This window comes from Aulostomus chinensis, chromosome 7 (assembly GCF_037954235.1).
Source record: "Aulostomus chinensis isolate RoL2024-O1b breed Wild chromosome 7, RoL_Achi_v1.0, whole genome shotgun sequence".
Taxonomy (NCBI): domain Eukaryota; kingdom Metazoa; phylum Chordata; class Actinopteri; order Syngnathiformes; family Aulostomidae; genus Aulostomus; species Aulostomus chinensis.
Window position 1 is genome coordinate 18,744,129 of NC_141326.1, and position 70,900 is coordinate 18,815,028.

Sequence of the window (70,900 nt, forward strand, 5' to 3'; positions counted from 1 at the left end):
TTAGTATTAGAACAGCAGTGCTGCATCCAATGTTAACATGAGGCTTCATTTTCACTTTTCACAGTATTTTTTGACCTACTTGAGTCTAATCCACGTTGAGCACAGTAAATGAATTCTCTGAACAGATATTTTCTTTCAAAGCTCAACCATCAGTACATTCCTCATTATTGTTGTTTTGTTTAATGGTTAAACAAATAGCCGTTCCAGAAGTGGCATTAAGTAGAACTTGAGGTTAAACGCAAAAATGCAGTAGTAGTTTTTGTTGGCAAATTCACTGAGCTGGTCCACATTTGGTAAAGTTTTGGCGGCAGTGATTGTGTACCTCAAGTTGTTTTCCAGAGGTTCATAACTGAAAATTTTCAATGTGTGGTAGAAAAGGGGAAAAAATCTGCTCTAATCAAAGTTGCTTAATAGTACTCTATTAAGCGTTTGGGTTTTCATAGCTTTGAGGTAATGACGTTTTTATGTTGCTTTACTTGGAAGCTAATCAGAGTATTTTTTTATTATTATTTTTATGAAAGATCTTGACTCCGGACAAAGGGAAAATAAGGCATCAACCAAAGCCACCTGTGCAAACAAGGCCCTCCTGGTAAAAGATCTGCATTAGCAGAGCTGCGTGTGTGTTGCTGAGTTGTTTTCGATACAGCAAATAAAACTGTCTGGCTATTTTTACCCTAAAGATAAGATCTTAAAGCCATTTAGCTTTTTGTTTGTTTTCCCTGAAAAGTATAAGAACCGAACCTAGGAGAAACTAGAATTTGATGTAGGTGGGAAAGAAACACGGCTGGTGGCTGGCTCACCCAGGCGAACAGAGCCAGACGTAGTACAGCACATGAACTGTTGAGTAAACTCCTGCTGTCCTCTGTCCACACTTCCGCTGTCCTGCTATCGCTGGCCTGACAATGGCTTGTTGGTGTCCAGATGAAGCCGAGCCTGCAGGATCCTGACCAGTCTCCCTTAATTAGCTGCAGAGTATATCGCTGGTTTCTGGCCCAACGCCACTCCCTGGTGCATAGTTCTGGGGTTCACTGGCAGGTTTTTCAACGCTATGAATGGCTCGTCTTTGTGTCTGCAAACTGAGGCCTGATTTTTACATGGCTGAGGCTCGTGTTTTTTTGAGGGCGTTTACCTTGGCCTCCCCCGTGTTGAGCCACTACTGAAATGTGACACTTGTGAGTGTGGTGGTGGAGGAGTAAGATGATGGCACGTATCGCACAAACCTGTCCTTATAGCGCAAGTAGAGACCGATCTTTGCATTTAGTTGCATCTTTGTATTGATGAGAAAAAATTCTTGGGCCAGTTTTCATGTGGAGCAGCTCAATTCTCCGGTTATCAAGCATTTAGTGACAGTAGAAAAAAAGCACTCTGGACTACAAATGCTCATTATTAACAAATGTTAAGACCCCTCTTCTTTTTTTTTCCTGCAGCTGACAATCATCTTTAAGAACTTCCAGGAATGTGTGGACCAGAAGATGTACCATGCCGAGACGGATGAGCTGCCAGCTGCATTTGCCGACGGCTCAAAGAACGGAGGGGATCGTCACGGGGCGAACACCCTTCGCGTGGTGGAGAAGGTTCCCGGGCAACATGTGGAGATTCAGGCGAAATACATTGGAACAACTATTGTGGTGCGGCAGGTTGGCCGCTACTTGACCTTTGCCGTGCGCATGCCGGAGGAAGTGGTGTACGCTGTGGAGGAAGGAGATAACCAAGACTTGTACCTATGTCTTCACGGCTGCCCCGCCAACCAGCGCATTGACTTCAGGAACTTCAGGGCTCGAGCAGCTGAGGCACACGGCGCAGCAGGTAGGCCCAGGAGCGGCTCCGTGGTCCAGGGCTTCACCTACCAGTCGGCTAAGGCCAAGTGTAAGGAGCGACTACCAGTGGAAGACTTGTATTTTCACTCGTGCGTGTTTGACCTTCTCTCCTCGGGGGACATTAACTTCACCATGGCAGCCTACTACGCCTTGGAGGATGTAAAGATGCTCCACTCCAACAGCAACAGATACCACATCTTCGAGAACGACGCATTCATGAGTAATGCGGCAGAGCAGGGAAAAGGTTTCGTCTCGCTCCTCTTGCTGCACCTCCTGGCCATCCTGTTGTGGACTGAGTGTTGCACAGTTGATCTATAGTCACTTTACAACAGTAGCCTCACGCCATGTCCGCCACTCGGTGAGTGTAGTGACATGTCTTGCTCCATCAGTCGGGGTCATGTCATCTTTTTGTTGTATTGTCACATCTTCACTTCAATGTACTGACAAGGCGAGGTCAACCTGCTCCCACCCATCACCAGTGTGTGTTTGGCTGCTTCAGGCCTGATCTTTGAAGAGGGCAGCAAGGAGAAAGTCCAGCTAGCCCAGAGCTCTGGATATCCACCTGGGATTAAATCCTGCATTCTCACTGGAGCTGCATGCCGATGGGAAGCTTGACAAGATGATCTTTTGCAGAAAGAGGAGTTTGCTGATCCCCCCCCCCATTCAAAAAACACACACACACACACACACACACACACACACACACACACACACACACCACCTCCCTTCCCTCCCTCTCCTCTGACCCCCCCCCTCATTGGTGCCAAGCCAGTGCAGCTCTCTGTGGCTCATGTGGCGAAGCGAGAGGACCTGACAGGGGCTTTTGTTAACCTAAGACCAGAAGCAGCTCTATGTTTGATTAGTTTCCAGCTTTGGAAAAGCCTGAGCCTTTTTGGAGGAAGCACTCAGCCAAAAGGATGTCAGAGCAACGTCTCCAGTTGTCTGCTGTGGAGATTAATGGGTCATATTGTTAAAGAGTGTGTGCGTGTGTGCGTGCGTGTGTTTTATTGCACATGCAGTACTACAATTTGTATGCAGAATTCAGCATCTGTGGTTCATTTAGTGTGTTTGTGGGTGCAGGAGTTGCTCTAACAAACCTCCAGTGGTGATGGGGGGGGGGGGGGGGGGGGGGCTGTCTTTCCCATTTGCACCCAGAATTCAGAAATAGAAAAGATGAGGTTCTCCACTCGGTTCCTGTGTGGTAGAACCTCCTTAAAGGGAACTGATAGAAAATATCTCTTCACCTGTACATTACCTTTCAGTTATTCCTGCCATTGTTTGAACTGACATGTTGATCAGACAGTGTTTGTATTTTTGTAAGACTGTTAATGTGAATGTAGCTGACAAGAAAGCAAAAAGAACAAAATTTAAATAAAAAGGCACTCTGAACGTTTACAGAATGTATGTGACCTGAGGGCTTAGCAAGGCATCTCTTCGAGCATTTTTGTGAATATGAATCTCAATTTACAGTGGCGCTGTACGGTACAAGCTGTAAATACGCCACCTCTGGTCACAGGGTTTAGACGGTCGCGGAATAACCTGGAATTTGAAAATAGCCAGAAATTTCACAAAAAAAGGAAAAAAAGGGGAAAAAAATACATCCAGAAAATTCATGGAAATTTTCTTTGCAAAATCTGTGTGGTTCAGTTAAGCTCAACTGAGCAAAAACCTCTTCCTATTGATATTTTAGTACATGTTTATGTAGTACTGAACCACATAGCGTGTCCTTCATTTTAGTGAAGTGTTCACAGGTAACTTGATAAAGGATTTCCATCCGTTTTTCCCGTATAAACAGACATTGTAGAGAATCTATAGTCACAAACACTTCCCTGGAAAATCATGGAATTTCTCCCCCCCCCCCCAAAAAAAGGGACTGGGAAAAATCATGGAAATGTACTTCACAAATACCAATGTGGTTCACTTCAGATCAACTCCCAACAATTTCCTTTAATGCCGGTACTTTGGTACCGTCATTAATGTACACTGGTAACGTGCTAAGGATTTCTCTTTAGTCTTCATATACAAACAGCCGTTTCAGAGAATGTACAGTCATGAGCGTTGTCCTCACAGGTGTATCAGTTAATGGGTATAACTGTGTGTGTGTGTGTGTGTGTGTATGTGTGTGTATGTGTGTGTGTGTGTGTGTGTGTGAACCCTGCGGTCGTCTTATAGACCTCGTTGTACATCCGGTCGTGGCTCATAGCGAATAAACGATAAGCATGTCTGTAGAGGGGATTTCATTGCTTCAAGTCATTGCCAAAGAACAAGCCTCCGTGCCAACTCGATCCTCATCTTTCGGCCTCTTTAGATGACAATTTTGCTGTAGTGAATTTATATAAGTGAGTGAATTTTAGGCTAAAAGAACCCGCCACTGTAAACGCAACATTTCATAGTCTCGCCTCTCCGGTGTTTGACAATTAGGCGTCACGCTACGAGAGGTCTCGGTTCGGCTCTCAGCTACATGTAGATACTGTTATTGTGTGGGCACAGTTTTCTAGTCATTTATTCTTACACTGAAGTATTTGGCAGGCCTTACTACTGCTATTTGGAGTATGTATTGGTGCAGTTTGACAAGATATAAGAAAAAAAAAACAACACAAAACAAATGATTGTAATGTTTGAATCTCGTGTTAATAGATGTAATTTGTATTGTGAGTTTTACAGTATATGGTTCTACAATGTGTAATGTGAGATTGTACATACAGTTTTTGTGAGTTTTGATTTGTATATTACCAGTTGTGTTTGAATTTCTCTCTCCAGTTTGTACATCAGATGTTTTGGTGAATGTGAAACTTTTTTTTTTTTTGTTTTGTTTTTTTAGATTTTTAGATTTTTGCAAAAACATGAGCACCACCAAATAATACTCCAAAAAAAAAAAAAGAGGAAATAAGTCGTAAATGCAGTCAGGCTCAACTAGAAAGGGAATTATGTTTCTGGGTGGGTGTTCATGTTTTTGAGTTTTAAGCACTTTATTTTTTTTGTTATTGTTTTTATTTTAGCTCTAACATTTGTGTGTTATGGATAAAAAGGAATACTAAAACAGCTGAATGGGGGAAACGCCAGCAGAAACATCCAACTGTATTTGTATGTAAAACAAATGTGGTGCCACACGCCAGCTGTTTATAATGTAAATTATTTATTGAATAAAAGGAAATGTCTTGTTAGTGAAGTGCCCTCTTGTCTCGTTTGCTGTTAACTGAGAGCATTATTTGAAAATCTTTTAACTACACATAATGTGCGGCGTTTGACTGCCCCCTGCTGGTGAGGCGGCGGTATAGTCCTCAAAATAATCCAGCTGAATTTGGATGGAGATGATTGGAGTGAAACGTGAGACTTAGAGCTGCACTGTTTAGCAGAACTGAAGTGGGATTCTTGCATGTTAGTGTTATAAATGGGGAGTATAAAAGTCATGTCTACTCTCAAGGCCCTGCCTCCCACGCAGTCTCAGCCAATAGCAGAACATGAAAGGTGTCGTGTCACCGCTTCATGCCCGACTTCAGGAAGATTCCAACATCTAAGTAGAAGTTTTGTAGGACAACTTGTATTCACAAGTATTCCAGAGGGAATGCAATAAAATCAAGAGTAAACATTTTAACAGAATAGGAAGTATATATATATACTGTATATATACACATACATAACACACATTCAAGAGTCATTCATGATGAATTGATATGGATGCACTGTCCGTTGTGTAACAAAGTTTATTACATATGTCCAAACATATGTACAGCACATTTCTCATAAAGAGTGGTTTTTGTCACAAATATAAATTATTTAGACTTTCTTAAAGAACATATGATACAGGAACTGTCGCTTGCTTGACGTGGAAGAAAAGATGTGCTGGCTGCTGACTTTGACAGGTTGGCCTGGACAAACACACACCGGCTCTTTCTCTCCATCTCCCCTCAAACATCATCAGCTTACATGGTCCCTTGGTGAGTTTAGTCATTCAGAGTAGTTTCCTTAAAACACGTTTTAATACTACATCCTGCCTGCATGAGACCCCCCCCCCCCAACACACACACACACACACACACACACACACACACACACAAAGTCATTGAACAGATACACAGTATGATAATACACAGAAATAAGGCACAAAAGGAGAAGTGTAAAAAAAAAAATACCCCAATGAGGGCCAGATTTGGCACAGGAAGAGTGACCAATGGTAATAAACCATAAAAAGCAACACCATGTGTGAATAATATCACCAACCAATAGTCGATTGAAACTGGGGGAAAAGAAAAAGGGGAATTAATGAAGAATTAATGAAACTCTACCGAAGTACCGTCCCAATACTGACAGAGGAGAAATAAAGGATTGCTCTAAGTGGTAGTGTTCTGAACCTTCGCACAAGTCGGAGCTATAAATACTGCTCACAAAGCTCCTGTTTCATCAAGCTTACAATAGGAAAGTGGTTATATTGACAAACGCAGGAGGATTTATGTTGCTACATAATTACAGAGTTACTGATCATCAGTACACAGGAGAACAATGAATTTGCTAAAACCTTCTTCTGTAGAGAATGTGGAGATTTACTGGCCTCATTGTTGGCCGTTCCAATGGAGGCCACTGGTTTTTATTCACTCCATGATTGGCTACATGTGAATTATTCTTTTGAAGGTGCACATGATAACACATTCTTTTGTACTGAAGTCCTCTTGTGACATCATTTTCAAGACTTAAAGCTAAACACACACACACACACACACACACACAAAAAACCAACAACAAAATCCATGTCATGGTTCCTTTGGGAATAATCCCATACATTTACCGTTCAAAAAGGCCAAAACCTTCAGGCACTTTTAGGATTGAGATCAGTCACCGCATCCTAAATTTTCCTACGATAATAGTCCATGGGACTAAGCATCCGTGAGCATTCCTTTCAGTTATACAATGAGTGACAGATCCAGTCCAGTTAAATACAGGTGGTTGTACAAGTCTTTTTCATCAGAGGAAACAAATGTCTTCCTTTAGGGCACAAAATATTCACAGCCACAGTCACTGGCGGGAAAAGGAGCTAAAGAGTTTGCTGGAAAAGAGGGTCCATCTTGATTCCCTTTCCAACCTGTCAGCTTATGATTGGTGAGTCCACACTAGTCCAGCATGTGGCTTTGACCCTTGACATCAGCTTTATGTTTTCCTGTTGTTCCAGTTTGGGTCTACCCCCGTGTTGGGGTCTGCAGGCCGCTCCAGAGGTGACCGGGAGTCATGTGGGGACTTCTGCGCCTGCGGAGAGCGAGGGTCCAACAGTGGAGGAGGTTTGTCGGGGTGGAAAGGTCTACTGTAGTGCTCGGGCCCAGGTGGACCTGTTGGCCTGTGATCCGGCATCCTCCGGAAGTCCTGAAGAGGGCCCTCCCTTCCCTGGTGGTAGTTGGGACGGAACTCATCTGGACGCCTTCTTTTGGGGTCTGGATGCCTGAGACATCAAAGTTTATTAACACTGTGTCCAAAACAGCGGCATATGACGGCACATATGACCATCAGGTCCCATGAACTCACCTGTCGTAATAGGGTCGGTGACCCCTGTGGTCCCGGTCGTTGCTGTACTGGTCGTACGGCCTTTTGCGGGGGGAGCTATTGTTGCGGTAGCTGCCTGAGCTGCGGTACGAGTCCCCGTGTGGATGCCTGTCACTATAATGATCCTTATAGCGATCATAGGGATGATGGCGGTCTCCCTGCCAGGACTGGTTGCTGTTGCCTGGGTAACTGTACTTACGGTCCCTCTGCCAGTCGCCCCTATCTGTAATCACATGACCCAGGTTTGGTTTTTACTTAATATATGCAGAACACAATCTCTGTGAAAACAAGCTAACAGACTAAAATGATCCACACGTACCATCGTTGCCAAAGTGCCGTTTGCTGGACATGTTGTAGGATTCTCTGTGGTGTCCATGGGGGCCCGACTGCGTCGAGTGAGACGTCTGCTTGGATCCCGGCTGTGTTCCTGTAGAGTCTCGACTAGAACTAGAAGGTTCTGGTCTGAAAGCTTTTGCTCTCCCTGAAGGGTCCTCCTTCTTCTTCTGCTCCTTCTAAAAATGTCAGAAAAAGTCAGTTTGAGGGCTGTTAACATACAAGACACCACCATCATCATCATCATCATCATCATCCATGTTGGCGATAAGAGTATCTTGCCTCTTCCTCATGTGATCGTTTCTTCTGTGCCATTTTGTAAAGCTTGTGAAGCTTCCTCGCTCCGAACTCTGTAAACTTGGACACAAAGATCCAGAGGTTTCTGCAAATCAAAACGAGGTTTGTTAGCAAAGTTTATCAGATTAAATTACTTCAACGATTAAATCCAGACGTCTTGACGTGGATTTTTAGGCAGGACTGTGAAGCCCAGTCAGGGGTCAGTTGGAGAACTGGCCTCAACACTTTCTTGCTCAGTCAAAGTTTCAAAAAGACACAACTAGGTTCTGTTAGTGAAAGATAGGAAGTTCAAATGAGCACCGGAGTCCAGCAAAGTTGAGTCTAGAGAGCTTTATTATCCTCGCGAAGCACAAAGCCTGCGCGTTTCTGCAAAAGCTACCGAATATCTCCTGACAACGCATCTCCTTTTATACTATCGAAGTGGGCGTGGGGATGTGGTTCTCGCCACGTCCCCCTTTAACCTACTTTTGACATCATTACCTCATTTCTAATGGAGTCTGGTTCAGGGGTCATTCGGGGAGAAACGACTTTCTAATTGGAATCATAAAACATGCATTACTTTACCAATGGGATTGAACCCACAACTTGGACCAGTCAGGCTATAAATCTATTAGGGTCAAAAGTTCTTGCATTTAGCTTTTTAAGAAGAATACACATTCCACACCTGGCAGTGTGTCAAGTAATAAATCACGATAAGGAAAAAAAGTCACCCTTTTAATTAAAAAAGTAGTAAATCACAATAAGGAAAAAAATCACCCTTTTAATTAAAACAATTAGTAAGCCATGATAAGAAAAAAAAATTCCCCTTTAATTCAGAAATTAGATACCAGTCTCACCGTCGCCAGATTTTGACGTGTTCGGGGTCGCTGTAGGCTTTAAGGCACTCTGTGATTCGGTCTCCGATCTTCAGCAGGCATGTGCGGGTGTGCTGGAGCTGCTCCTGATCAGACAAGCCTTCGTCTGGTTTGTCCAGCTGCTTCAGGGCTTTTTTTACTGGTCTCATGCGCTCCTTACACTTGACACACACACACACACACACACACACACACACACACACACACACACACACACACACACACACACACACACGACCGTTATAAGCACCACTAGCCCGACCGTATCATCATATCGGCAAGAATTAGGCAAAACTGAGCAATGTCGTGTGTTCCAACTGCCTCGTTTGCGGATTCTGTGAGAAATACACTGACGTATACTTCAGTTGTGTATGCACCATGGGCAAATTCATTTAAGGACTTCAATAAATCTAGAAACTGTCAAGGATTCACAGCAACACTGGGAAGTCCCCTTGTTGAGTCTCTATATTCCGCTACGACATGAAAATAATATGTGGATATTCGCAAGCCACGGTACAAAATAAGTACTTCCTGTTGTTTAAGAGAGGCCAAATCATATGACCTACTTGAACTGCACGTTTTTCACCTCTGGTTGGTGTGAAATCCATCATGTTGTGTACCTTCAGCGTGTTTTGTTGAGATTCAACTGGCTAATTCTTTGCACAACAAACTCACAATACTGAAAGTCTCCTGGTCGAGTTCGTCATCCTCCTTTCCTTCGATGGGAATGGGCTCGGAGCCTGCGGTGATGTGAACGGGCCCTTGAGTTTTCTTCCCTTTGCCTCTTTTAGCCTGAAAGATAGAAACAAAAACACCTAATTAACCCGCAAATCTTTAGCAGTAGAATCACACTTGTTAAAAAAAAAAAAAAAAGGCCACAGTTCTTCTTTTATCTAAATTTGGTGTTTAACAAAGTAAAAAAGCTGGTTTTAAGGTCAGAATTGAAATACCTTCTCTTTTCTGGGCTTGGCACCCTTCTTCTCTTTATCCCCGTCTTTCTCCTTTTTAGGAGTTCCTTGTTTTTCTTTGTTCTCCTTGTTATCCTTTCTCTTTTGTCTCTTCTTGGCTGGGGATTTCTCTGCTCCATCGTCCTGCTCACACACCACAGAGAGGAGCCGGTCAGACATCAGATGATGGGGCTTGTAGGGTGGAGCCCAAAAGTCAACTCTATCACAGTACGCTTATCCAGAAATATATGGATCTCTAGACTGAAACTACATGGACATGTAAGAATTTATCTGAAGTGACAATGATTTTTATTTCAATATTTTATTTATTTATTTATTTTTGCCTTGTAAACTTTCTGAACTCAGACTGACCTTGACCTCGCCCTCCTCTGAGGGGTTGTCCGAGAGCCGAGGGGAAGAGATGTCGTTGCCCTGCTCGTCCTTGATTATCTTGTTGTCCTTTCTCACCCGGGGCTTTCTCTTCTTCACTTTGACCTTTAGAGAAAGAGGCTGGGTGAGCTGCATGAGCAGTTGGGTCATAGCTTCATGTGGAGAAAACAGCACGGGCAAATGACTCAGGGGATTAATTACAGCATACCTCATCCCCTGCTTTAGACAAGTCGGTACTGTCTTGTTCTTTTTTCAGCAGCTTGAGAAGATACTCGGCTCTGGCCTGCAGCTGTTTGGCCTGGGGCTTCTTACTGGGATCATCTGGCAGAATCTGAAGAAGGAAAATATTAAATAAGATCAGAACTTCTTTAAACCGCTGGAGCAGAGGATGGCTGGAGCAGTGGAAATGATACTGAAGAGCCAGAATTAAACCAGATCTGGACATTTCTATTATTTCAATGGCCCTCTTCATAGCAGTGCCATATGTGTATCAGTGCTAACAGGTATTCAGATTCAGAAAACTTTATTTATCCCTGTGGGGGCAGTAAAAGAAGAGGTAGAAACAGGATATTTGCCTTGTCGCCCAGTTTAAGGTCAGGATCGGTCTTGATCAGATCCCAGTTGCTGAATCCGTGCTCATAAATGCCAAGTAAGAGCTGAATGTCATCCTCCAGGTTCCAGTCCACATCAAAATGGGCTACCTTAACCCTGCATGTCAGCGTGAACCTGTGGGAGATGAGAGCACTTCAGTTGAATGAACAACACGGATACCTCAAAGCCTGCCAGCCTCCTTGTATGAGCTGTATTAGCTTACTTATTCCTCTCTGTAGGGTTGGAGGGCACTGCTTTGTGCAGAGGTTCAAACTCCTCTTCATGCTGGATTATTGACTTGGCATTGACCTGCACTCCTGAGATCTTGATGTTAATTCCTCGCCGTTTCCCCGGACCTTTAGCTGGAATCATAATACTAAGCATTATTGCCGATTGTGGAAAACATGGTTATATCATTAAGTGCTCAACACAAATTACCTTCTACTGGGTTCTCTTTGAGGTGTTCCTCATGCTCCTGCACTGCAGCCACACAGCTTGTATGAATCAATTCACCAAGTCTCTTCAGATCCGCAATGGATTTGTCCACCAGCTCTGAGTCACGGGCGATGGCTTCTAACCTGGCAACAGGAACAAAATTGCACTTTACTGCATGGTTGGACGAAGGTGCTTACAAAGAAAACAAAATTACATCACTGCTCCTGATTGGTTGTCTGCAGTGCTCTTACCTTTCAAGTGGAGATCCAAATTTCTTGTATGCCTTAATGAATCTGTTGATAGGAACACATTTTTTTGGTCTTCAGTGATGCTTCTGAAGAATCTTGACAACTCGGAGCAGACAAAACAGTCACAACTTTTACCTGCGGATCTCTGCATCAGTGAAACCCTCCACGTTATTCTTGCGAGCTCGAGGTCTGCCTCTCTTCTTTGGCTTCTTGTCATCGTCGCTGTCATCAGTCTCACTCTCGGAGCCTGAGGAATGCTGCTTGAGCTTGGAGCCCACATCACTGTCACTATCATTAGCCTGAGCCTGAAACACAGGGGTTAAAGGAACGAAACCAGTCCAGTTCAGTCCGTTGGAACTTGCTGAGGAATAAGAAAATAGCCTTGACAGTAACTGCTGTCTTTACCCGCTTGATAGAACTCCTGCTTCTGGGCAGCATGAAGAGATCCATTTCCCGCTGCTTCTCCTCTTCCTCAATTTTACGCCGCTGCTCTTCAGGGATGATATCATCCCATTCCCTCACGGTCTTCTCCTCAAATTCCGGAGCTGTCTCTTCCATGCTGGAGAAATTAGCTACCTGCAGTAACACGCACAGAGGAGGAACAAAATAAAAGATTCCAGTGGTGAAACTGAATTAGGATTCCTGATACCGAATAGATCCTCGATTGTGATTAACAATTTGACGGTACCTTAAACTGAGACAGAAGTTCGTCTGTGGCACTTTGGCCCTGGTCACTTTCTCTAGTTTCGGCCAACCTGAGGATTTCCTCAATGTCCATCTCCTACAGAGACGAAGACCTTCAGGTTTAATGCTCCAAACATGTAACATGCAGGCTTTCAATGAATGGAGCAGAATTTTGTACCTGCGGTTCTGACTCCTCTCCTTCTGCCTCTTTAAAGAGTTCTTCTGCACCAAACTTGAGGATTGCAGTGAGTTCTTCCTTATTGAATGGGTTGGAGCTGTGAGACAAAGGCAGGAATGATTTCAATTATAAATGAAATCAATCAGCAAAACAAGTAGCTACATTTCAAAGTCTTACTTGGTGTTTCCGGAGTTGCTGTCCAGCACAGTTCGACCAGTGGTGTCCATTCTCTGAATCACCAGATGGTCCAACACCATCTTCTTCTTTGCCCTCTCAATGATGTCCTCCTCAACTGTCCCTTTAGTGACCAGTCGATAGATATTCACCTATGACAGGAGAGCACCAACACATTGTTACTCTTGCTAACTATGCCGCAGGTTCATTGCTGAAATAATCTGTTTCCTCGATAGCTCACCTGTTTCTTCTGGCCGATCCTATGAGCCCTGGCTTGTGCCTGCAAGTCATTCTGAGGGTTCCAGTCAGAGTCAAAGATGACTACGGTGTCAGCTGAGGCCAAGTTTATCCCTAAACCTCCAGCTCTTGTGGACAACAAGAAGCAAAAGTCCTAGAAAAAAAAGAAAACAGACAACATTCAACAATATAGCTGGAAAATAGCACCACTGGGCATAAGACTACAACCTAACACTCTTCTCCTCGAAGGCATCATGACTATTTAACCTTTTTTCCTCTATCAACTCATCAGTGATTCGGCAAAATTCAAATAATGATCTGACTTTTTCCCCTTTATAAAAGATAGATTAAGAATCAATAGAAGAATTGATTTCCTGTGTGTACCATTACTCAGAGCTAACTGGGAAGTCGCAGGGTCTCATTTCAGATTATTTATGTGACTTGCATACTCACCAATACCGATCAGTCAGCATTTGAAGCATTTTTAATGCTGGAATCGGACAAAAATCTACCAATATTACACCTTGCATTTTTTTTGTTCCTACATTTGAAGATGTGTTCAAATATTTATTAAATCTTTACCGTCACAACAAGATTTTGTCAAGACATTTTTGTCGTGTACAAACAATTTAACAGGAGTAGGAGACCACTTGACAGTTTAGGACTTATTATAAAACCAAAGTGACACAACACTCACAGTTTGAACAAAGATTTATAGACTCAGTTACAAGAGACAAGCAGTGGCGGCGAAGTCTTACATACCTCTGAGCCTTCTGCGTTAAAGTGGTCAAGTGCTTGCTTTCGGATTTCTCCCTTAATAGATCCATCCAACCGCTAAAGAGGGTAGAGGCAGAGAGGGAATCGTCAACTTTTCAAGCTTTCCGAGACTCGTTTGCTTCATTCTGCTTAATGGGCCAAGTGTTTTAAAAGCTACGACCGATCACAACAGTGAACAAACATCAAGTCAGCAAAAATAACATTGAACTGCGGGAGTCAGGCTGGTCTTCAACAGAAAATAACTCCACGATATAAATAACCACATGAACTCTCAGCCACGCAGTGTGTGCGTGCGTGTGTGTGTGTGTGTGTGTTCACGCGTATGCAACAACACTGATACCCGACACTCATCAGAGTTAACACACTGCCCAGACACCCCAAAAGCCCCTTTGACATGAACACCAATGAAACCAACAGTAAATTCAAAAAAGTGGAGTCACTTTCTGCAGCTAATGGTCCTGCAGCTGTTTTAAAAACTTGACGGAGGGCGATTAGCATTCACACTGCCTTCAGCAAAAGTATTAGTCGATTTCACGGTGCTTTTTTTACAGGAGTGCAGCGGACCTTGTCATTTTGATCTACAGCCTAGTAACGTACCAAAGCAGGAAATTGTGCGCATCTCATTGCTTTAATTACCCCTGAAACAACCCCAAACTCATCACTTTTGAATGCTGATTTCGACGTTGTGGTTTGCATCCAAGCCGAGGCTAGAAACCTCACCTGGAACGGGTAGCGTTTCTTGGCGAGGTATTCGGCCAGAATGTCCAACATCCTGACCATCTGGGAGAAGATAAGGACTCTGTTGCCTCGTTCTCGGAGTCTGGTCAGCAGCTTGTCCAGCAGCACCAGCTTCCCGCTGCCCCTCACTAGACTCTATGTCATACAGAGAAATCCAGGAAATATTCAACATAACTGAAGCGGGAGGCTTGTCTCCCCCCCCCCCCCCCCCCCCCCCTCCATTTCTAGTCACTGCTGAGCCGAGTTATCCTGAGGTGATGCTTTGAGCTAAAAGAGGTTCACAAAGAAAAGTACCTGCAGTTGTTCCTGTTGTGTTTCAGCATCTCCGTCCTCAGGCTGTTTAATGAGGAAACTATGATTGCAGCATTTCTTCAGCTCCATGACAATGTTCAGGAAGCCGGCGGAGCTGCCTCGGGTGCCTTTGGCAAGAGCTTTGTAATTCCTTGTTAAAATCCACCTGGAAATATTGAGGAACAAATGAAGTTGACAGAAGAGAAGAGCAGGAGCTTCACACTATCGGCACGTAGGATGGAAAACAAGTTCAACAGAGACAGAAATAAGATCATACTTATAAAACTGTTTCTGCTGTGCGCTCATGTCAACACGGAGGATCTGCTCCACTTTGGCAGGCAGCGACTTTTCCACGTCTTTTTTGACACGCCGCAGGAGAAAGGGCTCAAGGACTTTGTGGAGACTCTGATAACCGTTCTCTCGTCCTTTACCGTGCTCGTCTTCAAAATCCTCCCACGAATCAAACCTGCAATACACAGCAGATATGGGCTATGTCGTTCAACTCAAACTGGGAGCGTCGTCGGTGCTTTTGTCCGCTACGTCGATGCAGCACGTACTTGTCAGGCATAAGGAAGTGCAGCAGTGACCAGAGCTCTTTGAGGGAGTTCTGCAGCGGAGTGCCGGTAATGAGGAGTCTGTGGTTCGACCTGAACTCCATCAAAGTTTTGTACAGCAGGGAGTCATCGTTCTTCAACCTGTGAGCCTCGTCCACACCCAGGAAGGCCCAGTTGATGTTCCCAAGCACCCCCTGGAGCACAATGTGAGGGCACTGTGAGCAACTGATGAATGTGGAATGAAACATTAAGGGATGCGCCGATTCGCCATCACTGATGGCACTGGCTGATGTTGAGAAAACTTGAGGTAAAAAGGTTGTATGACTGAATTTTTGCTCATTCAAAGATAGTGTGATGAACCCGAGGAAAGACCCTAAATATGATCAAATACACATTGGTGTATCCCTCAATAACAGAATACAAACTTGAATAAAAGCAAGATTTAACACCTACCTTGTCTTTAAGGAGAATTTCATACGTTGTTAATAGTGCATTGAAACGGATTCTTTTAGTTTGGTGGTTCACCCACTCATAGTCCCGGATCTATTCAGAACAGAAGCAAAGATACGAGTTATCAGAATATTTTCCGTGCACCCCCTACAGTAACTTTTTATCATCGTGTCTCTCACACACACACACACACACACGCACACACACACACACAACTAAGAATTCCCAGCCCATTTAAGATCCCAATATTATTAGGAAAAAGGGACAAAGGAAGAATCAGGAAAAATAATCCAACAACAGAGTCTCAGAATCATGATATGAAACTCTGAATATTCTTTCTGACTGTTGTAACATATGACGAGTATTTGGGCAACATGATTAATGCGTTTCATGTGTTATTCTCCTGTCTTTTTTTTTTTAATGCAAACTTTAGAAATTTCACCCAAAGGCACCCAGTATGAACCTAACTGTTGTTTGCAAAGAACACGTCTAAACTTATCTGTCAAATTATCAGGTTTCGTGAATTTAATGAACCGCGCTTGCTCTTGTGCAGACGGAGTGAAAGGACATAATTGCACCTACTGTTTTTCTGCTCATGACGTCACCAAGGTAGACTACCACATTCATGTCTGGCGCCCAGGTGTCGAACTCCCTCTGCCAGGATGTGAGCGTGGACAGAGGCACCACCAGTAGGAAGGGTCCGTACAGCTGATGCTGGTGGAACAGGTAGGACAGGAAGGAGATGGTCTGAATTGTCTTTCCCAAACCCATCTCATCAGCCAGGATAACACTGTTGCACCTGAGGAGGAGGACAACAGGAGGATGACTTCGCTTTTAGTTGTTTTTTTTTGTTTTTTTTAAATCAGTTAAGAAAATCAACACGAGCTGCTTGCTACATGTATGGATGAATCACCTGCACCAGGAGTGAGCCAACCAGTTCAGCCCATCCAGCTGGTAGTCCCTCAGCTCCAGGTTCTCGTCTCCGATGTACGACGGCTGTTTCTTAAGAGCAACAAATCTTGGCCTTTGCTTTAACACCTGAGAACACAACACGGGATAAATTAGGAGAGAAAAAATTGATACACAGTTTCATTTAAATTTACGATAACAGCTCGCGTGGATTTACCTTGCAGTCTTTTGTAGGAACGGTTTTGCTTGAGTTGCGGCTCAGAAAGCTGTCGATGCAGTGCTGAAACTTTTTTTGGACGAGCGCACCATCTTCCCAGCTGCACTCAGAATAAGGTAGGCCCATCCACTTGCAAAGGTACTCAGGCTCATTGGAGGATGGCGTTTTGTGACTATGAGCTGGAAGTAGTGTGGTAAGTAAACGTAAAAGCAGCGTTAACAAATGTTAACGACTTACTTGAAGTTTGTTTTTTGTGTTTTTTAAAGAGAACTTACATGGGAAGTCAGAGGATCCTTGTGTTTTTCCTGTTTTGGTTGCTGTTGATGATCAAACGTGTTTTAGGGGCTTAAATATAATACACTGATAGACACAAAACTATCATCTGCAGCTCTTACCGATGATGCGCTCCACAAACTGGAACTGCTTGTTTAAATCAGCAGTGAGCTCCTGCTGGCAGTTATGGAATTCGACATCCTCGGGTGATGCCTTCCTTAACCTACAGAACACAATTATGGAATATGAAAAAACAACAAAAAGAAAGTACAATTTCAAATAAAATATAAATCTAAAGCCAAATATTCTCACCATGAATTGAGTTCGTCGTTCTTCTTTTTGTAGTTGTCCATTTTCTTTAACCCCTTGACCTTTTGCTGGGTCAGAGAATCCATGCTCTCCCATGTGTTGTGGATGTAAGACCAGCCTTTCCACTTGATCAGATACTGAGTCTCCCCCTCCTCGGTCTCAGGGTCAAAGCCTTCACATGGGTCTCCGTTTTCCTCCACGGCATACACAGTCGTGGAAGCCCCTGTGGCTACGGCACCAAAATAAAGGCATCGTATTTTAGACTGTTTGAGGAGACGTTGTTGATAGTAGAGTGAGGGAGAGAGAGAAGTGTAAATGCATCACCTCCTTTTTTGCTGACCCTGGTGTCCATCACTTTCTCGATGGTTTCGCTGTCGTCGTCCTGTTGCTCTTCGCATGCGTCACCCGTCATTTCAATCAAGTCGTCGGAGTCTGTTTCAAAGTCGTGCTGATCTTCTTTATAACTGTCATGATAGAAAGGGCAGAGGTCAAAAGGGCAAACTCAGGAACCCTCTTGTTTCACAAATCAAAACAAAAAAAAACCTTTACATAGTGAAATGTACCTTTTGACTTTGGTTGCGCCCCTTCTGCGCGTCTGCCTCTTTGGAGTGTCTTCTTCATCTTCATCGTCCTCTTCCTCATCGTCATCGTCCTCTTCCTCAGCTGATGACTCAGGTTTCCTGGACTTCCTTCCTTTTTGAGACAGCTGCTTTTTGCTGGAGGATTTTGTCTGCGGTCTGTAACACATCAAGTTAAACCAAGAGAGGCAAACAACTTACTAGAGGCCATGAACCCAAGAGCTTGTTCGCTCTGTTCTACATTCTAGTCGGTTCACTTGGGGTGTAAGAATCCATCGATCTGTGCCGATGAATTCTTTAAGCGTAAATGTACTGCACGACAAATTATTTGGGGAACTCAATTTTCTTTTCTTTTTCTCCTCTTAGTAAAACATCAGATGTTGAACAGCCAGTTTTAGCAAAAGCAAATCGAGGTAGCAAAGCGATTTCATCATGGGCTGTTTATTTTTTTTGTACTTTTTTTACCCACATTACAGTAGATCGACCAAATTAATATTCATCTGTGATCCTGTAGTAAAATTAGCTTGGGCTATAAATGCTGTTGTGTGCGCGTGTCATCAGGTTATGCTCCATATTGAACTCTTTACAGTTGATAATGTCTGTGGAAAAATACCAGTAACGTGAACTGCACAACACTTTGTATCCTGCTTTAAAGCTCCGGGGAAAACTGCTGAGAACACACAGTAGCATGTAGCACACATGGAGCCTGAGTAGCAGGTAGGAGGACCTGCTGGTGGGTGCCATGCAGTGTAAGCTTGTCGCTTGCATGCTAGTGCTCCCATTATTTTGTACCCCAGCGGAGAATCTAATGTGATCACCAGCGTGTGTGTGTTTGCTTGCAAGCAATATATCTTGCAAACAAATGAATGAATTGGGTGGAGGGAGAAAATGACAAGGAACAAGTGATTAACTCTTGCGGTTGATCTGTGTTTCTGAAACACATTTAGGTGATTTGATGTTTGTATTCTGTATCCACCGCACCTCCATGGCAGCAGTGTGTGCTTCCCCAAGTGCTTTATAGGTTATTACTTGTGTTACTGACATGCACATATTCTGGGCCAGTGGTTCTCAACCCTGGGGGGGGGGGGGGTCATGAAATTCGTTCTGGTCGCAAAATGGTTAAAAACAAAAAACATTTATAGACTCAAAACTGTTTTATGCACGCTGCAGCCTGTCACACAGATGGTGGTTCGTGATTGAGAACCACTGACCTGGCATCCATATTCTCACTTTACTGTGTTAAATTGTGTCAATTATTTACATACTGAATTGTTTAGCGATTTGGACTATTATATGTGTCACGTTCAAATTATGTTTAGTTAATTTGTGAATTAATAAAAATGTTAATATTGTAAGAAATTTGATTACATGTCAAATATACTATTTCTACTGAACTAGTATAGTTCAGCAGTGTAATTAACACAAAAGTAAAGTTCAAATATGCAGCTGGACTGATAACACAACATGGAATGAGTCAGAGATGACCAGTGGGTAGCTGTCAGATGGCCAGGCCTCGCTACACTCTTACCTTCTAGCAGGAAGTCGTCTGGATCTAACTTTTTTCTCTTCCTGCTCACTGTCTGTACTGTTGGATTCCTCCTCCTCCTCCTCCTCCTCCTCCTCTTCATCATTTGAGTCATCATCTTTCCAGATATTTCTTACAACAAAGAAATGCCACAAGTTCACCCTCAAAAGGCCCATCACTGCTTTTTGACCAATTTTGATGGTAATTTTCAAGTACTGGCCGTAGGGTGATCAGGGATGAGCCACTAAAGCCACTGAGTTCTTTCAAATTTGATATGAATGAATAAATCACCTGACTGGCGGAAGCTAACTGAGCCCAAAGCCAACAGATACCCATTTACAGATGAGAATAAATTATAAGAATCACATTATGAACACAGACTGGCAACAGAATGACACAAATGGACATGTAGTGTACTGAGGAGGCCAAATAACACACACAAAAAAACAACACTAAGTGTGTGTCTCTAAATCATCAAGTTTTCCAAATATATGGTGTGCTGCTGTTGAATACCTATTTAAAAAGAAATGTTCACAAACTTCGTACTTACTCCTTTTTTTTAGCTCGGGATGTTTTTCTCTTAGGACTTTCACTCTCTGAGTCGCTGCTTCCCTGGAAAGACAAGGTCACAGTGACACCTTCAGCTAACCTCCACTAGATGGTGCTAGAGGCTTGTTGAAAAGTGCTCATTATCTACATACCCCAGCGCCGATGTTTAAGCGAGCTGGCTCCTGTCTACTGCGATTTGACCTTCTGACCCCATACACATCTGGATGTTCTTCCCACATCTGTAAGCAGACAGCAGCTACTGTCAGACAGACACTGACAACCCACACTGTTACACACATGGAAGTCTGCACCAAACCCCATCACGTCCTAACAGGAGGTTTATTTTTGTGAAGCTTAGGGCTTTTTCTCTTGTTTTTCTTGACGATGTCAGTATACATTTGAATTAATGTTAAGTCAATGCTGTATCGTTGAGGTTGTGGCGGTGGGCGCCATCACTGCAAACTATACAACCTCAATAATAAAAATAGTTGAAGAAATACTTTGCAATCAAAACTGAACATTAATATCTTGTTAAAGATATTTATTAGAAATTAGAACGTAGAAGTGGACCCTAATGAGGTGGCTGGTAAGTCTACTTTACAGAGGACATGTCCGACTTCCATTAAACTGTACTACTGCAATAAACATCTCTGTCTGAGCAAATGTTTTCTCAAATTGTTTCTTTTTCCTTCAACGCACCGTTTCTCAAGCCCCTTCTCGCATTTCTTACCTTCTCTTATATTTCACTCTACATACATGACTATCATATGTTTGGGATGTGATTTAAGCAGGGTATCTCACAACTGATTATTATAAAGGAAAAAGTGATTGACAGTTAGGAGTTGCACATTGAAGATCTAGATGACCGTTCTGGGCCACTGGCAGGATCTAGCTAGCGAAATAGCTATAAGCTGTATTTTTCTAAATGTGTCACAGATGAATTTCCATCTAAGTCCTTGAGTCCATTTGAAATAAGTTCAAGAACATTTTGCGTTGTGGAAATAATCTGGAGTATTGTGCACCAGTGATCCGGAAAATCTTAGTTTGGCAGTTAAAATTTAGGCAGTCAAAATTTAGAAAATAACCTTTTGGGAAGACAATGTATGAACTGGCTCTACAGATACTATGTTCCTCTTCTGTATCCATGTAGCCTCCTTGATTGAGGTTTGAGTTCTCTGAGTGCTTCCTAGTTTTGTCATGTTTCCAGTGTCAACTTTGCTCATACTGCTTAGAATCAGCATGCGGTGCGGATCTGGGACACAGCCAGAGTGTAGAGCATGAAAAGAGTTTGGCTGAGGTAAATCTTGCATAAGTGAGGATGCAACGATCCTTCAAGTTAAGCCCTCATAATTAGGTTTAGAGCCTGGTTACACAAACAAAGCTAATTCAATCTGCATCACTTGAGAAGAAGCACCTTAAAGCTGCTTTCGTGCAACACCACAGATAATGTAAGTAACTCTAACATCAGTTCAGTGACCTTTACCTTCTTCACATCTGCCAGACGTTCCTTCTTTCTAACTGGCTTGTCTTTGACCTCTGCTGTCGTTTGCTGTTTGGACTCTGCTGACTCGCTCTCTGACTCGGAGTGACTCTCTGACTCAGAAGAGCTGTTTGACTCAGAGTTGTGGGACCGCCTCCTCTCACTGCCCCGCTCGCTCTCTGACTGGCTCCCAGACTCCGATGCAGAGTGATTGGATTCTTCTGAAGCTGAATTGCTACAGGAACAAGAACCAACCAACCACGACATGGTGAGACGAGAGTTCGGGTGATAACTTCAAACTCACAAATGTACACAATCTCGTTGGGAAACGGGGGAAATGCACTTGATAATGGAATGAGTGATTAGTTTCTCATTACATCACACTGCATCTTTCTTACTCGGCTAAGAACCTTAGAGTAACGTCATTCTTTCTAAAAGGCACACAAATCCTCTTACATGATGTCTAAAAGGCTTAAGAGTTCACACACCTGTGTTCAGGGCTGCAGCATCACTCTCTAAGTGGTCTGATAACCCCCGGCTACTCATGATATACAAATATGGCAGTGAAGTTATCAGAAAACACGAGTGCTGCACCATTCATGGAACTGCTACGTCCATGTTCGCTTGGGGAAATTACGTAACCACCAATAAGGTGCGATTGCCATTTTGAAAATGGTACTTCATTTAACTTCTTTATGTAAGTGTATCTGAATTGAGAAAGAAAAAAATAATGACATTTTTTGTGCATATTTCTAGATAACCAAGCAGGTAGCCGATGATATCATTAGTAGTGAAGAATTACACAAAATAATTCCAATTTGACTTTTTCACCATATTGTACAGCACTAGGAAATACTCCAATAACCATACGTAAAAAAACAAAACAAACAAAAACACACTGAAAGAGTGCCAATACTTCAACTAAAGAAAATACTGACATACAAATTAACTCATGTATCATTTATCTATCATATAGTATGAGGCAAACGCGATGTTAGTATCAATGCAAACACGGACCATTTAATTGTTTAGGGTGAATAGTCCTATGAGGGACCACATTGAGATGCTAGCTTTTTGTATCCACATTTGGTAAATGTGTATCAATTTAGTATTAATGAATAAATAAATAAATAAAGTACAGAATATAAATAATTAAACTGTATATTGGGCCTGCACTGGATGAAATGTCATTAGTTTTCAGTGTATGTTTCTCTTGTCCCTCTACACATGGGGGCGCCATACCCATTCAAAATAAAATCCTGGGATCAAAGCCTCACGGGTTATATTCTAAAAGACACATGGGTTTTATGTTAATCAATGAAGACTATTCAATATCAATATAGTTCAATATCAGGTGTTTTGAGGGAAAACACTTTCACTTATCTAAATACATCTTTATGGAGCTTTTATAACTGTCATGCTAAATGTTTTCTGTGAAAAAAAAGACACGACTATGAGAACAATACTGAAAGAACAATCCAGAAGGGATTAAATAAACAGGTTGAAACTGCTGGTAAAAATAAACCCTCACAACTGTCGACACATGACCAAACTCGGAAGTGCAAGGCTCCTTCCGCTTTAAATGACGTCAAAAAATGGGTGGGACACATGACAGCATTTGAAATTACTATTGGTTGACGCGTTGCTAGGTGGGAATCCAGCCTATGGTGGCGCACTATTCTCGGTTGCCCGAGCTCTTAACTTCCTGTTCCTCCTCGTATAGTAGACTTTTGAATACAGATAAGTGAGCAAGCTGAGCAGGCAAAACAAGGGCCATTTTGAGACTAAACATAACATGTCCGTAGTGCCTTAGAGAGACATTAAAACCCCAAAACGACCAGAACAGCTGTTGGTAGCTGTGCTGCTCTCCGTTCCCACACTGGTCATGTGTCAGAGTGAGAAAGTTATACTATCAAGAACAGGGCACATTTTACTATGATTCTAAAATGGCTGCCACAAAAGCGCACAAAAAAACTACAAGTGTGATGTAATCTGCTGCAGTGTGCAGTCAATGAATAGCTCTAAGGGTCTCTAACAGTTTTCAAGAGCCATTGTCTTTATTTAGAACAATAATCTTTTGGGAACAGCCTGTATTATTAACAAATGAACAATTAATACTTTAAATTAAGCTGGTCCTGATATGTGAGAACCAAAAGCTTCAGTTTTTAATTGTGATGATGCTCTTGAATTGCATCTGAATTCCTGACATCAAGCAAATGATCTGATTTTAGTTTTCAAAACATCTTTATTGATAAAAATAAAATTAGTCAAATACCTGAGGGTGGAAACATTTGCAAATAAAACCACGTCTTATGATTAAGAAAAGCAGACAATACTGTACATAAAGTGGCCATATTAGAAGTATCCAGGGTCTTAGTAAAGGGCCTTAAAATATCATTTACTTGACAATTAAGATGATTAAATAGAAAAGCTAATATGATCAGAACACACATTTCAGCTGACACAATGTTCATGAGTCCAATATTGATATAATGCAAGAAAAAGCCAGAAAATTTGCGTCTAAACTCATGACTTAAAAAGGTACAAATATAAGCATAAACACTATCCCATCAGGGATACAATTATGTAATTAGCCTGTCAATATTTCTAATAATTATCAACATTCAGTGGGTTTCAGCAGAAATGCATTAAATTGAAATGTTCCATTCACATAGTGTCAGGCCTAAAGAAGTCAAACATAACCTGGAAAAAAAACATGAGGTTTAAGGAAAATCTTGTTAGATGAGCATGTAAACACTGATATAGCTTAATAATAGAAAAAAGGGTTTTAAGACTTTCACTATTTTCAAAAATAAGACAAATTAATTTCAACGTCATCACATTCTAAGGGTTAAGAGATAAATCGAGGATAGGATGAGCAAATTATAATTTCCTAAACCAGATTCATGTGAAATGTAGGCTTTTTTTTAGGAGGGGGGGGTCAAACGTGCAGCAAACATAGCAAACTGTAGCTTCTTTTCATTTTGTATCAAAAAATAAAAGAAATCAAACTATGTGTAACCCCTTTTTCCCTGTATCTTTCTGGCCAATAGGAAGACCAAAACAATATTGTTTCAGAAATTAATAATAAAAAAAACCAAACATAGAAAAATGGTGCAATGCAGTACCAACTTGTAAGACAAGGTCACATTACAATAAAGCATTTGGAAACATTTATGGAAACATATTTGCATCAGAATCCAGGACTAATACATTTTCCCTGGGTCGAACACAGTTATATGTTGAGGGCAATGATCTCTTAACACAGGCCCTGAAACCTCGGGATCGACTGGACAGAAATGGTACGAAAAATCAGGGTGTGGCTATTAAACAATAGCAAGGTCATTCATGACAGTGGTGCACTTGATCAAAACCACGTCGCCAGTGTATTCACAGGTGATCAACCATGCTTGACAGGGTAAACAATCAAGGGAGACATGGAAAAAGGTAAAAAAGTAATGTAGGGATCATACCTTGATGCATTGCTTTGAGTCGAACCTTCATCCTCTCGTTTTTTACTTTTGTTCTTCATCATGGCAATATCCTTAAAATCTTTAGGGTGGGATGTTCTTTTGTCCTGGTATTTACAGTCGAAAAGTTAACAGGAGGCTCCAACTATCACACAAGTCCCATAAGATTGCCTTTGCTCAGGTGGCAGATAAATCCCAGGCGGTGCGACACGAGAAGGTCTTTAAATCCAAAAAAAATTGAGGGTCATTATATAAATCGACAATCTAAATAGTTGATCATGACAGCTGCTGATACAATAAGTTAAATATCTAACGTAAATATTTCAATATAGTCCACGGAGCAAGCCGCATGCAATTAATTTCAACTGCGTCATCAGATGGAAGATTTGAAAAATTACATTTTAAGATGAGAAAATCAGTAATTTAGGCAATACACAATGTAAACATACCAATTCAATGTGAAGGAAGGTAGTAGCGTATAAATGAACTATTAAGATTCACGATCGCTATATCACAAGTTTAAATAATTGTCCCGACTCGAATAAAAATAAAGTGTAAAAATAATAAGTTAGTAATTAATTACAAAAAAGAATCTCGATTCGAAAACATTGTAGGCCTTTGCGGACCTGATCTGCTGTCAGAGGGACAGAGGCGAGCTGCACACTAAAAATGGAGGCGCGCCATGGCTGCCAGAGCCCTGTATGGAAAACAACGACAAGCACTCCCCAGCACAGACGGCTCCAACGGCTCGGAAAAACAGCTCAAAAAACACACAAAACGCCGAAAATCCCCTCAAATCACCGATCGTATGACCAGAGCCATAACTTAGAATAAAAAGGAAGAAGTCTCATTCGAAAATCAGGTAAGAAAAACGGTCAGACGAAAGCCCATGGCACCCTTCCCAAGGCTCAGCCGCCATCTAGAGCTCCTTCCTAGCTCTGAAAGCTTTGCCTTTGATTGACGTTATTTCCATTTACCCTACTCAGGTGATGTTTAAGTCCCACCCCTTTTAATATCTTCAAGTTTTGCTTTCCTATAAACTTAAATACATTTTCATCTCAGTAACACAAGCCTGCAAGAGAAACCTTTGTTCTCACTTCATCTATATAAAAGGAAATACTTAAGAGGCAGAAAATAAAATATTTTTTTCTGCACCAATTGCATCACTTCCTGCTCAGACAGGAAAAAGAACAACCAGGAGCCATTTTAGAAAGGTTTTGGGAACCATTTCGGTTCAGACCAAATCCCATTTTAACTATTTGAATGCATCTTTACCAAATATCTATTCATTTCAATTCATAATTGTACTTAATTAACACTGAGACAAATATAAGAGGATGAGGATTCAATAACTATTCTACCACTCTTTGACAATGAGTGAAAGTAAGAAAGTATAACTTCTGTAGATTCATCAACCCAATATGGTCCGAGGCCCTTTTGCGATTGCAGATAGATCACATGGGCAACTTGCTAATTAGCAAGTTTAGCTCGCCAGTATAAGGCAACTGCTATCAAAATGTTGCGCCAAATATCCATTTGTAAGATAACGTATGAAACAAAGTCAGGAAAAAATACAAAGACATATACTTTATTTAAGACAACAATTGAATACCAAATATACAATGGCGGATTTTTTGCTTTTTCAAAAAAAACAGTGAAAATTTTAACGAGTCCACTACATTGCCAGCAACGGTGTTCCACTGTCCATGTTGTCGGAAAAAAAATATCCATGTGTGAAATCCAGTCAAAAAAAAAATTTATCTTGTCAAAATTTGGCTAACTGCCACATGGCTTGCCATCTTCACGTTAAACAACGCAGTGTCCACGTCAGCAATGTCCAGTTGAATGGGGTCTTGATGGGACAAGAGAAGGAAAATTTTTTTAAGCCCACACAGTTCATGTGAAATAGCCAAGGACTCACTGTCCAGCAGTTCAAGAAGGCCTACTAGACTGCAATTAACACAATATACTGACATACATAGCTAGCTTGCAATAACATTAGCTAGCCCAGCACGAGTGCCATTCTCATATACAATCATTTTTAAGTACATATGTTTGTTGGAAAACAACAAATCTATCAGTTCTCATGAATTCTGACAACATAAATGATATGGCACGCAAACTACCAATGGGGGTAGGTTTATCAATCCAGCTTCCAATCTGTTGTTGCTTTGACAATTCAAGCTGTTCAAATAACGTCTGTGTTCAGACCAAACAAAGTCAATTTTTTTGCAGGTATTGAGATGTAAATATATGGCAATTCACGTCAAGCTACAAGTTGTAGCGTAGCCATTTTTTCCGAACGCCATGAGAGCAATTCTAACTTTGTACATCAAGATAATGATGTAGCTAAAAGGCTTTATTTTTCTCATTTTCTGCAATTCAATCAAAGAAAAATTTAAATTGGAAATGACATTTATCAGACAATTCCTGGAGAAGGCTCAGAAATTCAGCGAGCAAAATGTACGTGTTAGGGACGGGAAAATGGGATTTGGTTTTCCTATGTACTTTACTAGTCATCTGTATTAGGCAGCGATACAAACGGGGGACATGGTAACAGGAAGAACTAGGGGTGTTTGTGCAACAAATGCAAATACACACAAGTACATCTGCACATTAACTTTGGAGTAGGCAAGGCAATATTCACTTGCTGTTTGGTCTGAACACACATGGTCCAACTTCTATTTATTATACACCAATATAACATGCAATATAACATTTCATGCATTACATACAATGAACACATGAGACAGAAGCTCCAACATGGGAACTGTTAGCATTTGGTTATAGAGGGACAATAGGTTTTCAGCACTGTCAAAATTTCATAGGCCTCTTCATTGCCACCATGACAAATTTGCGGAAAGCCACAAAATGAGTAAATGCTTCCACAATTTACAGACCAATTCAACAACTGACCACCAGGGGCACAACGGATACCAGGCACCACTAGGACTCAGCCAAAACTCACGTGTTACAGTAAAACTTAAGTGACCATGATGTCCACACTACTAACAATTGAACAAAACACTACCAAATGAACAAACAATGCTATATGCTAATTTACATTTCTTATATTTACATTACCAGAGTAACCAAGGCAAAGAAGCGACTGACAGAAGCGACTAATTCATTGGATTTGATAAATATAAAAACAACTACTTCCACTCATTTAGGAATGGGTTGGATAGCATTCTCAGATTCCAATCCAGTTTTGAATCAATTTATCAAATCTAAATTATGTTAAATCCTTCATTGATTGTTTTTAGGCTTGCCCATCAATATCTGGCACAAACAAAATGATTAAGTAACCTCCATCAAAAGCTGCCTTCTCTTCTGCTGTTGGCAAAAATGCCAACCTGTACACACAACCTACAAAACTGAATAGTATATGAAATGTTGACGTTCAATAAGCTATATGGCATCAATAACAGTTGAGTGCACATAGGTACTCTAGATGCTGCTGAACTGGAAACTGCAAGCGTGAAAATGCACAACATGCATCTAAGAACAGATAATTCCTTGTGTTAACAGCTGTAATACCAACCACACTTAAGTTAACATAATTAAGAATAAATTGATGAACTTGGAATTGTTTATTCTTATAACTGTTATCTTGACTGTAATCTCAAAAATACATTTCTACAAATGAATGCAGAATCTCTAGGCAGGGGGCCAAATTATTTGGATAACAAGCGCTGTGGTATCCATTTGCAGTCCAATTAATAATGACCCATCACATTTAAGCAGACACTGGTTCCATGAAGGTAATCCTTGGGAAGAACTGAAGAGGCAGAATGCAATTGGCTGAAATGCAATCTTACAACCAATTTGCCATCATCTGACAACTATTTAGCTTTGTGGTGTATCTGAACTCGTGTTAGTTTTTAAATGATCAAGTTGAAGACGTCACCTGTCAAACTACATTCTCATGCCCTAACAACATTAACATACATTTAAAAAAAGCTGAAGTCTTGGCCCAGATCTCCGCTGGCTAAACTTGGAGCCCCATAATGTGGTTCGTTGCCCTCTGAGGTTTAAGTCAATTCCACAAATCAAGCTGGATGAGGACGACTAGCTTTATTATCCATTCCTGATGCACACAACTGTTTAATATATCTTAAGTTCTGTTGAGTGTTCACTTTTTTCGAAGTTACATAATGCCAACTGAACAGCACATTTAACTTTGCCATTTTAAGAAACTTTACAGTCCAGAAAAAGTTACCAATCGTAAGTGTGACAGGAATGAACCTATAAAAAACTGTCACACACAAAAACAAACATTAGAAGTGTTTTTTTGCCCATGAAAACTTTTGTACTGCCAGATCTTAACAAACCTGGCCAATAAGAACCTGGATCTGAAATGGAGTCTGCTATCACCATCCATCACTACTCTTCATACAATTTTTTTTTTTTTTTTTTTTACTGTTGCTAAATCAGGGAGATACCCTGCCTGGCTCCAAAATGTTTGCAATAGGCTACAGCAGTAAAATAAAGTCAGTTGTAACATGGAATTGGCCATTCTTTGAAACGCTCATAATAGTAAGATGCTAATGTCCACATAGAGGCATGGTAACTATCATAATTATGGATTAATAGTGACATTAGGCACGAGATGCTGCTTTGACAGTCATTAAAGACAAAGGGAACAACATCAATTTTTATTCTAAATTACTGTGGGATCGGGCCCCTACCTTCTCTGAGTGGGTTTAACGGGACGTGTCTATCAAAAGGTAATATTTTCAAATTATCACATTTTAAATAAATTCTCAGGTCAAACATGAAAAACTTACAGCGCTGTCTTCTTTGTTTCAGAATTTGGAAACCTTCACACCAGTCCGTGTCTCCTCTGTGGACGAGATAAGGACAAATGATTGATATCCAAAACAATTAATCAAGATAGAAGCAGAAACAGAATATAAGTGTGCCGATCATTGTGATGGGCACCAACTTGTATGAAATGTTCAGATCTCACTTTTAAATGGTGACTGCAGCAAAGTCAGAACACTACTTGTTCCAATAAATCATCCGCAACACAAAAACATAGGGATCCTTTTGTTTTCACTGTAACTGTGACAATATTTTACTAATCGTGAACCTACTAGGAAGAATAGATACAATAAGCCCACACGTGATATATAATTTGAATAATTACTTAACCATGCTACAAAAAGAAAGGGTTTTTTTTTGGAAATTTTAGAATCAACACAGATTGTCGTGCATCTGTTCCATGGTTGAAAATCCACATGAACCGATTAAAAATATCTTCTAGGATTTTACTGTGCATGCATAATTTCCCCAATCACATCTGACAGTCATTACAACTGATCGGATGTCTCATTGCATCAATAATTAATACTGATCCTTGAGTCACCTGTGGAGTTTAACGACGACTGTCATGCCGATATGCTAGTTTGCTTTCCCCAAGCCAGAAAGAAAAATAGCTGTGGAGTCTTTTGAATGAGGAATGTCCAGATGCTGAGAACCACACATTCCTGAATGTAAGGTTGTGTTATACATTTTTTTGCTCTTGGGGGCCAATTTATCTTACAATTGTCAGTTCATTGGATATCGGAAGCTTTAACAGACAAGATTGGGTGACCGAAATGAATTCACAGGAATAGAGTTATGTTTTAGCTTGTATGTCCCGTTTTTCTTCTGATTTCTACTCTTGAGATTTTTTATTGTTGTATGGAATCCTTTTAAGAGGGCAGCCAAAAACATTCTTTTCTGTATTCAGTGACTTGTTATGTCATTCTAGGTCGTTATTTAGTGACTGTAGAAAATACACACCAACCTTTCAATTTTGGATACTCTTTTTCATCACACGTGACATTCTAGTTAATGTACATATTCTAAAGATGCATGCATGATGAAGGTACATTCGTAGCGGTGTTGCAGCAGACCTTATTTGTGTCTTCCATGTTTTGACACCCACCCCACCCCCATATGTGGCAGCCCACTTGCCAATCATAACATAAATTGAATGAATGTAATGTTGTTATGATCACTGCACATTTACGACAATTGTGCGTCTGGAGAAATTCCGTTTCTAGTTTATGTTTGTTCTGCAGCCTCATTAAGCCTCCACAAATACAGTACGCTGTTTAGGAATGTCCCAGTTTCTTTGTTAATATCAGTTAAAATGGACAAACACAGGTGGATCGACTCAAAGTTCCTATATGTTTTATTCCCCGTATTAACCATTGGTCATCACCCAAATATCACTACATCCAGTCAATGGACCGGGGTGTTGCTACATGATTTCAACATTAGGAGACAGCCTACTGCACTTCCAACTAATCCTGCCCTCCTTAATTTAGATTGGATGATGAGAGTGAAGTTACTTACAGTGACATCATCTGTACCAAAATTACATGTTACTTGTCATAAACATTTGACGGGCACAGACCTTTACTGGTATCTTAAAACTGATAAAATTGTGATCATTTCATTAAGATTTTTTAATCTTACTCGTACAACCCAAAGTCTAAGTTCAGCCTAATCAAAACAAACTAAGGGAGTGTATACAAGTAAACACACAAAAATGAGTGATTTAATGAGCTTGTGAAGTTGCCTGTTTGTTTTTTTTTTTCCCCAGGTCATGTTACGCCTGCGTGTTGGCTGCTTTTATGCAAGACAATGTGGTTGGTAACTGTGCCTTAATTTCTTCATGCCCTAATTTCAGCTCACTAGGCAAGCATGTACAGCAACTCAACTTCATTGTTAGCATAACTGTGCCATGCAGTGTTAATGGGAATGGCACAAAATCAACAAAAAAAAAAATTGACATGTTACATTAATGTCCTAGTTGACAGCAATGGAGCCAAATGTAAATCCAAGTAAGTGGTGCACATTCATCACCTGCTGAGCAACCTCACTTCTCTTGTCCTCACCTTAGCAGCAACATAGGCTTGGCACAGGGTTTCTAACTAGCGGGAAAAGTCCATCATTGTAGCCTGGACTTGATAGAACATGTACTTTGGGATCATGACCTCCACCTCACAAATAACTTCACCGTTTTACCCTTTGATTCAACTATGTCTGATATATGAGCAGCATGTCAAGCAGTTTGGTAACACGGTACACTGATACGTGTTATAAGATAAATCAGTGGTTATAGGTTCTTTACCAGTAAGCTAACTAGCTAACTAGCCAGGAAGAAAAATTAACAAAAACTGTCTATGCGTCACAGGCTTGCAAGCTAGCCTAACACTAACTGTATATTTTATATTTTTCACTGAATTGATAGCAAGTCAAAAGTCATAAAACAAATGATAGACTTGAATTTTAATTCCAAATGTGAAGATGAAACATAAAGCTAAATGGCACGTCATCTGTAAGATCGTTACAATTACTGTGCAAGGAAAAGTGTCACAGGAGGGAAAGTTCTTCTAAGTGCATGCAGCAATTTTGCAAACAATACTTAAAAAGTCAATTCATCAATAGTTTCAAAGTAGAATTGTATGGCCCAAAATTTGCGATGAATGTGTGTATTGTCACTAGAGGGCAGTATGGTCTCTCGATATTAGCCAAGACTTTTTTTGGATTTCATTCTAAACAGATACTGAATCAATGTTAATTATGTGCGTAAAGTTTGTGCTCTATTGTCTATTTCATTTTTCGGATTGTGTGTGGAATAGTTTGACATATATAAGGAGTTCAATGAACAGATTACACGCAAAGAATAATTAGCTTTTATGCATCTCGAGGATAATACTTACAATTCGCTTTTGAAGAATGAATCGCACAAATCCATCGATCCACCACTCCGCTGTGGCTAAATGTCAACCCTTTAAAATAGAAAAATTAAATGTTCAGAGTGCAAACATGATAACAGCACACCCTGCTGGCTACATCTATCTAGCAGTGAAGACATAATTGATTGTGAGACTGAAAACAACACGACAATGGGAACCTATTTTGGATTAAAAAAAGCATACCATTTCGATTTCGTATTTCGCTGGGTCAGGCATCCCCTTGCTTCATTGGTAACGATCCAGCGAAATCCCTACAGAACACAAAATATACTTATCATAAATTAGTAGTACAAGTACAAAAGATTTTAAAAAACGACGGTTAGAGCCATTAAACATAGTTTTAGTACTTGTCTAAAATGTAGTCTACGTTGAACGAAAAATCCAGACGTAACTGTATTTTGTTCGAAAATGTTTTACATTTGCTTATCTTGGTAGTGCAAAAATATGTCGTCAACAGTACGATCCTATGGAGAATAGCTTAGAGAGGACATTTTGTTTTGTGCAGTGTGGTACTAATCCTTTATATATGAATACAGTTAAGAAAAGGATGTATATCATCTTTATTATTATTTTTAATAGTATTTGTCTACATATGTGGATAAATCTACCATCTTGTGGAGGAGACTGTGACAATATGTTTTTTTTATTTTTTTATTTAAATTCAATACAGTATTTTATTTTTTTTATAATATTGTCAACCTTGTTTAGAGGCTTTCTAACATTCAAATTGTCTAAGTGTGCCTTACAGGTTTGATGTAAGATGAAAAAGAAAAATGATTGAACATATTTAAATTACTTCTCCATTCAGTACCTGAAGGGGTTAAAAGCCAACACCCTATTTTGTATTTCGAAGTATAGCTAAGTTTTTAATACATATAGAACCTTTACTTGGCAAACAATAAAGTGCAGTTGAAGTGTAGTGTCTACAACCGATAAAATGTTGTATATTAACATGTTTTTGCATATTTGTTACCTTCTCTCAATGTATTTAATCTTTTTTTTTAATATAAAGTATTTAAGGTTGAATTGTATCGTCAATCTTGTTAAAAACTACCTTTGTACACTTAATGGTGGGATTGTGTGGAAAAATCTTCAAATTTGTTAACATTTTTTGAAATTTACAATTCCACAAAAAGCATCAAAATACAAACAAAGAGAAATACACAAAAAGGCACTGACGCTTATGTTTATGTCACTAAGCCTCAATACAACGTCTGTAAAAAACGAAACATTTGCTTATTTGTTGTTTTATTCGACCAAATTCACACAAGGGCATTTGCCCTTTCAAGGACAAAGCACATTTTAAATGCGTAGGTTGAAATATCTCGAAACAGGTCGAGCAAATATGTGCTTATTTAAATATGATCGAAGTTAACTCGAAAAAGTAGTAGTAAACATGCAATTTCCATGTACAACTACCAAAATAAGAGCAATTTTTCGCCATCTAGACCGTTTTCTTTATTCTTCGCTGACAGCACACCATGGCCATTTTTACAACACTGCGTCTAACTGTCGTTCTTTCCACCATATTGCCTTACACCCCTGTTCTGTATTTCTCCGCTATTAATGTAGGATTCCTCATATGTTCTTACCCATTTCACGGGCCGTGGCTATCCCCCGTCTTCTTCCCCGACCAGAATCATCTTTTTGGGCATTTTTCTTCGTCTTGGTGGGTCTTTTGGCGGCATCGCTCTTTGTTAGCTTCTCAGCGAGCTCGACGCCCCGCTCCTCTGTTGCGTGTGTCCTCCTCTCTGCCTCTCCCCGAGCTGATATCCTTCAGCGGCTCTGCCCACTTTCCTCTCAACGTAAGCCAAACTCCACTTCCTCTCCAGCTTCGTCCTAGCTAGCAATGGCTGCCTGCTAACCGCTTCAACTTCTCTTCCGTGACTGGCAGTGTCTTTTAAAACACATTATCCCAGCATTTGAACGATATTAAAGGGTTTTGTTTATTGGTAAATGTTTGCAAAGTATACAAGCGTCTGCTCAACGGTCCACTTAGTAGTATGCAAACCAATTAAGCTAAAAGTAGCATTGCCAGTTTCATGGTAACTTAAATAGCTACATATGATACCCTTTTGTGGCAAGATCGTTTTTTATATGAGTAGCTTAAATCATATTTTATGACAAATGTATCATGCTGCATAGTCTTCAATGAGAAATGACAATACACATTTCTGTTGTCTTGCCCTCCTCAACCCTTATACAATTACAATTGTATATTAAGATGTACAAAAATACTAATATCTTAAGTGTTTGACTTAGTACATGCAGAAAAACAGCTTTGATAATAATAACTTCATTTGAATTCCTAGAAACTCCTGCTCTTCTCCCTCATTGAAATTCAAGATGACATGAATATGCAAACATTCTCTCCCCCCCCCCTCCTTGGTTTCAGGAAGTTTCCTGCTTCATTCTATTTGGGCAACAACAGTTTCACAAACAGCAGTTTGTGAATACTGAATTTTAAACCAGGATTAGCTTCCAGAAATACTTGTGATGTCACAAATAATGCTCATAGGTCCACCTCTTACAACTTTATTTTCAGAGAGCAGAAGTGTACACTTTTGATTGAATGCGAAAAGCAATCTGTCAAATTCGCCATCATGCTTCACAGTGAGGTATAAACATTCAGCTGTGGGAACAAGATGAGAAACTTATTTTGTTCAGAGAGGGAACTTTAATTAGAAGGTTTTTCCAGAAACACAGGCCTCCCTCTGAGGTGCTTCAAGGTTTCTTTTTCCCCCACAGCATGTTTTCAGTGGGAAGTAAAATTAATACATCAGCAGTGTCATGTTCATGTGCAGTATGTGCCGTGTTTAATGGGCTTGTGTTCAGTCGATTAGCCCATGTGAAATTGCCACCGCTTTTATTCACAGAAGTGGAAGTTCAGGAAACTCAGTTCTCAAATAACCTCATAAGCAGCAATAGTTCTGACATTAGATATTGCAGGTAAAATAAATACAGTTGCAAGAGAAAGTATGTGAACCCATTGGAATGATTGGATTTCTGCATAAATTGGTCATAATTCAGATCATCATCATCTAAGTCCCAACAATAGACAGTTTTCTTAAACTAATACCTTACACTCATGTTTTTAAATGAACACACTGTAAATGTTCACTTTATTGGGTGGAAAAAGTTTGACCCTTTGGATTTAATAACTGGTTGATCCTCCTTTGGCAGCCAAAACGTCGACCAAACATTTTCTGTTATTGCAGATCAGACCTGCACAATGGTCAGGAGGAATTTTGGACCACTCCTCTTTACAAAACTGTTTCAGTTCCACAATTTTTTGGGGGATGTCTGGTGTAAACGGCTCTCTCAAGGTCATGCCACAGCATGTCAGTCGGGCTGAGGTCGGGACTCTGACTGGGCGTATTTTCTTCTGTTGTTGATTCACTTCTGTGCTTTGGGTCATTGTCCTGTTGCGTCACCAATCCTCTGTTGAGGGTTCTGCACGGTGCTCTTAGGAGTCCTCTTTACAGGACAGCCAGTCCAAGGGAGAGTGACAACAGTGCTGAACGTCCTCCATTTATAGACAGTCTGTCTTACTGTGGACTGATGAACATCAAGGCTTGTAGACTTACTTTTGTATGCCTCTCCAGCTTCATGTAAGTCAACGATTCTTAATCATAGGTCTTCTGCGAGCTCGTGTGTGATGGCATGGTTCCTGTCAGGCAAAGCTTCTTGAAGATAGGTGTGTTTTTATAAGGCACCAACGCCTCCAATCTCATCACTGATTGGACTCCAGGTGGACTGACTTCTGACTCTGATTAGCTCTTGAAAAGTCACCAGCCAAGGGCTTCATGTACATGTTTCCACCCTGCCATGTGAATGTTTACATGTTGTGTTCAATAAAAACAAAAACAAAAAAGCACATACCAGTAATTGTTTGTGTGGTATTAGTTTAAGTAGCCTGTGTTTGTCTATTGTTGTGACTGAGATGAAGATCGGATCACATTTTACGGCTAATTTATACAGAAATCCAGGTAATTCCAAAGGGTTCGCATACTTTTTTCTTGCAGCTGTACTGATTTTCTCTATTCTACAGTGAAAATGCACAAGAAGGATGTGATGTTAAGGTCTTTAAATGTTAATAATGACACTTCATGTAAAAATGATGTTGGAAAGCAGATTATGCATTAAAAAATGTTGTTGATTTGAATATCAAGCTTGAATTGCAAAATCAGTTCTATTAATTGCATCAGTTATATTTGTTCAAAAAAAAGAGTACTTGATAGAATCGGAAGTTCAATGGGTACAACCAAACTTGGCCAAGTTTAGCTGTTCAGTCAGTGTAGCCTTTGTTGGACAGTCCATGGAGTCTGTGGTATGTACTCCACCCCCACCACTGGCCAATGAGATGTTCAAGGCGACAGCGCATGCTCTGTGCAGAGGAAGATTTCTATAAAAAGATCCTCAGCCTAGCAACAAGAGGGCCCTGCTAATGCATTACAAATCCTGACACTGCCAGTGAACCTAGCCTTATTATTTGACTGCGTTTGAACACGGACAAGTTAACCCATGCCGTCTGTCACTTAACATGGTATCGTAGAAACAGACCATATCGATCTGAAAAATGTGCTTAAAAAGACCGAGAATTAGATAACAGTGGAAGAGACCTCCTGCAAGGTCAGTAGCCCACTGCTCATGCAACAGAGGCCACCGTAAATGTATATGATTTTTTCATACAGGGTACATGTAATATCTGAAGTGCAATTAATGAAAATGCATCTTTTTCATAACGTAACGGCTTCTACTCCACTCCTCCGCCAAGTTACAATAAACAAACAAGGACCAAAAACACAGTGCCCTTGGAGGAAGTAATTAGGTTAGCTTTTTGATTATGAGGAGCAAATTATCACCGTGTCAGCCCGGAAAAAAGACAAAAGGAACACCATAAATGTGTATTTAGTTGATAATTCAGACATTTCATTCATGCAATGTAGCTATTTAGGACGGAGTGTGAGGTGGGCCTTCCCCAGGGCGGCTCCAGACTGAGTCAGGTGAGCTCTGGCACGTCATTTAGAGCTGTCGAAATGTTTATGATTTGATCAGAGATATTGAGGCATGCATTAGTTTTGGGGGGAATTTTCTACTTCCCAAAAGTCAGGAACTATTAAATAACTCTGGACAGAGTGTTTTTATGGAGTTGGTGTACTCTGAAGTTATGTAACAGCGATATTAGGCTAGCTTGGCAAAAAAGTTGAATGTTTTTGGGATCAAGTACCATCATAATTATCTGACTGAAATGATGTAAGGGGGGCGCCTTATTCTAAGCTTTGCCTAAGGGAAGGCTCACCATCTCAGACTTTGAAAATGAAAGGAATTTACTGTTTCTTTAGGCTCCAGATAGAAGCCAGAAGAAAGAGATCATTCCTTAACTTTTATTTGTTTTTAACAATAGCTGCTGCGCACTGTTATTGTTTTTCACGGATCCTATATTTGACACAATATTAGGGTGGAAATGGCCCTGTTTCTTTCTGCACTAGAAGAGTACAAAACATTGTTGTGTAAGGGTGTGCCTGCGAAAGACAGCACAAACATCAGGTAGGACTGCATTCATGGGTGGTGCATTTCCCCTCAAACACCACCTCCAATAATCCTTGACATTTGATAGAAGTACAGGTTTGTTTGTCTCTGTGTGTAGATGTTGGTATTTGAGGACTATAAAATCCCACATGAATTAGTAAATAAATATTTATTAATGATAAATGTGTCTTTAGCTCCCGTGTTTTCTAGAGCTAAGAAATGTGACTTTGTTTTATGATAATATGGAAGTAAACCATTTTTTCTTCAAATATGCTTTGCTGGTATCAACTCAAATATTTGTAATTGTGAACTATGCAACTTTAAAACAGCCAAATTTCATGATGTTTGCCAAAGTTGTAGCTGTTTGACTTCCTGTTCCCATAAGCACTTTATAGTTTCAGTTGGATTCATGCAGGGTCCGACCTTATAAGCCTGTCAGCCAGAGCACAAGTCTAAAAACCTCTTTTGTACCTAATAGGCTGCTGGAGTCGGCTTGCTGCCTGGGGAAAAAAAATGGAGTCACTGATGTTATTTTGTACTGCCATCTGGTGGTCTTTTATCAAACTACAGGAACTAGAACATGAGGACAACAAGAAGGCGCACAGAATCGAGCCCACACAAGGAAATGGTCAGGCCTGCTCCTCTGCCTCTACAGGTTTACACAATCTGAGCTTAATCATGCGTTGCAAAACTGGTTTATACGCACTGAAAATGAGAGGGTTTATTCATGGGAGTGAATCTAAATGGTGGCCTGATTTTTTGATAAGACTATCCAGATTTTAAACTCACAGGGAAGTGAGAAAACATACAAATCATGAATTTAGTGAGGAAAATTGGATTATGCCTGCGTTAGGCCTATAGTTACTGCAGATTGGCGACTGCTTATCAAGATCTCGTCTCATCAAGTTTTCCTTGGAATCTTCGGTCATGACCCTCCAGTCTGCTGCCCTTGGAAAATTGTGTCTGCTATTGCCCATGGGTAAACAGATAAATGATGCCTTCCTAAACTGTGGGAAATCAGCGGATTGTAAATGTTAAAGGAAGTGGTAGGAGATATTTAGATTATCAGTGACTTCTTATCGTACTATATTTTTAATTTGAACTCAGTACAGGTGACCTTCACGCAGTTTGGATATAATTTTCAATTTTTTTGTTTTTAGTGGCATTTGTCTGTTTGTCTGTCAACAGGATTCCACATAAACTATGAATCTGTTTTTCTCCTAACTCAGTTAAGGGGTAAAGTGTGGGTCAAGGAAGACTACATTAAATTTAGTGGAAGATTAGTCATAGCGCCACCTAGTGTCAACTAGAAAACACCTTTTAACAATTTGATGTGTCCAGTCAGATGACCAGATGCGTCTCAAGTTTAGTCAGAATCTCCTGAAGAGCTTGGTGATATGTGACTGTGAAGAATTTTTCATGAAACATTGTTACCATGGTGAGGTGCCAGTTTTGACATTTTACCCACTCATTGCTGCTTGCAGCCTGAATTAGGACCCAAACACAAAAGTGACAGGGTCTGAGAGTTTGTCTCGATGGAAGTATGTGCTCTCTACTGTTTCATTTGTTTCTCGCCTTGATTTTGCTGCTGTAGTTCTTTATAATAAACCCAAGAAATAACATCCATGTCAGTATGACCTTGTGCATGAATAATACTCCACACACCTGTGTTGCTTTGAAAGGAATGCTTGTAGACTCACGCTTGCATGCAGCAGCATATAAAGTAGAAGAGTAGTAAAGATTGGATAAGTGTCAAACGCTTTCATGCGTCTATTGTTTTATTTTAATGACGCTTTGGCCCTCGAGCCTTCCTCAAGAATCTGGACTGTTAGGGGATGAAATTCATTAAAATAAAATGATTAATGCATGTAAGTCGGCAGCAACGCACCACCTGAATCAGAAACAGCCAAAGGCTACACAATAACAGGCATATGTGGAATGTATTAAATTTGGATTGATAGATGAATAGGAATAATAGAAAAAAAACAATCATCCATTTATGATTAATTAAGTAGAGGGAGTTGAAGACTTTTACATTCAAGAGCAGAACACACTCACAGATTTCCTGGTTAAACCCAGGCAAACTTTTTATCTCACGTTTCATTCCATCCATTCAGTTTGCTTCACAGAGCGTGACCTGCTCCCAGCAGCACAGCCCCAAAGACTATGAGGATAGTTTCCAAAATAAAACATGAAACATGAACAAATGCGATTAAACACATACTTTACATATAAATTCAAGGTAACCAGTAAACAAACAAAAAAAAAAGGAAAATCATGTGAATTAAAACCATTAAAATGGAGATTAAAATGAAGTTAAACACCAAAAACCGCCAAGAAAAGATAATATGCGATTTGAATAGACGTGTAACAATAAAATCTCAAACTGATTAAGGCTAACAAAAAATAGCATAAATTGGAAATAATATTGCAGTAAAAATTGAAAATACAATTACATTCCTGTCTGACTACAATAATGAGCAGATACGTTCATGTTTGTGAAACATAATGTGTGATAATCATTTACAGTTGCCAGTCAATTAAGTGTATAGAAAACACTACAATGTAACCTTCTGCTATTTACTTAATGCGGTCACCTCTTTCAACATCTTTCAAACCGTCAACACAAGATTGGTGACAGTAGGCCTGTGAAGAGTGGGTAGTCCGAGGCGCACCTGAAGGCGTCACGAGCCCACATTGCGCTCCTCTTCAGCACCAGGAACAGAGGGCCAGCCTGCAGAGCTCTTCCGGAGGCGGATAATCCCCATCTCTCCACGGATTCCTAATGCAGTCAGGAAGGACTTGCTTTAACTCACCTCAAGCCGAACACGTTCTTGGAGCAAATTGAATTGACAAAGAGTTCCGCCATTAGGAGGATCTTGGACGAGTAGGGATGGATATTTCACATTTTCTTTTTGGTGTAAATGACACAGTCTGACATTGATACGCCGATCCTCTGTAATGTAACAGCTGCCGTCGCATCATCCAGCAAGGAGAAACTACCGTCTGTTTTAATTCTGCACCATGGTGACATACGGGCTCTCTTTAACTTTTATCATCGCGGCGCTCTGGAGCGTCAGCGGCGAGCCTCAAACTCTTTCTTCACCCGCCGCGATGCACTTAAATTCAACATCATCATCATCCGTCACCTCCGAGGACGAGCTGACAAATAATGTGACGGATGCAGCCGTGGGATCCCGGATTTCATCTCTCATGACGTATCTTCCAACTCTGAAAAACATTGTTATTTTCATCTGCGTGTTGACAGCTGTTCTCATCACATGCCTGGTCATCAAAATAGTCAGGTAGGCCGGTTGGTTTGGCTTTTTACAGCCTGAAATGTTTACAACGAGGCAGTCCTGTAGTGGTAGACGTGATCAGGTTCGAAACCCCACTGATCCGGGGAAATAAATCCATTATTAGTAGCATGTGGTCGAGTTAGGCTCCATGTGATGGTCGAGGCTAAGAGGAGAGGACAGGAGGTCTGGGCCTATTAATAATCCTTCCACGGGGAATTCTGGCGTGGAGGTGCTTTGGTAACCTCATAAAGCGTGTGACTTTTGTACTGAATCCTTAGAATTTCAAGAGTGGACCATTTAAATTCTGATCATTTGTTCTGTAAAATGCCTGAAAGTGCAGGAGGAGTGTCCATCAAAAGTTCAAAGAACCTAATATTCTCCATTGTCACGATGTAAAAACAGACTAAATATTAGCTTGGAACAACGTAAAGCATGAGGCTGTTTGGCTTTTGTTTTTGATTTATTGATTTAAGATCTGATACTTAAATGATTTAAAAAAAAAACAGGGATAAAGGACAGTGACTGCTACAAAGCTAAAAGGAATCCGTCTAGGAGAATTATGGCATCAAATATTATAAGTATTACCAATAACATAGAAATCAGTAAATTAATCAAAAGGGAACAGGTTTTCCACGTATGATTTCATGCACACTGTGATTTTTCCACGCCTGTCATGTTGAATTACCATACGGTCCCCAGACCCCACATTCTCAGAGCCATGCAGAAGCAACACCAATGAACACTCAGACTATTGGACATGGGGGGTCATCACCGTCATACGATTAAAACCTTGTGACTTTAAATATTTTTGCGTACCTTGTCCTCCTGTCTGATGTACGAAATTACACACTGCTTTGCTCCTCCGCCGTCAACATAGTTTCTGTTGTGATAAAATGAGGCAGACTAGAACTTCTACCAGAGGTGACTACAGCGCAGGCTCACTGAAATAGGCCGCTCAGATTTCTCCATTAGAGCTGAGAACTTTTGGAACACAAAACCCAGTTGTATCAGTGCAATGCAATGTTTATTCAATGTATTTTTTTTATGTAACGTTTGTTTTAAAATCTCTGTACCTGATGTATGGTAGAGTTTTCACATTTGATGCCACGATTCTTCCTCAGACCCTCATGCCCAGTCCATTGTCCTTGCTAAGTAAACAAACACACAAACAAGTAAATAAATAAATGCATTTGGCATGTCTTGAATAAAAACATGAAGAAAATGAAAACAAATGATATCTCATAGAATTTCTTATCAAAAAACAAACACACACAGTAACCAAACTACCCACTCTCACCCAGAGCAGGACGCAAATGCTGTTAATTTGTCTAAATAATTGACTTTCTGTACTTTTACCGTGAATCCAATTTGAACAAAGAGAAAATTCAATGTATGAACGCAATCCTGTTTGTCAATGAAGTTTAAAGCTATTGTGTTTTCACTTTTGTCTCCATCTTCTGGCTGTAACTATTCTACCAAACAAATGTTGGCATGCTAGCTACATTGCTAGCTGCTTCACTAGCTACTTTGCTACAATTTTGGCGATAAAATGGTGGATGAATTGTTTTGAGCATCACACGATCTCTGGGAAATGACTTAATTCAGTCTTAAAATTTGATTTTTTTTTTGTTTTGTTTTTGATGACATTTAGAATGTCTTGAAGAGCCACATGATCAAATTATTTATGCTAGCTATGTTAGCAGAAGGCTAAGTAGCTGTCTCAGCTAATGAAAACTGCTGTGCATGCTCTGTCCTTACAGCCTTTACGAAAGTATAATATATTTTTTAGCCGCAGAGTCAGCCTGAACAATATGTTTTCATCCGTATTTTTTCCTTCACGTTTGTTTCTCACAGATCTGGGAGGAGAATCAGAAAAACAAGAAAGTATGACATTATCACGACACCTGCGGAGCGCGTAGAGATGGCCCCTCTAAATGAGGAGAACGACGATGAGGATGACTCCACCCTGTTTGACGTGAATTACAGGTCAGTTCTCTAAAAGTGACCTCAACAATATGATTTATTTTCACCAGATTATCTCAGTCATGTGTCTGTACTTTTAGTTTGAGGATATCTTACCAGAAACATATCCAAACCTCAATTAAAGTTGTAAAGGAAAAGAACTATTCACAATTTTGCCTCCATGTGATGTTGAAGATCTACGACTAGCCTTTTTTCTTTTTTTTTTTTAGTTTTACAGGATTTTGCTTTATTTGTTGATTCCTACTTTTGTTCCTTGTATTACATTTGCCAAACTTTTATAGCCACTATTAAGTAATGTTGTAATCATGATTTTATCTATGTAAAGTATCCTGACTTGATTTTACGTAGAGAACATTTCGAATTTTTTTTAGATCCAGGTAGAAAAAAAATAAAGGAATGAAATACACGCATTTAAACAGCTCAGTCTCCAAGGTGAACTAAATGTGAAAGCAACACTATTTTAGGTCAAATACAATGTTGAGTTAAGGTTTCACCCTTCCGTCCTTTCCATTGTTCTTCAACACACAAGCGCTTCCTCTAAGGAAGCCATGGCGTCATGTTTACCTGGTATTCTTGATTTCCAAATCGGTCAGGACATATTTTCTCTTAACTATGTGGGCGGTAACAGATTAAACAAGTAATAGTTTTCCCTTCATTTTACAGGTGAATCACAGCATGAATGTGGTTGTTTAATAGCTCCTGATTTCCTCCTGGATCAACTCGAGTGATTTCTCATATTTTTATGTTACCAAATCAACAACTTCATGTGCTGCGTGTGCATGGCTTATTTCTGTGTATTTTTATTTTATTTTTTTTTAATAATGGGAGCCACACAGGTAATGTCGGTTGCTGCTGTTTTTAATCACGTGACCTCCTCTCCTCTTTCTCCTGTGTAAGACTTAAAGGCGTGACCTCTTCTGAGGAAAAAAAAAATCATTCATTAAATTAGGCCGCTCTGAGGGCTCCATAACAGGTCATTTTGTTTGTTTACATCAACTGTCATTGTTATTTACTGTATATTTTCTTGTTAGACTTTAACATTATACAGACTATCTGGCTGATTAGTTTATAGCAGCTTCCAAGTCCACACAACATAATACAGACATATCTTTAATCATATGTGTGATTTAGGTGGATACCTATTGCTAAATGAATGGTAACTGATGTTCATATGCAGAAAATGTGCAAAAAAAAAATGAATTTGCACACAATGAAGAGTCTAATGAAATACAAAAATTACTTTTTCTAAACTAAACTTTCATACCAAATGTTATCTGTCTACTAACCAGATTACTGTGCGTATATACTGTCTTCTGTTCTAATGTTCGGGGTATATTTTTTTACTGTGTGGTGTTCGATACAGTCCTATTTTGCTGCTATCTCAGTTTAAGTAATTAATGAAAAGCTCCAAGAATAATGTCAAGGTATATTTCTACGGTATTTATGGGAGACGTTCGTTATCAGTGTGAATGCTGCAACATGTTCAGACCCTATCAACGAGAGGTTTTAAATGCTTCAAGTACACACTGCCAGTGTTTTATTGTCTCGCTGACTTCTCAGAGTTTGGTGTCTCCTGTAAATGAACAGCTACTTCACTGACTTCTGGAATGTCTAACTTGAGAAGGACTGCTTGCTGTATTTGCCACACTGACTGTGTCTCTTCAATGGAATGTAATGTTTTGGTAAAAAAAAAAAAGAAAAAAGAAAAGAAAAAAAAAAGAAATATGTTTTCATTCGTCAGCTTCATCCAGTGATTTCCCTGAATACTCTGTATTAAATAGGCTATTTTTTGATGCAGTGGAAGAATTCCAGCACTAAAAGTAATAGCAAACTACCACCAATTTTCTGTCAGTGAAGGCAACATTGACTTTTTTTTAAATCACTGGTGATATTTTGATATTTGTCTTTACAATAGAGGTGTTACTCAATCCTGAGAAAGTGTTAACTTCTTTTGCCTTTTAGACAATCATTAAAGGACTGGTGTGACTTTGTGGCTCTGCACTCACTTGAGTGGTTGAGATTAACAATTCTAATCTCATGACCTTCACATGGAGCTGGAGCCAAGATAATTTTAGGTTACTCAGCTATCAAAATGAAGCAGTTGAACGAAGAATGAAGTGACTCTAAAACACACTCGGATGTTATATTTTTATGATTAAAGCGATACTTCACCCAAAACAATGTAGTTTGCTTTTCAGTGACTCGTCGTGTTTTATGCGTCACAATCTCAAAAAGACGTTTAATTGTCCTCTGCGTGACTTCTTTGTGACTGCAGAAGTCAGATGATACTGGCCATACATTTTTAAGCTTGAAGCTAATGGAGACCGACTATTAATAACTGGCCGAAATATCTGTTTACAAGCTATCAAATGAATCGTTCTGTAATCAAAGTCGTCTTGAGCTGGTCATGTGCTTAATAATCCACAAAACCCAATTTGAGATGAACAGTAAACAAAATAAACGTTTCCTGTTCAGCACAAAACAAACAGAGCTTATGCATCAGAGGCTATGCAGGGTAGAAAAAAAACACCTTTGAGTCATAAACATGTAATGTACACTTTTTAATGACTTATTGGAGTGAACTGTGTCCAAAGTCAAGTTATGCCGGCTTCGTTTTGCAGGGTGAAATAACTTCCTGGAATCACGTGTTCGCTCAGTCATTCGTTAGGAGGTTGGCCCCAAATAACATCATCAATGACAAACCAAATTATTTCTCAATCTGTGCAAATCCATCCATCCATCCATCGTCATCTTCCGCTTATTCCTACACATTAAGGGTCGCAGGGGGGCTGGAGCCTATCCCAGCGTCAACGGGCGAGAGGCAGGGTTCACCCTGGACAGGTCGCCAGTCCATCGCAGGGCCAACACATAGAGACGAACAACCATTCACTCTCACAGTCACACCTACGGTCAATTTAGAGTATCAATCAGCCTCGTCCCCAATTGCATGGTTTTGGACTGTGGGAGGAAGCCGGAGTACCAGAGAGAACCCACGCAGACACGGGGAGAACATGCAAACTCCACACAGAAAGATCCTGTGCCCGAGCCGGGACTCAAACCCGGAACCTTCTTGCTGTGAGGCCACAGTGCTAACCACTGCACCACCGTGCAGCCCATCTGTGCAAATATTAGTTGATAATAATGCAAAACACAATTGGTATGTCAAGTTCACAATAGCTTTAATTTAAATACCAAGATTTACAACAATCAAAAGTCACTCTTCCTTCCTCGTCCGTCTGCAACTTAATTTGGTTTTTGTTTCGATCCAGACTGGTATTTGAAATGGCACCATGGCCCAGAGGACTGTTTCTCTCCCACACCTCCATCCCTAGTGGAGCAGATCTAAGACACAGTCTTATCTATACCATGTTCTTTCCTCGCTTGTGTATTTTTCCTTGCAGATGACAAGATACTTCTATTGTCAGTATTAAATATACAATCGGTAGTGTAATGTTTTGTGTTTGATTTTTGACTAATACTTTGAATCAAACATTCAGTGACGTTCTGATGATTTATTGATATATTTCTGTTTTGTCTTCAGATGACATGTCTATTCTTTAAGTGTACATCCTTTTTAGTATGTCTGTTGAGTTTGTCTGGGGGCGACTGACTTATACAGTCGTCCTCTCCTGTCTTAATGATATTGTTTTAATTTAGAAGCCTGTGAAATTGTGGAAAAACCCCGGTTGATCTGACAGTTCTAATTCTGGACTTTTATTTGACCTGAATCCTCTGCTACCGGCAATTCCTCTTGTATAATGAATTTAAATAATCCTTTGGTGGCTATTTGACAAGTGTGGCTAATATCCCTGATCCCACATGTAATGAAAAAAAAAAAGTTTAATACTCTTTTGGAAGTTTATTGAAAATGTGTCCCTGCTTGGTGTGTGACAAAGATGTTTTGTGTACCCACAACTGTTTCCTCAGTTTCCATGTCTTTGACTACTGAAATAAAACTGCTTTCTTGGAAGTGTAAAATGGTTTTAAAGGCTTGAAGAGCTGCCCCACCCCCCCACCCCTAACCCCTCCCCCCAATATTTTGTGGGTTTATTTTCACCACAAAAAAATACATTCGCTTGGTCAAAACTGCACAATTTCAGTAAATCCTTGTAAAGCTAAGACATGTAATTACACTTTTTATGCTTTAAGACAAACATGCAAAAGTAATTAATTGCTGGACTTTGGACCAATAAACAGATTTTAACATACAATATACATGAGAAAAATAATATCCCCACAGCTTGACGGCAGAAGCAACATGTTAATACCGTTTTCTTAACTGTGGCCGCATTCTAGGTTAATTAACTTTACTGTGTTGTCCCAGAATGGTTCCATTTTCCCCGAGTTCAGATGAGCTTCACAAAAAGAAAACATTCATTGGCCCAGACTGCTGACGTCTCTAGCATGACTTTTAAGTCTATTCTTAACTTAATTGGCAAAGTAACAAGACCAACATATAAATTAACAGGCGCATCCTGTCAAAAATACTTTTATGTACAAATCACATGTTTGGAAGCTTATAAGAGGCGGCTTGTTTTGCTGCAGTGCACCGAATACTTCCAATACTTTTGTTAATTTCTTTTATTAATGGAGGCATTTTCTTGCAAGAGTTGTGTAATTCAAGACAACCTAAAAAGTCAACTGTGATACTTGAACAAAATTTAAACCAGTGTAGGTTTGACAAAGCCCTCAGAAACTGTATAAATATCTCTATTAATATAACACGATAAAGTTTCACCTCCATTACACTGGAGCTTCCTCCCTCACCGTGATTTTCTTTTTTTAATCCCCATTAAAGTACATTTTTTGCACATTCTGTTCTGTCTTTTCTGCATTTTTTGTTTCAAGTCATTAAGATCATCATGTTGTTTCACCTTTCCTTACCACAGGAGCTTTGATAAACCCTGAATATTCTTATTTCCGGGCACGGAAACGGCCCATTCAACAACTATATTGAGTATATATAGGCACAAAGTATTGGCAGCTTCATTCAAATCCACAAAACAATCCCTAATATTTGACCTCAAATGAATAAAGGCAAGAATTAATTTAAAACACATTATGGGGCTAATTACTCACGGTATTAGTGAGCATTTAATCAGTACCATCATTTTCAAAGTCTTTTGTACTTCTACTACTCTACAAGAAGCCACCGCTAATATTTACTGTGCTGGGCGGTGGAGTTGGTGTTCTTTAAGAAAAGCTGACAAAGACAGTTTACCCTTGGCCAAGTGTAAACAGGCTTATGTGAACAGCTGGTACACTCCTTTATCCTCACACCCCCCGGAACACAATCCTACATGCTTCCTTTTCTTCACTCCGCTCTCAAGGTGACGGATTTTTTTTTTTTCATGTAGGTTTGGTCGTACTGAAGTTTTTAGAAATACATGAATATATAACCTTTTTATAACCACAAGCTTCAACTGCTAAAATGACAAGTTAAATATCATTAGGAAAAACAAAACCTCTTCAGGGGATCAGAATGAAAAGAAAGTGTGTGAACAGTCTGTTTTAGGAGGTGCTTCCATCTTGTGGCCCTCAAGGTGATTCACCAGAATCGCTCGTGTTAATACCTTTGACTCCATGTTGTCCCATCAACAGTTCATAACTGCACTGGAAAACGTGGCTTTTTAATAAAGGGGGCCTGTGACAGCATCTCTATGAACCTTTGGTCACACCAGCAGCAGGAAGCTCATCAAAAAGAGTCTGCTGTAGAAATCTCACTGAAGGTAAAACACACAAGAGAAACTAGTCTCTAATAGAAAAAGTTCATTTCAATTACTTAAAATAAGTTAATTCAAGTTTCATAAAAGTACGCAGACAAGAAAGTTGTTTGTGTGCTCAGTTGAGAAAAGTCATTTCCACGGAGATCTTCCTTTCAGCTATTTGCCTGAGTTCTCTGTCTGTGGTCCAGCTACCTGGCAGGTCCCAGTGTGAAGCCGGAGCGCCCCCTGTCTGTGTAACGTGCTCAGCGTCCTGAACTCCAGAGGCATGGTGTGAGGACTGGAGCTGGAGGTGTACTCATATTTGAGAGTATCATAGTAGTGGTATTTCACAGGTTTGCCTTGTGGGTTGAGTGGAAAGGGCCAGAAGCCGAAAAGATGGATCTCTTCACAGAAACGAGTAGCCATTGTGTACATGAGGAGCCCCGTGGTGGGACGTTTGATGTGGACATTGTTGGTCAGCCAGTACCTGTTGATAAAGAAGACGATGGTGAGCTGAATTCCAAAGTGCTTTTTTATTCACGTGGAATCATCTATTAATCCTTCTTTTCTCCATGACGGTTTTGATATACTCTAGAATACAGACAAGAGCCAAATCCTCAAGAAACTCACCGGCGAATATTCTTCTCTGTTGTAGACCAAGAAACTGATCCCTCAGAAATGCTCACAGATGGTCAATAAATCATCTTTTCTTCTGTTCTGTGTTCAGAAAATGTACTGCGAAACCCCCCTTCATCTTAACAAGCCATTTCTAAACCAGAGACGTTCAACACGCTGTCCACCCACACAGGGTGACACAGGAGTTATGGCGGTCCATAACGTCACCCTTCAGGAGCCTGCGGGTCACTTTCTAGGCTCCCACCACCACCTTCCCCTCCCATTCCTCCCTCCCCCTCCTCCTGCAGTGTGCTTCTCTGGTTAGTGTGGAAGATGCAGAGGTTGAACTGTTTAAAACAGTTCATTTGCCATGAAGGACAAACATTGCGCAGGTTTTAAAATCACACCAAAGACTGCAGCAGGTGATCAGCATTCTAACAATCCGAGAAGAGGGTCGAATAATCCCTGAAATGATCTGATGTGACATTTGGTCGTCCTCTACTGCACACGATAGCCCAATTTCTTTAAAATTTCTGCCTTACTGAGGAAATGACAACATCAGGGGAGTACTGACATCTAAAAAAAACCAAAACAGCAAATCTTTTATTTTTGTGCGTAAAACTCTGATTTCTACCCTTCACAATACCACGTGTTGATTGGGGCATGGAAAATGGCTTAATGTGGTTGCTGACCATGGGTGGTTTTTAACAAGGAGGGAAAGCTCCAGATCAGAGTCTGGCTGTAATGAGAAGGAAGCAAGGGCAGCAAAAAAAAAAAAAGAAAAAAAAAGTGTGATTTGTCTTTTAATAAGAGCTCCAATGCGCTGCAGGTTATATGAGACATGCTAAAGAAGTTATGAAAAAATAGATTTTATCTAGCTTGAAAATAAATCACCGCAACCAAGCAGGCTCAGCAGGGTTACCCAGTTTCTAAAGCCAAGAACAGCAACACATAATTGAGCATCATTTCACAGATAAATATTTTCCATTACAGACTGCAGATGCAAACATGGTCACAGTGGTTTGTTGTTACATGAACTGTTTGAAATTTTGGGGAATAAATGAGCTTTCTTACAGTGACCTAGATGAAAAGACTGACACCATAAACAACAGTTTATTTATCCACCCAGGATGTCCGTACTGTATATCCTCTGGTTGCCCGGCAACTTCGGTGACAACAAGACTCCTGGAGGATGCTGCATCCGGCTTTTGCAGCGAGAAGGTGCATTTCCTAAAATGCCAAACTGTACTCAGTCGCCAGTTCGTTAGCAACCCTTCGAGCAACCATTATTCCTATGAGTGCGATTGAAAGTTCTCAGTACAGTTCTATAGCAGCACAAATTACAGCCTTTCAGACAAATGAGTCAAAACCTTGAATAATAATCAAACATTATGATCCATATTTGGTGATACTACTTTTCGCTGTTATGAGCGGGAATAGCCTCTGACAAAGGCTGAACATAATAAAATTTTAAAAAAACAACTAAAAACCCCATCTTTCAAGTCTGGATTTTATCTAACTGCATAGTTTTATTTCTTATCTTACTTATCATTAGAATCTAGTTAATCCCCCTTTGTTTTAACAGTATTTGACTGTTCATTCTGATTTATTCAATCACATTTTTACTACAATCTAATCTATTAATGTTGTACTTTATTCTATTCTATTACTTCTATTACAATTTTCTTTTTTTTTATAATGTATTATCTTTTACTATCTTCAAAAGAGGCCGCTTTTAGTTTTGTCTTGATGTTCTTGCGTTATAGTTTTTGGCTGTTCATTGATCTCATTCAGTGTTTAAAATCCTACTATTCGTCGATCATCTGGTGTGAAAGCTGCTATGTAAAGAAAGCTTGATTGATTGATTGATTGATTGATTATTTGACATGAAGGCAGGATCTCCTGCAGGAAACATCTACTGCATTAGTTTTATTAGAAGACATCACAAATATATAAGCAACAAAAAGTATTCCTCTAAATGAGACAAAAACTAAATGGTTTGTGAGGAATCAGCTCGTACGTGCACCACCGGGAGCATCTTACCCTCTGACGGCATGAAGAAGGCGCAGTGAGGGGAAAGCTGTGCGTACATCCACCGTGTGCAGCAGGATGAGACGGAGGACCCACTCCACTCGCTCCTCCCCTCCCTTAGCCATGAAGGCTGGGATCCAAAGCACGCTGCCGCTGAGGCTTTGAAGCCGCTGCAGGAAGCGGTCCCTCCACTCATCACTGACAAGATCCTGAAAGGCTCGCTGCACCACTGAAGGGTTCATGGTCACTAAGTTGGTACGCCAGCCCACATCCCGAGAGTACTCCTCTACTGGTGCCAGGTTACACCTGAAAACAAGCAGTGACAGGGTGATATCCTAGCTGGACGATACATATCTGAGGTCAGGTTAACAAGTAAAGGAAAGAGAGCCAAGACAGCATTAAGTGTCAAACCCTACATTAACAAAGCTGATCTCCTTGCCAGGCTCTGCAGCAGATTATTTTTTTGCTGCTGGTTTTTCATGGAGGGGACACTTGGCAATGGTACTCTGTGGTACTGCGGCAAACAAAAACTGTCAAAGTAATGCTATACATCTTTGAAAATTTCAATGATGTGTGACTCACGATGACAGCAAGTATCTGATCCGTATGTCACACTGGCAGATATCAGATTCATATCTGATCCGATTTATCTCCGCATACAATTAAGGGCAGAATCAGATCTGGTGGTATCTGATTTCATGCTCCTCTTCCTTGTTTACACATCCATTATGTATATCCGATCGCTGCCACATGTAGGCAGACAATTGTGGACCTTTCAGTTCACTTCATACCCTTTCCGTTAAGGCAAAAATGCATCTCTGGCCTCTTACATTCAAATATTGCATCTTTGATGTAAAAATATACCTCTGAAGGAACTTTTTTCAAAAGTGTTAAGTATAGAACCGATCTTAACAATGGCTTTGATTGTGAAGTCACATCTTAAAACACATCACATCTGTGAGAGAATTTCAATGACATCATGACACCATTGAATCATTTGGAGAAACATCTCTACAGCTGGGAGAATCTTTGCCAGGCTGCTCTGGAGTCTCATCTAACCTTTTGTGTTTCTTTTTCTGTTCATATATCACCCACGTGTGTTTCCTTGAGCTGGTCAAACCATTCGCTTCAGAGGAATTTCTAACAGGAGAGAAGCAGGAAGAAAAGCAGGACGGTGTTTTATTTATTGGTGTTGAAGTCAACTTCAGATTAAATAGCACAAAACACAGAGCCGGTAATTACCATCATTAGGCAGGGGGGAAGGCAGGAAATCACACAAGAAGGGTTTATATATATATATATATATATATATATATATATATATATATATATATATATATATATATATATATATACACACACATACACACACACACACTGCTGACTTTCTTTTAACAATTAAATGTAAGTATTCCCAAAACATCAGCATTTTACCAACCCAGAAGGAGACACTAGAAGCACCATTATGCAGCTATTTCACCTTCAAACAGCAGCTTCACAATCATGTTAATTGAACACTGGTAACAATCCCTGCCAGCTCCTCTGTCAACATTTAAAAATTAGCACGGCGAGAGATTTCACAGCTTCAAAACTAAAAATTTCACCTGCTCCGTGTAAAACAGCGTGGTGCCTTTGCTGCTCTGATTTCACAGCCTTGAACAAACCAGCCTTTAAGGGCTCATATCACCAAAGCGTCTTTATCTTGAAGGTGGTGTACATTTTTAACTGTTTTCAATGGGAGTATCTAGTTTTTGTCACTGGTTTGATCCTCACTTCCCCTGGTGACCACGTCAAAGAAGATACTGAACCCCGAATTGCTCCTGCTGACCCTGGGACGGGCAGGTGACCCCTCCAGGGTGAACCCTGCATGTCTCTCAACGTCAGCTGGGATAGGCTCCAGCCCCCCGACCCCCGCGACCCTTAACAGATAAACGGTATAGAAAATGGATGGATGGATGGAATCCAGTTTTAACACCATGTCCACTAGCAGCAATCTGCATTTTTTTTCTTGCTTGAACCTTTTTTTCAAAAATATGGGTAAAATGCCTACACCTTCATTTCAAAACCAAGTATCCAATCATAGATGAAAGTCATCTTCCAACCTACGTGGTAGAGTTTTTAGTTCATCCAGAGAAAGGACAGGAAGAAGGACCTTTTACTTCCACCGATCCGGATCATTGCAATGCTGCAAAAGAGCTCTGAAACTCTGCTAGCAAGGGGCTTTCAGAACCGAACCTCTCCAAGAACACCGGGTCTGAACGGGGCCTATTGTGCAACCAACCTGCAGCAGCAGCAGCAGAGGGCGCTCTTGCTTAGAAAACATTACTTCCAGAACTGTTGCTTTAATTTTTCAGTTCATCTGAAATTTTAGACTTAAGTATATTTGGAGACCTGTTTGTTTTTATACATGTTTTCCTTGTCAGGTTTAAAGTTGCTGTCAGTCCATATTTTTCAGTGATTACATTCATACTGGAATCAGTGTAATTTGTGTTGATGTTCCTCATTTTAAAAAAGGATCCGAGATGATCAATGATTAGTTCCCCAAACACTGTCAACCTACTCTATTGCAACCAATTGTAGGGCAGGCGACTATATTTAGCTGAGACATTATCTCCCTCTGCCTGATATATGAATGCCAGAGCAAATTCCACTGCTTCTCAAAATGCCACATTCCCCTGCCAACCGTAGCAGCCGCGGCCCCGACATTATTATCATTCTGCTGGCGTCTAGAAATCCTGACCTCTGCTCATCAGCGTAACACATGCAGCACTTAAGAGAATACAAGATACAAAGGCAACAGGATCCGTTTGAGAAGAATACAAATAATAAGAAGAAAGAACGGGACAGTTTGCAGCCATCAATCAATCAGCTAGATGAGGTGCTGACATCTACTTCCTGCTTCATTTACACCACAGTCCTGAAGTCGTTGATAAATGATACCTCTGCAGGTAGCACATGTTGTGCTGTGTCGTGTCTAGATATTTGCTAAATACCTTTTTCATCTGCTGTCACAATTTTAGCATGGACAGACTTATTTTTTCCCCCAATGACAAGTATGAATAGTGATGAATAACCTACTCAGAGGCCCCCTTGCTACAACCCAGACACTAATCAGAGCTGGCTGATGGCTTCACAAACAGAATTCTCTGGTAAATGAGAGCAGGACCCCCGAGAGTACCCGTGTTTGTCTGAAAAGCACAATATGTTTCTGGATGCAAAGGCTTTCCAAAAACGTCAGTTTAATGTATAATGATGCATTTAATTGCTCTCTGTCTGGCAGCGCTGCCAGACTCTTTAAAAGTGCAATTAATATATTTTCGGCTGTGTGAGCAGCAACTCTAGAGCTGAATAAATGTGAGAACTCAAAAAAAAAAAAAAGAAGGGGGGATTATCATTCCAGTGTGGATTGCCTTCTCAGTGCAGAGAGATAAACCTAAAACTGAGACTAATTTGCTGATCCATTTCAATTATAGGCTACTTTAACTTACAGGTTGTACAATTTCTTTCAAGTGGAAATCACTTAGCCTGTTCTGTGAGAAAGAAAAATACCTGATAACAAAGTCATGGGAGTCAATCTCGGCCCCACAGCTGCTGTTCAGCAGGATTCCAGAGTTTCCTACAATGGCGCAGCGCCGGTGATGCTGGTTCTTCATGGGTGAGACAGTCGGCAAAAGACGATAAAGATTTTCTGAGATGTTTGTGGTGCTGTGGCGATCAAAAACATAGTGGATGATATCTCCCGGTTTCAGCGTGCCCTTCAGAATAGAGATGTCCCTCTCCGGGTCGAGGAATCTTAGAATATGTTTCCTGTGCAAAGAGAGAGAGAGAGAGAGAGAGAGAGAGAGAGAGAGAGAGAGAGAGAGAGAGAATATCCAAAAAGATTAGATGATTTAACATCCAGCTGAAACCAAGAGTGGAGGAGCGTGAGGATTCCACCTGATGAGGTTGGAGAGAGTCTTGTTGAAGGTCCAGCCGCTTGACGGGAGCTTGGTGTCGTTACCGTTGACAGGACGACGAGGATTTATTGCGTTTTTAGCCGATCTCGTTGAAGTGATGGGATCCGTGTGAGACGCCATCTTTCTAGATGAGAACAGAAAGTCGTCACTGACACACAGTTTTATGAACTCAATCCAAGGAATAATATTAGCATTTCATGGGTTGTACAGATTACACAGCCAGTGGAAATGAATCTCAAGTGAGATGTGGGTTGTGCAACGTAATTCGATACATTTACTTCATTTTTTACACAACTTTAAGTTACTTGTGCTAATTGAAAAATTTACAAAAGAAAAGAATATCAGCTAAATCATTAAAAATTCTACAAGCTACAGCATATAAGCCATTTACAAATGTATTCATGAAGTACACCATTCCAGGGAATCCTTTCAGCTACAATACTTTTTATACATTTTCGAGTTCTGCACATTGAAATACATTTAAATTGGGACATTTATTTGTATCACACTACTTTCCAGAAGATGTGTTGTTACTGCTAATTGAATCCAAGCTAATTGGACATACAGGGACTGAATAGTTACTGCCAACTAGTCGGGAAAACATAACAAAAACTGATGATCATCACTATGCAAATTAAATCAAGAGCCCTGACTTGTTAACACTGTTGCTGACAATCATTGTTCTCAGCTGTACTTTTGAAGTTTTAGTCCAATTTTATGTGTTTTTGTTGAAATAGTGCTGCAGTGAGACAGAAAACTTATCTCATCCTGTCTCGTCTTATCTTGCAACATACTTGAAATGCAATCAAGCCGTGTCATTCAAAATTAAGTTGAATTATTGCAAATTCAAATTCTGATTACTTCAAAGGCAGATGCTTTCTCTATCACATGGTACCCACCATATTGGCGAGTATGGCAGCTGCCTTCTGGAAGTAAACACTGATGAGACACTACGAGTGACTCACTTTGCTTCCATGGCTGCCAACTGAAAATTATATTGGAGTGAAAATTTGGTTCCCACTGGAAGAGTGCATATATATATATATATATATATATATATATATATATATATATACACACACACACACCATAATATAATAAATGAGTGTGTGCCGCGTGTTGAGATAATTGGATTTCAGACCTGTGTGGTTTCGGGATGAGCCGCTGCAAGTTCATCTTTGAACGTCCAGTGTTTCTAGAACAAAAATATGTTCTATTGAGTTATGAATCACACGCTGCTGCATAGACTGCTGGAAATATTCTGTAATGATAACCACAAACAACAACAAATCCACCAGCATTCACACGAGCCATACTGCATGTCTTCTTTAAAGATAGAAGGAAGGTGAAAGGCACACATCAAGGTATTTTTAGACCAATCCACTGAGGGCCCATTTACTGATGTAATAAGGAGAAATGTGGTCTTAATGGATCCCCATTATACTAAAAGGCAGTTTTCTTTTCACAGGGAAGTGAGCAATCTTTCCACAGAGGTGTTGGATGCACCAGCACATAAACAGTTTCAGCGTCTGCCTTCAGATTTAGAAGTCTATTTGCGATCCTGACCTTGGTCACATCTGACGAAGCGGTGACAGGCTGCGGGCAGCTGTCTAAAGCAGAACTGAGAAAATATCCAAGTGAAACAGAGGACTGACGTTCTGACAGACAGACAGGTGGGCTGCTCACATGTGGGTTCATGGCAGCCTCTCACCACCCTGATGGTTTCACACAAACACAACGTTGTAATTGTATTAAGCTGCATTCATGCAGCAGTGGAACTGGTTCTGGTTCTTCTCCCACCGGCAAACCAATATGACCTCATTACAATGTGAGCCGCAGCCGGGTAATTGCATTCAAAACAAAATGTTCTTGCTGAAAGGGGTAACGCAGCAGGAGCAGCATCTTTATGGGTCGTATCAATGAGAGCAAATGGGTGTGAGGTCTGACTTTGTCTTTACATTGGTGTTACTGGATGCTAAATTGGGATTTCTTGCAAGTGTAAATGCAAGTGGGGCATGTGGGAAGATTTCTACTGCACTGCTCAACAATTCAAAGTCTGAAAAAAGAAGAAAAAAAAGAAAGAAAGAAAGCCTATTTTCTTTCCAAGCTGTTGCCCCCCTCTGTCTTCTGTAGGCTACCCCCTCCCTCCCTCTCTCTCTCTCTCTCTCACACACACACACACACACACACACACTGGAAGTGGAAATGTATCCCTATCCCGCATGCAGGCTGCTGCAAGACAAATAGCCTAATCCTCGGAGACTCTGGCAGGCTGCTGTCGGAACAGCTGCTGCTGCCTGCTGCACCTCAAGTGTTACAAATGTAGAAACAAACCTCACATAGTCAACATCCAACTCCAAACTTTTCTATTCAAATGAAAAACAAAAACATTTATGTCACACAGTCTTTCTCTCCTTCCATTCCGCTTTTTCAAACGAGAAAAAAAACCTGGAGGAAATAACCTGCTGGACAAGAAAACAATAGGCTGCACGCACACGTGCGCGCGCGCACACACACACACATACACGCGTAGGCACATACACATGTAAAGCGTGGATAAATTACTGCGGGCTACTTACGCAGTTTCTTCTTCCACTTCTGCAATATCATCAATTATCAAAGCAACCACCAGCAGCGTTAGGAAACAGAAGAGCAGCGTGCGGGATACGGGCGGCATGGCTGGCTGCAGCCGGGAGACCCTCCTCTTCCTCTCAGCGAACTCTCTTTACCATCCAGAAAGCCACAATCCGCTCACTCATCTGCCCCCTTTGTTAGTACCGCCGGAGTCGGACACTCCCATAAGAGCTGCGGTCCTTTTCCCTCTTCTCTGATGCCCCTCTCTCTCGCGCGCGCGTGTACGTGCGTGCGCGGGCGGGCGCGCGTGTGTGTGTGAGTGTTTGTGTCTCCCGATGGAGCGACGCAGCTGCCGCCGCCACTGTTACCTCTATTCCCCCGTCAAACTTTGAAAGCGTGCACCTCCAGAGCCAGCGTGCAGTGGGAGCAGCAAGATGTAGACCACATGCGGTCTTAAAGGCGCAGGGGCCAAACTCTCCATCTTCATCTCTGCCTGTTTGATTTCACGGAGAGGAGCCACAGGACTGCAGTGGAGAGACGGCCCCGGACAGCCAGGTGTGTGTGTGTGTGTGTGTGTGTGTGTGTGTGTGTGTGTGTGTGTGTGTGTGTGTGTGTGTGTGTGAGGCAGGTTTGCACCCACAAAAATCCCAGTCAGCATGGAACATTAAAGGTATAGTTCACCCAAAAATGAAAATCCAGCCATCATCCAGTCGCTTTCATGCGGATGGAAGATCAGGTGAAGTTCTTTGAGTCTTCAAAACGCAGCTGGAGTTTCACAGGAAAAAAAGGTGTTGCAATAATCTGCCAAACAACTGAAGCAAATTGGTGACCAATTTGGCCCTGCGATGGACGGGTGACTTGTCCAGGGTGACCCCCGCCTCTCGCTCAAAGGCAGCTGGGATAGGCTCCAGCCCCCCCCCCCCCCCACACACACACACACCTACGACCCTTGACAGGACAGGTGGTAGAAAATGGACGAATGGTGACCAATTTTCAAATGTTAAAAAAAACATCATAAAACCATAGAATGCCTCTATACGAAAGAAATCCAAGCATCTCGAAGCCTCAACATGCTAAGTTGTTCTGGACGATGTCACTGACATCATGTTGTGTCTGACGATAAATGGGCCGAGAGCTACAGGCCACAATGAACAATGAGGCTAAAGACGTCACGTCAGTGGCATTTCTGAAAGGCATGTAGAGGCTTCAGGACACTTGGATTACTTCTGTATGGAGCCCATTATAATATTAATATTTTCACCTGAAAAATCATGAAATAACAAAAACAGAAGTCTCAAGATAACCTAAAACCATGTCCATGGGCTCTGGTATTTCTAGAAATTTGATCAAATATGTCACAAGTTGGGAACTCATAGCTTTCTGAAAAACATTTAGGATGTTGTGAAACTGACTAGAGGGAATCGTTCAAATGGTCTCGTGAACACAAAGAACACAACCCTGATGTCATGTTACATTTTGGGATGTTGTCACACAAAAACAATAACAACATGAACCTGTCAGAGGCTCGCTTGAACGATCGCTATTGTTACATAGCAACTGTTAGCTTACCTGTCCAGCAGAAAAGTTGCCACCTCACCATGGTTTCTTGGCCCCTTCTGGTCACCATTGATCACCTTTGTTGTGATTTGGCACTATGCAAAAACTGACATGACTTGACCAACGTAGAAATGCTGAGCCAGTGTTGACCCTCGTCTTCCTCCTTTGTTGGCTTGACAGTATTTGAGAGGAAGAACAGAATGAACCCGTACGTTCCTCAAACATTTCTCCGGTTAATCCATCACCAGGTAACTCTGGAGCTCCTGGTCGGGGAGGACACGTAGATGACTCATGCTATCAACGTGTTCATGCTGTTGGCAAAGAAATCCTGAACAGTTAATCTGCCAACTCGCTGGAATGTAAATGTATGAACATTTTGAACCCAATAAATCATCATGATAAGTTACTTTTTAATAAAGAGTTGCTACCCAACTTTTTAAAAACGTTTACACTGCTCAGAGTGTTTGTAGGCATCCAAACCCAAGGGGATCATGCTAGCATCAGCGTACGATTGAAAAAAAAATAGAGGTCAAAGCTTCACACATTTGAGGCCGCTAAACACAGAAACCCCATTAGACTCCTAATGCAAATAACTGGGACAAGTTTTTTTATTTTTTTTATTTTTATAGATGTAGAGAGACACTTCGTTTGGAGGTTACTTCCACTGGGTGCCACTTTATTTTTACTCTTCTTCATTTATCTGACAGCTGTTGCAGCTTTCACATGTTACACAACCCAGCATTAGAGATGAAACCCCCAGATCGCACACCCGCGTCTTTTGTCTCGAGACCCCCTGAAATAAAAAGTAATTGAAGCCCCTTCACTGTTTGTTTCACCTCTGGATTTATGTCGTATTCACATAAGAAGAAATAAGAAAGACGGAACAATAAAACAGCCACGTATCTCTGAGGATCACTTCCACACCAACAGAATTAAACTGTAATTTGGGGACCTCTTAACTAAGATACTACTTGAGATCTCTTATTTACTTTCAATAGCTGAGGCGTCAGTAACAGCTATCTCACTGTTCTGTGTCATAGTCGACTGCCTTGTCACGGTAACACAACACAGCAACTCTTAGCCTTCACCTTTGGAACACATTTTTTAAAAAGAAATTTAAGAATATTTAAAAATTTTAATTAACTCAGAAGGCGTGAAATCAACAGTAAATAAAATGCATCCATATTAACACAGGACATGACTGGTACTCACACTCAGACCTAATAGTTGGTGAAAATTAATGATTGAACTTGGTGTTGAATTGCAAATTGGACATTAATTGGTCAAAGCAAATAGAAAGTGTTTCTCAGTCTGTTTCACATTTCATGCATATATTATCTGCAACTGTATTTCATTGGAATGAATAAATGGATAATTTGCATAATGTGAAAAGTGCAGCTGGAGCTTTGAGAGTTGCACATAATGACAAGGCTGATAATCATATTTACTTCGGTAATATAGATATCTAGCACTGCTTCATCTTTACACAAATTTGATTATACACTGATGCTATTTTCTAAAAAACAAACACTCTCACACACACACTCTCACACACACACACACACATACACAACTCACTTTTGATTTCATCTGTTTGTGGAGAAATGTAAATGCCAGCTGGCTGAACTCAGTCAATCCAGTAAATTAATTTCCTCTGTGATATAAACATATCAACACTAAGAGGGAGATGCACGTCAATGCTTTGCTGTGAGGATTCATCGCTTCATTTGTTCCCGCTCGATTCGTTATGCAACGTTCTTCGTTCTGAAGCACCCATTAGGCTAATAGGGGCCTCTTGATTAAAGACGAAAAACTCTCGCCCGAAGCAGCTTCTGTTTCAAGGCTGGTGGCTTTTGTCTTTTAACAAGGACGAGTGATGTGATCAGAAGCCGCACTGAGGTGTGTATCAGAGCTTTTAATCATTAAATACAACAAATGTATTCATTTTATTCCCCATTCTTACATCAGCTGCTTCTTTTTTTCTTTTGAAAAAGACATGCAGAACTCCAAAGACAGATAACCGAACAACAAGAAACAAGCCGGAGAATGACAACAATCATGAAAATAACACCTTCTCCAACCCTGGACGATTGGCGTCATTGTCATGCATGAGATTCAGCAGTACATTACGTTGAGGCAGTGCAGCAAGGATTTATAGAGACAAACATATCTGTGCCTTTCATAGAAAATGAATCTTAGAGAAGAAGTGGACTGTATGTAAAATAGGAACCACCATCAAGTCCTATTATATGCACATGTACTGTACATTCATAATCATCTGCTCATCACAGGCAGATTATCAATTTAATCTTCACCGTCTCCCCCGGCTTACCGAGATTCTTCAGCAATGATGTAAAAGCGATAAGGCACTATTACTTGTTTTCAAATACGGTTTTCATTTTGGATGGCAAAGATAGCGACCGGAGAGTAGATGGATACCAGGACGAGGACGTCTGCAAGAGAACTGTCGCCTCAAAGCGTCGGAGCGGAGGACAAGAGCAGAATACTCAAGTCCAGGTAGGAAAGGCTGTGTGTGGGTTTGTTCTCTGTGTCTGGAGGGCATTTGTTCATCTCCAAAGATGCACTCTGGACTTTAAACACTCAGGAGGATGAGGAAGCATCAGCCTGTCCTTTTTTGATTTCGGTGCCTAATGAATTCACCTTCTTCAAGGATGTTTTGGCATTGTTTGGAGGATTACACAAAACATTCCAGATAGATTTCCATGGATTATTTACCACTGAATTTTGAGAGGGATTCAGAGGGATTCTTTCTTAATGAGGCAAAATGTTAGATTTTGAGCTCAAGCTACAAAAACATAAATAACAACTTTAGAAAATATGGATATTGTCTTGTTGATTTCAGGAAAAAGGATCGCTGTCTGATTAAGGTCCAGGAGCTACGACGCTCATAAAAACAGTGTCTGTCTGGCTGGTTCTCGTTACTGCGATATCATTAAATCATCATTAAAACCTTAAGAAAACGTCTTCAAATCTGGGTCCAATGTTCACGTGTACATCGTAAGGTTTTGCCAGTTGAGGTCCGTGTGTCGTGTGAATGCCAGCAAAATCCACCTTTCAAATTCAGCCCAAATACGCAGTAGCCGAGGAATCTAGGGTGAATGATGGTCAAAGGTCACAGCTACTGTGACTACTACAAGAAAGGTTTAATAAGTCAAGAATTGAAAGCGTGCAAAGTTTCACACAAATCCATTTAAAAAAGGTCAAAGGTCAACTTCAATGCGACAGCACAATGCAAAAAACACTTTTCTGGTCAGTCTTTAATGTCATCTCAGCAAGACCTTGAAGGAATAATGGACACCTGGAATCACTTTAAATTTCAGTCTGGTTCGTAATCTACATTAACAAAGCAGGAAAAGTCTGAAATACATCACGTCAGCCTTGCTGAAGGTTTCGTTCTAGTTCCAGAATGTGCTTTGGATTTTGTCGAGTTTGTTTTCCATCCCGTAGAGCCGTTTTATCACAGAGAAGAGAGGAAAGGAAGCCAGAGTGAGGATGCAACGAGCTGAATTTGTCATTTGTTATTTACAATTTCTCTCTCTAATACTCACCGAAACTGGGATCAATGTGATCATCATCACCTTGCTAGCAAGGCAGAACACCGCTTGCAAATGCGCTCAAGCATTTTAATTGTTCCACAGGTTTTTCTTTTACTGCCAAACAGTTTCTAATTTCAGTAAAATGTCATAGGGACCCCAAAACTCCATTCGATTATGTGTCCAACAAATGTAAAACATCTGTTCACAGCCGATAGAAATTACTTACATAATTATGGATTTCTAACGCGCCATGTGTGCACAACTCCTACAGTAAATCAGCACAAAAAATAAAAACACACATCAGATGCTACTCCAGTGTTGCTATGAATACGGGGCCAGGAAATAGCGGGTTAGCAAGAGGACAAATAGAGCTCAAGTTTCAAAAGAAATTCAACAATCGTTGACCACGTCATCAATCATGGCTTGTCCTTTGGTGGAGGGGACAAAGTCTGAGGCCCATTGTCAGTCGGAGCACAGCTGCGTCCATTATTAGACTTTTTCTGAATGAGCCACAATGTTCCACATTACCACTGTCGCACTGTTGGCAGAAGAAAGCATTTCATGCATTTCTGTATTTCAATTGTAGACTCCATGGACTACCACACACTGGATGCAGGGGAATGATCCTAAATGTTGAACGGGAGGCAAAAATGTGATTATACTGCGTGAAATCCAGGCAACTGCAGATCTGGCTGCATTTAAAAAAAAAAAAATCAGAGTGTCAGTGGCTGCTATTGATCAAGTCCACACACGACCATGCTAGAATGAGGAAGCTGCTCTGTCCGAACTAACGTAGCGAGGAGGAGAGACGCTAGTATAGTATAGTTAATTGTGACTTGTCAGCATGTAACTGGAATCATACTCTTTATGAAAAACACAAACAAAAACAACTGGAATTTGATTCATCTTTTTTTTTTTTTTTAATTGATCCAGCTTCAACCTCTCTAAAGTGAGGAGGGGCGGCAGGAACATCTTGTTCAGAAGGGCACCAACATCACGCGTGTGCTGCCATCTCCAATCATTACGGCCTTTGCCCCATAAAATACGTGACAACTTGTGACATTTCTTGATTCACTGAATGAAAAACTGGTTCAACCTGAGGAAAGAGAGAGCTGTTATGGCCTGACAAGGCTCTATATGTCATCATTTGGGACGATGTCATGTTCGACATGCTCTCACCTGCTGAATGGACGTATGATGATGCAATTCCTCCAAGTGCTCCCCATTTCTGAGCCCCAATTGATGAATTCTTCTCTGCTGGGAAAGTATGAACGCTCCTCTGGATTGACGGCACGCAAGAAGGCTTCTCCCTCGGTGCGTTGCAAAAAAAAAAAGAGCACAATTATGGGCTTATGATGTGCTCGCATAAGCAGCCCAGCTCAGCTCCTTGCTGCTGGGGAGGGCTGAGATATAGGAAATACTCAGATCGAAAGGTTATTTCACTCTTTATATGTTTGTATTGATCTCTCGATCAATCTACAGCAGATCCACAAAACTGTTTGGGTGTGCATGTATTAAACCTCTCAGGTTTTGATCAGTCCTGTAGCTGACAGCACAATGCCTCTACGTAGTAACACCAACTGAATATAGATTATTGCTGGACCAGGACCAGGACCAGGACCAGGACCAGGACCTGCCCCCCAAGCCAGCCAGACCTAAGCATTTTTAAATAAGGGATTTTTATTTTTATACTGTCCTATATATTGCCGCTCAACGATGTCCTGTTTGGAAGCATGAGATGCAGTGCGGTGTAAAATAATAAAATAATGCCTTCAAATCACACCAGATGGTTTTTGGCTGATGAAACCCCATCAGTTTTTTTTTTCAAAGGTTTGTTGGACAGTAATAATGAATAACTCCTGGAGGCGCCAAGCCCTCTGCATCCAGCAGGTTGCTTTGAAGCAGGATTTGATTCGTTAAAATAAAATGTTGTAGTATTTTGCTAAATATTTTGTCTAAATCAGAGTTAAGAACTAAGATAATTGATTTTTACAAACCGCGCTCACCCAGACACAATCAGAGGGCAACTCCACCAACTCCTGCTTGGTCAGAGTCTTGTTACCTGATGCTGTTGATAGCAGGGTTCCCGCCCCCCCCCCCTTTTCCTGCTAAAAGAATATAATTGTGCTATTAGACTTTACTGAAAAAACAAAACCAAAAAAAAAGTGACAAAAAACTCTTATTCCGGTCACGTATATCACATTTTAAAAGCTTTGCCATGATGGAATGTTGTGTTCCAGGGAAGCTGCTTCACTCCATGCTCCAAGCATTAAAAATTTGAATGAAGTTATAATTTATTATTTACTCAGAAATCAATTAATTATTTTAGCTCAGAAAGATCTGTGAGTAAAGCACCAAATTCATTCCAACTCAGTTGTATTTGATTTGCTCTAAGACGACTCTGCAGGGTTGTGTGTTTAAAATGTTTTTGTCTTGACGCCTCATGCTGATTGCCTGTTTTACACTTCTGAGATCCTAAATGACTTCAATGTTGCGACTTAATTAGGACGGGACTTTTTAATCCAGGCACATGCTTATCTGATCACTCTTCAAGTTAGCAGCTCATGAATTGTGCAAAAGTGCCCAGATGCAGTGGCATACCACCCCCCTCGTCTCCACTGCTTTCGCAGACCTGGGTCAGCCACTAATTGGCTGGATGCAGGTGTGCTTCTCTCCAAAGGAAGATGCCCTTTCGAAGGGGGAGGTGTTGTTTTTTGACTACAAAGAAACAGCTTTTTTTCCTTTTTAAACATTAAATGTCTTCCTTTCATTATCAAAACTGAGTCCAGTTTGTGAATAAAAGCTGAGTAGCTCTCATTCAGTCCACATCACCGAACAGTTTTGTTTGTTAATTCAAATAGACATTACTTCTGAAAATGAGGCAAACGACGACTGTATTTCACTGTTTTGTTTTTTTTCCATCTAACTTAACATCAAATGAGGTCTCCTGGTAATGATGCGGCTGTCTTACAGCTGGTGGAATGATCAAAACGATTGATGGAGAATTCAGTTTCATCCCTTCAGCAGTGTGATGATGGAAGGTCCCAGCCTTGCTTCCACAAACATGAACATTTCTGATGCATTTGGTCCACTTTGAGGAGCCCAGGTATTCACAAGTCTATAAAGTCCAAAAAAGAAATCTAATTTAACGGTACTGAGCTCAGAAAAGCAGAAATGAACCGACCTCCAACCATTTAGTCGTTACATTCCTTGAGCAGCGGGTAGGACCTCCCGGACTTGAGTGGTGGACCAACAAGTCCATCAAGAAGTACTCGAAAAGAGAGGAAACATCAGTAATGGGAAACAGTGAAGCGTGTGATGGTTTAGTGGCCATCCTGAGCCGGAAGAAACACCTCATGGTTGTCTTCAATCAGTCTTCAGCAAATCTGTGTTGATGTATTGCCTCTGCCAGCCATTTCTCTAAACGAAGTACCTATGGGCTGCTGTGGACAGACAGAATTGATGCTATATGCTAATACGCTTTTACAATGTTATGCATTCTGAGGATTAAATTGCGGGGGACAGCAAAATGACAGAGGCAGGAGCATCATCTTACTTACAATGAGCACATTAGGTCACAGGATATGGAGTGTGGCTGACCTTACCTGTCATTTTTTGAGGAGTACCTGGATTGTGGGCAGAACTATATATATATATATATATATATATATATATATATATATATATATATATATATATATATACACATACATACATATACATGTATAAAATGTGTGACCCTGATTCAAGTTACAGGGGTGCATGTCCCACAGGGTGAGCTGGATTGACTGCTCAAGGTTACAGGAGCAGGTGTGAGCTGTTTCTGTGTGATAACACACAGGGAGGCATAAAATCCCAGGAGAAGATGGTCGACAAAGGGAGGCATAAAGTTTACAAGACCAGTGACTGGTGGGAAGACATGAGCCTCAGAATTGGTTTAGGAAAAAGAAGCTTTGAAAAGTGTCTTTTATTTATGTTTGTCTGTCCGCTTGTCTCCTGACAAAGTGGAAGATGTTGATGATGAATATGTATTTGAAGACATGTGACTCACGCCATTTGACAGCAGAAATCATGATTTCAACCGAATATGCAAGCACACTAACTGCACGAGTGTAGAAACACGACTGTTTTTGTTTTTTAAAGTTTCAATTGAAGTTTTGAGGAACAATCAATCCAACAAAATTGCGATTTTGTAATGGCATACATGACTGCAAATGGGGCTTGCACATTTCCAAAATGATTGCACTTGAGTCATAAAAAGTTTGCAGCTTAAATGCAAAAGTTGGAAAATGTTGCTCCTTGACGCGTCATGGCACTGATTGAACACACGACTGGATAAAGCTGACTCTGATTGTACTTCACACAGATGTTTTGGATAATTCTGCTGTTATTAATCTTTAGTCTCCGTTAGGTTCCAGCTACGAGTATCAGGCTGGCCTTTTCTGAAGTCTGGATCTAACAAAGAAGTCACAAAGGGGACAAAAAATTCTTCTGGAATTCAATTCATCCAAGTGTGACTAACAGATGTAAAAAATAATACTTTTTTGTGAAGCATCATCATCATCATCATCAACAACAAATAAAATTGGATCTTTCCAGAAGAGGGGATGAATTATGTCATTAAATAACAATGAACAATTTTGATATTTCAAAGCCATTACAACGAAACAGCACCCTATCATATGATGATAATCATCGACCCTGTTAATACCAAGATGTAATATAAAGTGGGGGTTGTATGGTGGTGCAGTGGTCAGCACTCTCTCCTCACAGCATGAAGGTTCCAGGTTCAAGCCCCGGCTCCAGCAAGGGATCTTTCTTTGTGGAGTCTGCATGTTCTCCCTGTTCCTGTGTGGGTTCTCTCTGGTACTCCAGCTTCCTCCCACAGTCCAAAGACATCAAGAGAGGACGAGGCTGATTGATACTCTAAATTGACCGTAGGTGTGACTGTGAGGGTGAATGGTTGTCTGTCTCTATGTGTTGGCCCTGCGATGGACTGGTGACCTGTCAAGGGTGAACCCTGCCTCTCACTGGGATAGGCTCCAGCTCCCATGACCCTTAACAGGATAAGAGGTAGAGAATGGATGGATGGATGGATTTAAAGTGGACATCCAGAGTGGAGAGTCATGAAACATCCTCCACTGAAGAAAAAACATGATAAAAATCTGCATAAAATACCGTTTTTGTGGTGGAAAAAATTGCAAGTTATTAACTACATGAGTTGAAATTGTGAATGAGATGTGACAGATACAATGTCGAGATTGATTCAAGAGAAAGGCAAGTGTTTAAATTCATCTGATAAGCATAAGATAGACCAATATGCTGGAACATCAACATCACATGTCTTGATAAATAAAGTATTTTATTTGCCAAAATATGTTTACTACATGTTTATTATATTATACTGCAATTGTCACCAAGGTCTAGGCTGGATTCCTATTGTTTTTGTCTCTAACTTGGTGTGGCAGCCAGACGTTGGGCACTACGGCATTTTATTGTTTCACCGGTGGACGAGGAATGGCGGTTGAATAAAGATGCGAGCAACTTGCTACGTCTCTTTTGTGTTACTGCATGAACTCATGTTATCATTTATTCTGTCCTTTCATATACAATTCAATAAAACATTCTGGGCCTAAAGAAACAAATATATTACTCCTAATCACTTTTAATTCAATGTCAAAAACACATAAAAATATTAATCTTGATTTTCTTCAATGCTCTTCCACTAGGCGCAAAAGTCAAAAAAGAAAATACAATTAACAATCTTATCTGAATAATCCCTTATTAAGACAAATTAGGCTGAATACACACTGCAAATGTAAAGACAAACATGAAGTCAAAACAAACTGCTCTGATGGAAAACAGTCGCTAGTAATAAAGACAGAGGTATCAGATATGAATTGCACATGTGCGGCTATGAGACGAGACTTGAGAGTCTTGTCTAAAGCAGTATCAAAAACAGTGCCTATGATCCAGCAAGAGAACACGAACCAACCAGTCAAGAACAGGAAGACGCCGTCTACCGACAGTATTCGACTGGATTCTCGGACAGTTAAAACATCTAATAGGCCACTATAATGAACAAGTCGGGGTGATTCCGCTCTTTGAAACCTTCCTGCATCTCTGAAATAAAATGCATTGGTGAACTATGAGCTTGTAAACAACTTGGCAACTTGTAAATATGAATAAGTGATGAACAGCCCAAACTTTTTACTTAAACTCATAAAAATCTCATTCTTTAGAGAGAGAGAGAGAGACTGACAGAACACACAGTGCACTGTCGTGTTTTTTTTTGTTTAGTTTTTACACAAACAGTGGAATCGTGACGGAGCTAAAAGAATATGGCAACTCTAGTTATGTCCTCTCTCTAATATTGAACTAGTCCGACAGTCTCCTACCACCATAATCAAACACAGGAATTCACCAGCAACACTGGACGAGATCTCGCTGATGCGTAAACTGCTAAAATGGACCCACTCAAAAGTTTACTGAGGACGTGGAGGGCACAGCAATGGTTCTAGAGGCCCTTTAATAAAAAAAACAAAACAATTTGCATTCTATTCTTCTGAGAAAAGAATAAAATCATAAAATATTCCACTGAAAGATCAGTCTTCCATGTTGTCCACCCCTTGCTTTAGAAAAAAAAAGTCTTTCATGTTTTCTGTCTCTTGCTTTCAAACTATAAGACTGACTCCATATTTTCACAAAACTCATGGTCCTCAAGGTTGTATATAAACTTTGTCCTGTCCACTAGTTTGGGGCCCTCTGTGAGTGAGGGGTAAAAATCAGTTGGTGTCATGTGGCCCTCATGAGTTTTGATGTACTTCTTGTAGTTCCTGCGTAAGCAATACCACGTGGTGGTGTAAAGGAGGAAGGCGACGCCCTTGAGGATGATGGCAAGGCTCACGTACAGATGTCTGTACTTGACATTGTCGTACAGCAGGCAAGCACCTTTATCGCCACAGTCTGAACTCCAGAAAAGGCATGTAGAGTCGATCCCAGCACCGAAGATCAGAGGAGGGGGGATGAAGCCTGGAAAACAGAAGCAATCACTAAACCCTTGGAGATGGAGCTGGACTGGGATTTATCACCAATACTGAATCCAGCCACAAGGGGGCGATCAAGATCCACCCTTTTGAGGACTCGTGCAAGTTTTTCCCACTTATTTGACGTAACAAGTTTATTTCACAGGTTTCTGAAGAAAATAAAGTGTGTAACAAGGCAGACGGGAAAGCTGTGTCAGAGTTGTTGGTTTTGGTTTCTTTTCATGGGAATTAAAAACAGATTATTAACAGCTTTATGTTAAGGTTTTCATATAATCATCCCCAAAAAGCAACAAAACAGTAGTGACATCATGTTGGTTAGCATCTGCAGCAGCAGAATATGAAATATAAATATAAAAATTCAAAACTAGTCCTTACCGAGGAGCCGCAGCAAAAGAAACAAGACTCCCAGGGCGTAGGATTTCAGTTCCGGGCTCACAGTCCTTCAGGACAAAAG

General features: G+C 40.6%; 5 protein-coding genes and 1 long non-coding RNA gene across 9 annotated transcripts in view; 2 read left to right on the forward strand and 4 right to left on the reverse strand.

Annotated features, from left to right (window-relative positions):
* The window catches only part of rgma (repulsive guidance molecule BMP co-receptor a), a 10,859-nt gene extending 7,922 nt beyond the window's left edge, over window positions 1-2,937 (forward strand). The window contains exon 4 of the mRNA XM_086208952.1: window positions 1,428-2,937. Within this exon, the coding sequence (XP_086065078.1) occupies window positions 1,428-2,135 (708 nt within the window). The 3' untranslated portion in view covers window positions 2,136-2,937. The remainder of the gene's footprint in view (window positions 1-1,427) is intronic.
* Window positions 2,938-5,503: 2,566 nt separating this feature from the next.
* Window positions 5,504-34,586, reverse strand: chd2 (chromodomain helicase DNA binding protein 2). 2 transcript variants are annotated; one of them, XM_086208955.1, is made up of 42 exons: window positions 34,184-34,586; window positions 32,775-32,842; window positions 32,556-32,624; window positions 29,625-29,680; window positions 24,838-26,686; window positions 21,368-21,599; window positions 20,037-20,123; window positions 19,886-19,947; window positions 19,339-19,467; window positions 17,796-17,969; window positions 17,557-17,696; window positions 17,236-17,461; window positions 17,046-17,146; window positions 16,926-16,967; window positions 16,651-16,829; window positions 16,438-16,562; window positions 16,107-16,323; window positions 15,528-15,617; window positions 15,078-15,268; window positions 14,798-14,986; window positions 14,524-14,686; window positions 14,212-14,364; window positions 13,477-13,548; window positions 12,719-12,868; window positions 12,481-12,629; window positions 12,304-12,400; window positions 12,130-12,222; window positions 11,847-12,017; window positions 11,577-11,746; window positions 11,445-11,486; window positions 11,197-11,336; window positions 10,982-11,120; window positions 10,743-10,893; window positions 10,376-10,498; window positions 10,150-10,272; window positions 9,781-9,921; window positions 9,506-9,622; window positions 8,813-8,991; window positions 7,962-8,061; window positions 7,666-7,858; window positions 7,329-7,569; window positions 5,504-7,245 (listed from the first exon to the last, which is right to left on the reverse strand). In XM_086208955.1, exons 5-42 carry the CDS (start codon window positions 24,897-24,899, stop codon window positions 6,960-6,962), a joined length of 5,439 nt encoding a protein of 1,812 aa, XP_086065081.1. In that variant the 5' UTR covers window positions 24,900-26,686; window positions 29,625-29,680; window positions 32,556-32,624; window positions 32,775-32,842; window positions 34,184-34,586; the 3' UTR covers window positions 5,504-6,959. The 2 variants fall into 2 exon arrangements, with proteins under 2 accessions (XP_086065081.1, XP_086065082.1); XM_086208956.1 differs by lacking the exon at window positions 19,339-19,467 and having other exon boundaries at window positions 34,184-34,585.
* Window positions 34,587-40,823: 6,237 nt separating this feature from the next.
* fam174b (family with sequence similarity 174 member B) lies at window positions 40,824-47,425 on the forward strand. Of its 2 annotated transcripts, XM_086208960.1 has the most exons (3): window positions 40,829-41,428; window positions 43,277-43,408; window positions 44,069-47,425. In XM_086208960.1, exons 1-3 carry the CDS (start codon window positions 41,148-41,150, stop codon window positions 44,070-44,072), a joined length of 417 nt encoding a protein of 138 aa, XP_086065086.1. In that variant the 5' UTR covers window positions 40,829-41,147; the 3' UTR covers window positions 44,073-47,425. The 2 variants fall into 2 exon arrangements, with proteins under 2 accessions (XP_086065085.1, XP_086065086.1); XM_086208959.1 differs by lacking the exon at window positions 44,069-47,425 and having other exon boundaries at window positions 40,824-41,428; window positions 43,277-43,421.
* Window positions 42,179-43,546, reverse strand: LOC147258863 (uncharacterized). The gene is made up of 3 exons (XR_015117085.1): window positions 43,502-43,546; window positions 42,496-42,570; window positions 42,179-42,403 (listed from the first exon to the last, which is right to left on the reverse strand). It is a non-coding gene; the product is annotated as an uncharacterized LOC147258863 (long non-coding RNA).
* Window positions 47,426-47,442: 17 nt separating the features above from the next.
* Window positions 47,443-58,710, reverse strand: st8sia2 (ST8 alpha-N-acetyl-neuraminide alpha-2,8-sialyltransferase 2). 2 transcript variants are annotated; one of them, XM_086208957.1, is made up of 6 exons: window positions 58,292-58,708; window positions 56,854-56,907; window positions 55,693-55,836; window positions 55,306-55,563; window positions 51,769-52,062; window positions 47,443-49,597 (listed from the first exon to the last, which is right to left on the reverse strand). In XM_086208957.1, exons 1-6 carry the CDS (start codon window positions 58,387-58,389, stop codon window positions 49,288-49,290), a joined length of 1,158 nt encoding a protein of 385 aa, XP_086065083.1. In that variant the 5' UTR covers window positions 58,390-58,708; the 3' UTR covers window positions 47,443-49,287. The 2 variants fall into 2 exon arrangements, with proteins under 2 accessions (XP_086065083.1, XP_086065084.1); XM_086208958.1 differs by lacking the exon at window positions 47,443-49,597 and adding an exon at window positions 50,528-50,955 and having other exon boundaries at window positions 58,292-58,710.
* Window positions 58,711-68,658: 9,948 nt separating this feature from the next.
* Window positions 68,659-70,900, reverse strand: part of slco3a1a (solute carrier organic anion transporter family member 3A1a) — a 32,724-nt gene continuing 30,482 nt past the window's right edge. Inside the window, exons 9-10 of the mRNA XM_086208961.1 lie at window positions 70,822-70,886; window positions 68,659-70,432 (exon numbers count right to left, since the gene is read on the reverse strand). Coding sequence (XP_086065087.1) covers window positions 70,080-70,432; window positions 70,822-70,886 — 418 coding nt within the window. The 3' untranslated portion in view covers window positions 68,659-70,079. The remainder of the gene's footprint in view (window positions 70,433-70,821; window positions 70,887-70,900) is intronic.

Coding starts and splice junctions, on each gene's coding strand:
- chd2 (XM_086208955.1), bottom strand. CDS start 24,899: ATGATGAAGAACAAAAGTAAAAAACGAGAGGATGAAGGTTCGACTCAA. Junction 8,062..8,812: donor CACGTCAAAATCTGGCGACG/GTGAGACTGGTA, acceptor TTTGATTTGCAG/AAACCTCTGGATCTTTGTGT. Junction 7,859..7,961: donor AACGATCACATGAGGAAGAG/GCAAGATACTCT, acceptor TGACATTTTTAG/AAGGAGCAGAAGAAGAAGGA.
- st8sia2 (XM_086208957.1), bottom strand. CDS start 58,389: ATGCCGCCCGTATCCCGCACGCTGCTCTTCTGTTTCCTAACGCTGCTG. Junction 56,908..58,291: donor GAAGTGGAAGAAGAAACTGC/GTAAGTAGCCCG, acceptor TTTTTGTTCTAG/AAACACTGGACGTTCAAAGA. Junction 52,063..55,305: donor TCCCATGACTTTGTTATCAG/GTATTTTTCTTT, acceptor GCTTGTTTTCAG/GTGTAACCTGGCACCAGTAG.
- fam174b (XM_086208959.1), top strand. CDS start 41,148: ATGGTGACATACGGGCTCTCTTTAACTTTTATCATCGCGGCGCTCTGG. Junction 41,429..43,276: donor CTGGTCATCAAAATAGTCAG/GTAGGCCGGTTG, acceptor TGTTTCTCACAG/ATCTGGGAGGAGAATCAGAA.